A 60,545-nucleotide genomic window follows, 5' to 3' on the forward strand; every position below is an offset into this window, starting at 1 on the left:
ATTTTGTGAAATTAACTGAAATAAAAATGATGAAATGAAACAGCGTCTGTGCTGCTCTTTGGTTCTCTGCCTGGAGTGTAAACGCTGTACGTGATGTGTTCAGGGGCACACTTCACAAACATCCTTCACATGTGCAGAGTGACAGTCTTGTCAGCAGCTAACCAGGTTTACAAGCCGCCCTGCATTCATGGCCCCAACCCCATTTTCCCAATTTTCGAATTCTATTCTATCTACACTCTACAAATCATCCCATTCCTATAAACAAAACGGTGTCCAAGCTGCGCTTTCAGACAAAGACGCTGCACTGCATAAGGCTGATTATGTCGATCTGATGAACGAGATCATTTCAATGAACCCGCAGCACACGAGGGAAGCGAAGGACAGCCTTGAAAAGCAGCTCAAGGCAGCGAAGGTGGAGCTCTTTGCCGAAAAGCACCTGAAGGAAGAAGTGGTGGAGAATCTTCAAACAGAAGCTCAGAAGAAGTGAGACTGAAATGTCTTCACTTTTTGCATCAGCTGCACAAAAATCCAAAAATTCCAAAATAAAATAAGATCACAAAAATAATAAAAGAACAAAAATCGGATTAAAAAAATAAAAAGAACAAAAATCAAAATAAGCAGAAATAATGTTTGTTGGTTGGTTGGTCGGTTGATAAATTTTTAACTGTAAAACGATTGATGTAGCTGGACTAACTAGCCTGAGCTAAGCTAGCCTTCTTGGAGTTAGCGGCTAACAGTAGCATGAACAGAAACCTGAAGGTCCAGTTCTGATCAGTCCATCTGTGGACGAGCTTGACAAAGCAGGAACACTAAGCCACATTTTCACCTTCTCAGGTGCTTTTTCGTGCTCAGGAAGCAGTGGAAGATAAACCTGGAACACTGACCCCTGCTGGTCGTTCAAAGTAACAGCATGAGGGAGACAGTCTGCTGACGAGAGAATAAAACAACCACTATCCTTCAAACTATTCGATGATCATTTCTATAATAAAAATGCACCATGAGACTAAGTGAAATCACTTATATTCACATGCAGTTATTAATTATTAGTTATTAATGAAGCTCATAGAATTATTCCCAGCTGATGCTGATGCAAAGCAACGACCTGCTTAAAGCTACAAACAACAGCTGCACTGATGTTTGAGCTCTGCTCAACAGTGACTGAGCCAACACTGGAAAACCAGCTGCGAGCATCATCATCATCATCATCATCATCATCATCATCATCATCATTGCCAAAGAGAAGCGGTTCAGCCATCGCGGAGGTTAGCACGTTCAATAACTTAGTATTGCCCTTGATGGATGTCATAAAAGTTGAAGTGGCCCTGATAGGAAAAAGGTTCTCCGCCCCGGCTGAGACCTCCAAACCATCTGTGACCAAACTGCAGCTGCACCAACCAGAAAAACTGCAGAATCAGGCGTCAACAGAAACAGTCTGGAAAAAAAATCACAACGATTTGAACCAGAGTTTCAGATGTGACTTCAAAGTAAAGAACTTTTTGCAGGAGGCGTTCATGTTATTTTGTCTACCCCTGCTGAGCCAGTCTTTGGGGGACATCATTAGCTTGTCCTTTGGACGTTTGGTCTGAGTAAATGTGGATAAGCTCCTCTAACGTGTGGCAGGGCACATGTGAGCAGCTCTGGTGTCTCATCGTGCTTCAGTCGGTCCATGAGGGCTTTTAATGAGTCTTCCTCGCTGTTTTCCTCTCTGCTGCTGCTGCTCAGCTCTTCATCCACAGATGCTGATGTGGTGATGTGGTGCTGTGGTGTGTCGGAGGGAGACCGGTTTTCCACTTCGCTCTGCCAAAGCTGCAGCAGAGGAGACGGACTGCAGCTGCTGGAGCGGACATTAAAGACGTTTCTCTTTGTTTTTTCTTCTTCTTCTGCCCGGTGGCGTGTCAGCACAAGTGAGAGCACCCAGAGCTGTGGCTCAGCTCTGTGGACGCTTCACCGGAAATGAGTCACACAGGCTGGACTGAAGACACCTGCTGCCGCTGAGGCCAAGACAGACGCGACACTTACAGGAAGATGATTTCCTCTTTGTTTTGATCTCAGCGTCTTTGGTCCCGTCTTTCTGTTTGCAGCACGTCTTTGTTCAGCACTTAATGAGACCTCAGTCCACGTTTTCCTGATCAGTCAGGACTGACTGTCCTTTCCTCGTAGCAAAGGGTGGAGCTTGTTTTGAGGTCAAATCTTGAGGTACGTTCAGACATAAGCAAATTTTAGAGGTGACGGGTTGCATATAAAAGTCAATGCAAAGACAGAAGTGATGTGAAAAGGACGTGAATTCCTAAACAGGCAAATTCAGATAAAGTCATGTTTCAATGCAAAAACGGTAAATAACAGACAGAACTGAAGCACCTGATGAACTTTGACCTTGCACATTGCTTGCTAGCTGCAGCTAATGTACGCACAGTGTGTGCATTAGCTGTTTGTGTTGAATAAACACAGACTGTACAAACAGCTCACTGGTCCGTTCAGTCTTCATAGTAAATGGACTGTAGTTAGAAAGTCCTTCTCCAGCTCGCCGACTGCTCAAAGTGCTTTACAACACAACATTCATTCAGTCCAAAGTGCCCCATGATGATTCTGCGCTCAGCTGTTCACACATACCCTGCAGCATCCGGAGCAGTCTGGGTTTGCACATGTGGCCTGTGGAGACCAGGCATCAAACCACTTCTAGATCATGACTCAAAAAGGTTTCAGCTCCAGCATTTGGACAGTGGGTGAACAACATCAGCCAGAGAAGGATAATTTAGTGAAAGTCATATTTCAGCCATCCAAAGTGAGGTACGCGTGCTCCAGTGACTCCTCTGCACCTCAAATGGCAGTAAGAGCGTCCTCGGTTCAAACAGGAGGAAGACTGCAGGTTCCGTGTTTATTTGCATCCAGTCTGGAGGATCTTCTTCTCACTCGAGCAGCTGAGGAAAAGCTGAGGTTTTATTTAATTTGTCTCAACTGTGACTGAACTGTGCCGCTTCAGATTTGGGTCAGCAGGAAAACGTCAATCCAAACAACTTTGAGGCCTCGTTTACCCAGAAAACTGCAGGCTGCTGCCGCCACCTGCTGGACCACTGAGGACTCACACCCGAGTCCACTCTCCATGAAATGACCAGCTATGAATTACATTCATCTGATTTAAGTGGAGAGCTGTAGGGTCTCATGACCACATCCTTGTGTTAAATATTCAGTTCTGTCTTGAAATTTGTCAAATTTATATCTATAAAAAAATCACTCATGATTTCTAATTGAAAATAACTTTGGAGTGAAGTAATCAGTTACATTTTAAATGGTTATTATGACAAAAACAGAAAAGGATCAGTGTGAAAATGATATGAATTCTACTTTTATTAGAAATAACCCAGATGAAACAAATTATCTTAACAAGCCCAATTATAGAATATTTCTACTTGATATCTGCAGAGGAGTCACTGAAAGGCAAATATGTTCTCCTCTCTTCAAATAAAGTGAAGTAATTCATAAAAGGAAAAAATAGAAAACAATAAAATAAATATAATAAGTTATGAAAACAAACGTAATCGATGGCGATTCGTGTGTAATAATAACAACACATAAATAAAATGTTTGGTTTGACAGCGAAGAACAACATCCGCTATCTGTACGGTTGATTTCTTGTTCCGGCGGAACCTTTTATTGAGGAAGGGTTCCCACCCGGCTGTAGATATTGAAACACGGAGTAACGCCGTATCCTACATGCTTGTTGTGAAAGTGGTGTGATGATATTATCGGAGCTTTTTATGAGGTTTTTGATAAACGTTCATGTTTAAATTGTTCAGAATACCTTCAGAATGTGCTGTGGTGTTTTGTCCAAAATGGCGTCCAAGTAGAAAGTTCGCCGTTTTTTTGTGTGTGGAAGTTTCTAGCACGTAGGTAGGTTCAAAATAACAACACTCTACAGATGAATAACAACATGTAACACAGGAATAACAACACATAACACACAAGAACAATAACTGATTTACATGGCGATTGTGACCCTATTTCTGTTTGAATCGGTCAAAGGTGAAGAGATCAACACCAAACTCCATTTAAAAATGTGTGTATTTTGTGTTTAACGACAATCTTAAATTACATATTGAACGCGACTTGTCTTTAGAGACTGGTGTGCTGCTTTGCACAATTCGGCATTGTTTGCATTCACCAAACGTTTGCATGTGATAAATTGCAGTAAAAAAAAAAACAACAAAACAAAACAAGTTGCTTCAGTTGTCATGTGTTGTCCTGACTGGATGCCGAATTGCAAAATGATTTGTAACGATTCCTAGAGCATCAATGGCTCTGCCCTAATATGGACCTTGGACAATAAACATTGATACATTAAAGGATCTGAATTTTGAATTGAGTCTTGCCATCGAAGAGGAGGTGACGTTTTGACCAGATGTTACTGTCATGTTGTATATGCATTTATACATTTACACGTGTGTTTTTCTCAGACTTTGGATGTGACAAGAAGCTGCTGGGCGTCTGAAACACAACTTTAATTTTGCAATCTGTTTGTCCTGTTCAGTCTGGTTGAATCTCATCAGGTTGAGCTGCCATGAACGGTCTGGAGGACAAGCTCAGAGGTCTGTCCATCGCTCGGCGGTCACGCCCTGAGGAACCCACCTACCTGCTGGACGTCGCTCTGCAGCAGACTGGCCTGCTGGCCGTGACCTGCTCCAACTTCACCGTCCACCTTCACAACAAGGACACTCTGAGCCTGGTGGGAGAGTATCGGGGCCACAGCGGGCCGCTCTGTGGGGTTGTATTCTCTCACACTTCCCCTGACCTCCTCTACTCTGGTTCTGCTGATGGGACGGTCCGGGGGTGGGACGCCCGCCGCCCTGGGACAGAGGCTGCCCAGATCTTTAAAAGTGATCCGTCACACAGCTACTGTAGCTTCGACCTGAGCTGCAGCGGCACACTCCTGTGTGCTGGCACGGAGCAGGTTAACGATGAAGACAGCTTCCTGGTTTTCTGGGACGTCAGGAAACCAGGCAGTGTTCTTCTGGGGGTGTATTCTGAGTCGCACAGTGACGACATCACACAGGTGCGCTTCCACCCTCGAGACAAAGACCGTCTGGCGTCCGGCTCCACAGACGGCCTCGTTAATGTTTTTGACCTGAGCCGGGGGGCGGAGGAGGAGGCCCTGCTGGCCACCTGTAACAGCGACTCGTCTGCCGGCTCGGTCTGTTGGTCCGGAGCAGATTACACCCGGCTGCTGTGCCTCAGCCACGACGAGGGGCTGCACCTGTGGGATCTGGGTCAGCTGGACACAGACGAGCCGCTTACTCTTTTCAGCACCTCTGACGCTCGCAGCCTGACTCCGCTGGCTGATGGGGGGGGCGTGGATTACCTGGTGGGGGGGGGGTGGCTGGAGGAGGCCCAGAAGCTGCTGGTGGTCGCAGGGATGAACAGCGGGAATCTCCACCTGATGGAGTGTGACGGCGGGGGGCTTCGTCCGCTGAGGAGCCTTGAGGGCGGCCACACCTCCACGGTGCGCTGCTTCCTGTGGGACGCAGTGGAGGAGGCGCTGGTCACCGGGGGAGAGGATGCTCAGCTGTTGCTATGGAAACCAGGAGGGGAGGGACTCACGGCAGGGAAAAGGTCCATGAAGAGCGAATCAGCTTTGAGACTCAAATCCAGGCCGCATAAGAAACACGGCTACCAGAGAGGGAAGAAGGCGGCAAAGACGACGTCTGAAAGCACAGAATCATGAGTGCGCTGCTGCTCAGCCAGCGTTCACCTCTGAGACGAGGAATATTCAGACTTCATGTCTTGTAAGAGTTTCCACAGACAGAATGTTTTGTTCAGGACAATTCATCAGGAGAGAGAAACCTTTCACAAACTGTGATCCCACTCAACGTCTGGTGGCTTCCATGAACTCCTCAACAAAAGACAGATTCAGGTGTTTCCTGTGGCGGTGTGAGGCAGGTCAAAGTTCACCTGTCTTCACCTTTGACCAGGCAGATGTGCTGGTTTGACCTATAGACACACTGATACACTGAGTTTTGAAATGAAGAAATGATCATTCTGGCTTGTTTTGACATGATTTTTGGTCCATTTTAGATTCCAAACACGAGCAGTCATGCACTGTTTACTGTCTGCGACCGCTCTGATCAATACTGGTTTATTACGCCTGCATTAACATGTGACAGGTGGGCTACTTTCGGCCCGCCTCCAGGTGTGGTCTGACCCTTCGGATCACATTGTGATTGCAGGGCGTTTGACACACATTAAAATCTGCTTTAACCTGCGTTCTGATCCAGATCGAATGTTCACTTGAGGTAAACGTGGTCTTCACTCACAGGTCGAAGCAGGACTTGTGCTCACACTGGAATAGCGACAAAACATCAAAGGTGTCAGACTACCTTTGATTTTTGAGTCTTTTTTTTCCTGCTTTGTAACACACAAAGGAAACGGAAGAAGTACTCGAGAAAGATCCACAGAAACAGACAGAACAAAACATTTAGACATGAAAAAGGCTTGACAGATGATCAGTACGTTGATTTGTTCTATATCAGCGCTGTCAATCATAACACATAGCACATGTTGTGCACTGAGTGTGAAACTGGGCCACAGCCGAACTTCCTTTGATGTTTATCACTTAGTCAAAGTGTCCATGATTGTGAATGTCTCTCAGCTGAAGCGGCTGCGTTCTGTTCAGCGGGACGAGTGTCGATAGTCAGCGGAGCCGCTCGGCACGGCAGGATGACGCTGAGGGTCCAGATTCGCTCTCAAACGGTCAAGAGTGGGACAACATGACTGGCAGTGCGTGTGTGTGTGTGTGTGTGTGTGCGTGTGTGTGTGTGCGTGTGTGTGTGTGTGTGTGTGTTTTTCTGTGTGTGACCAAAGACAAATCCTGCAGTGACTGAAGCAAAGTCTCCTTCACATTAGAGACATTAAACGATAAGTCTGTCTGGTGACTCAGTGATCTTTGTGTGGGGTTGTATTTATTCAACTTTACAACGTGCTACAAAGGAACAAAAGGCATATTTATATGCTGATGAGTCAGGCTGAGTCATTGATTTATTAAATCCAGATGAACAGAGAAGCTTCCTTCAGAGCTGATATCTTAAAGCAAATATCCAATAATTCACCTCTCAGACCAGCAGACAAAAGCATCTTAGGAGCAGAAACAATAAAAACTGGTGCAAATCAGATCAAGATTTTCAGGAATTTCCAGTCCCATCTCTCTCTTTTTTTTTTTTTTTTTTTAGTGTACCTTTACGACAGATTTTTGGAAAGATCACAAAAATCCATCCGTGACCTGGAGCTAAACCTGCAGACACTGAAAGTATACTGATATTCTATATATTTATCTTGATATATTTATCAATATATCTTGAATATATTGACTTCAGTGTTTTCTAAACATCCTGTTAATATGATGCATTTATTGTCCAAAAGAAAAGGTCCGTTTTTGGCCTTTACTGTGATATAACATACGATGCAGTGTCATACAGTAAAGAAAGCGTCCATTAGCTGGTAATAGATCAGTTTGCAGTAAATGTTAATTGCACGGTGTAATGGCTGTTTAAGCCTCACTGCAGCTGTGCAGTTTGGCCTTCCAACACTAACGACCTCCTGGAGGCCGACAGGTGATCCAGTCCAGCTAGCTCCATTTAAACCTGCTTTCAGGTCTCCATTACAGATGAAATGATAAATGAACTCCTGACACCAGCCCCTGCTGTAGTTACTTGTTTGCATGAAGCAATACTCAAACTATGTTATTACTGCATGTAGAAATTTGGACAGTTTCCCTTCACCTCTTCACTAAACACTGAACACGTCTTTCTTCTCTCTTATTTCCAAATTGAAGTTGATCGTTTCTCCACACAAACGTGGAAACAAACGTGTGTCGTTGGAAGTTGCTGAGCCACTCGTCTTTGCGACAGAAACACTGGAGGGGCTGAAAAGTTCTGTTTCCACTTTAAAATGTTGATTACATATTAATGCATCAGTAATGATATTGCAAATTCATAGTTTATAATTATGCAAAACCACGAGGTCTTATTGCCTCCATTGTGTCTGTGTGTGTGTGTGTGTGTGTGTGTGTGTCATAGTACAGAATAGCATTATACTATATTATTGTTTTTAAACTTTTAACCATTCATTTGATCTTATTCCAAAAAATTGGAAAACTGAAAACTGTTTTTTTATTCAAGAAAATAAAAGTACAGCCACAACTGAGCAGGTGATGGGAACAAGCTGCCCCCCCCCCCCCCCTTCGCCCCCCCGCATGCACGCCCATGGACGTGCTGTAGCATTAGCTTTATTCATAGTAGACCTATATTATAGTTATGTAACTCTCCTCCCGCGAACATATCCTTCTCTCATCGCGGGGTTTGCACGGAAATCCATCCGTCCTCCACCCAGCGCTGAAGCGGGCTGGAAAATAACACATGTACGGCGAAGCGAGGTCCAGTCGGCCGTCAAAGTGCGGCTAAAGAAGTGAGGAAGCGAAGGGCTGGGCCTCGGACAGGTTTAGCCTCATTCCAGCACGCTGTGTGGCGGAGACTCCGCACACACACACACACACACACACACACACACACACACACACACACACACACACACACACACACACACACACACACACACACACACACACACACGGCACTTTCCTTTCTGCCCCGATCTCTTTCCTTGTCCCTTCTTCTCCACCTAACCGACGGATTCAGAGCCTCGTTTCCCTCTGCGATGATTGACGTCGCCTGATGTCCAATCGCAACGCCTGACAGCGCTCGCGGCAGCCAATCGCCGTCGTACGTCGATCTTAACCCGTCAAGCACGCTACTATGCGTTTCTGTTATGTGTGCCATGGTCTCAACCCAGCAGTGTTGACAATAGGGTGAAAAGAAACATCCCTGAATCATAAACGAGCTAAGGAAAATACCAAAATCCAGGGGTTTGGGGAAGACGAGCAATTGAATCAGTAACAGGAATGTAATTGCGTTAACCTAATCGTTTTATATAGCTGCATTTTGTTATTAATGGGAGTTTGAGGATTATTCCGTTGGAAGGAAAAAGGTACTCGTGGGTTTGGCTGTTTCAGGCCAAATTTTCCTGCTGTTCCGCCGCTGCTTGGGAAAGGCTGTTCGCACCGAGCTGGAGGTAGCCTAACAGATAGCCCGATAGATTTCCAAACATAGGATAACTCCTCGCCGCCGTCTCCGTTGCGAACCGCAAAGGATCAAGGTAAAGTAGCCTACTACAATTGGAGGGCTAACAGCCACTCGGTCGGCTGCAGCTTGTCGGGCTCGGGTCGGGACTCGGGACGCTGTGTGTCTCCCAACCCAGTCGGTCTGTCAGTCTTTGAACGCTAGCTAACGGTAGCAGCATTAGCACTGCCCCTGTATTTACATCTGGGATGATGGCTGATCGCCCAAGCCCGCCCAGGTAACGTTATTTTATTAGCACACATGTAAAATTTAGATTTGATCTATTCAGTGTTTTCATGTCAGCTTCTTGTGTTTCATTTGCAAGATGCACTGAACGCTAGCTGGTGGCGGCTAACGAGCTAAGGCAACATGTTCATTTTGAGCTAACCCGCGATAGCTGTAGCTCTCACGTTAGCTAGCTAGCTAAAATGCCGTTTTCTGAAATAAAGCTTGACAGCTTTGGTCAAGGGTTAGATTGTCTTCATGTTTAGAATTTTTAAGTGTTTTGTGTCCTTTGAGGAGACAACTAGCTAACAGTATTTACGTTAAATTCACATGCTTTGTAACGGTTAATCGGGAAGCTATCGTTGCTAGCTAGCTAACGTTGCTGAGGTTATCGCGCTGTCAAGTTTTGAATATTATGCTGCTCGCTGCTGCCAGGCCCAACATGGCCAAGCTAACGCCAGCTCTCCCAAACGGCTTGGTTTTTGACCTTATGCAGTCGGTGGCCTAATTTGCTTCCTTATCTGATAACAGTAAACATATAACATCGAATTACATTGTAAATAGATATAATCTTTATTATGTTATTTGCCGTAGGTGGTGGCTGATGTGCCCAGACAGTGCTGATGTCAGGTTATAGGCAGGTTTGCTTAAAAGTAAATGCTGATGTTTAATCCGTGTGGGTTGAAAAAGCCCCGTGAATGTGCTCTGAGACAAGTTTCGCTTTCTTGTCAAGTGAAGCCAACTGTCAAATGTGTGATAAAACGATATGAACTTTGAGTGGCTTTGCACTAAGTTACTGTGTCTGATCAAGTCCCACCTGTAAATATGCCACCGGCCCGTCATGTTTTCTTGCATTGGCCAGCATTGTTCAACATCTGGTGTCATGTGCATAGAGAGAGCTCATCACCACTAATGACACCATAGTAACATGGATGATGACAGGTAGCGATCAGTGAGACCTGCAGAAAGATGAACATAATGGCTGGTGGAGTGTGCTGGACTGATTGTAGTATAGAGAGAAAAACAAGCCTCTTGCTCAAACGCTTACCTCTGACCTGTCAGTCATGTGTGAATGATATCAGCGTGTCAGAGGCCAGGTGTGCTGTTATGCATTACACGTGAGGGCATCTGTAGTGCCAGTGTGTGTTTGTGAGGTTTTGTGTAGGTGTACCTGTAGTGTTGGTACACACACAGACTCATCTTCAAGGTGTTTGAATGTCCCACCATATTGAGTCCCGGTCCAGATCTAAGATGCAGCTTAACATCTCCAGTGTTTTTGGTAACTGTGGTGTAGTAACTACCTCCTTCCTATCTGTTCTGTGTGTCTGTGTGTGTGGTAGAGAGTTGCTTTGTTCTTCTGTTCTTGACTGTGTGAACAGTGTAATTATAACAGGAGTGTATCACACCAATTAAAACGTGCTGTCAGATTGCAGCATTCAGTCAATCGTGGTAACAAGAGGCTTTCTGAGGAAGTGAGTATTTACAATAAGGATTTGAAATAGCAGATCTGGGATTCATACTGATATAATTAGTGCTGGGACCACTTATCTGTTATCAGTAAATCTAAGAAATGAATATGTAAAATAATCTGGCCTCTTTATTAATAATTAATAATTTGTTGCTATGATAGGCATGAAACTGGCCTGGTTCTGGTTCTGGGAGTCTGTACTGGCTGCAGAGTTAAAGGAGTTTTGGCTTCATATGTTGCTTTAAGGACATTCTGTGTTCATCATGAATGGTGTTTTGCAGCTCCCGCTTTTTAAATGCAAACATCAGGATGTGACCGCAGACACTGTATATTAATCTGTTGAGTGTGTGCACTGTTCACAGAGCGACACGGTTAGCCGGTTGACAAAAAAATTATTCTCCAACAATTTTGATGATCTGATTATTTTCTGAATAATTTTTTAAGCAGAATGCCAATAAACTCTGGTTCCAGCTTGTCAAACGTGAATATTTACTTGCTGTCTTCGTCTTATAAAAGCAAACTAAATGCTTTTGTGTTTTGGACTGTTGGTCGGACAAAATACGACGTGAAGACATCACCTTGGGCTTTAGAAAACTATGACAGGCATTTGTCACTGTTTGCTGACGTTTGATGACCAAAAGTTTCATAATTTAACTGTGAAAATAATTGGCAGAAAAACTGATGGATATTTGCTGCCTTAGTTTGAGTATGTTTCATGTAGTTTCTTGTGTTTAGTCATCACGGATGATGCTTTGTGGCTCCCCCCTGAGGAGGCCAACAGCAGGATGTTGAAGATGGTTTTATTAAGCATGTGTACAGTTCATAATTAAAACATCAGTAACATCCAGAGCTGATTAGTCTATTAATAAATCGACAGAGAGTTAAACGGACAGCAATTTTGACAACATATTAATCCTTTTAGCAGTTTTTCCAAAAATCTAACAGTTCCAGCAGGTAAAGTATGATTTAAAAAAAAATAATAATAATAATATTTTATTAGTCTTTTATGATAACAAACTTAAAATCTTTGAGGTTGGGACTGTTTGGTGGCTAAAACATGACATTCGATGACGTCATCAAGGACTCTGGCAGCTTGAAAGCATTTTCTTTTCTTGTGTTCAGTCATTGTGAATGATGCTTTGTAGCTCTATCTCATTCAATCTTAGGATTTTGCAGGAGATGATGATATTCATCATAATATGAGGCTGTGTGTTGTTCCTGGACTTAATATCATACATTTCACTGCTGAGTGAAATCAGGAGTCAGTGCCTTCACCTGCCTGTTCATCACATTCACCTTAAGTTCGTTCCCTCCGATCACACGCGAGTTCAGGTGAAGTGATGCAGAGGTGATACTCATACCCAAAGTGAAGCCAAAGATCCTGTGACGTTAGATTTATGCAGCTCTGTGGGGTTTGAATTTTAACTTGGGAGCACAGGCGAGATCCTTCAGCGTTCCCGCTGCCAGCCTCCTTTTTATCTCCCGTGTGTGTGTTCCTGTACGTGTTTGTGTGTGCAGTTTGTTCCCTGGCTTCTTTCTCTCTGCCTTGCCGTTGCCTATTTGTTGACTTCCTGTCGAACAGCAGCTCCCTCCCTCCCTCCCTCCCTCCCTCCTTTTCCTCCCTCCCTCCTCTTCCTCCCTTTCTGTTGCTCTCCCTGTTGTTCTCTGTGCCCCCTCCTCTCTCCTTCCTCCTCGTTCTTTAATCCCACCCTCCCCGAGCCTGTTTGGATGTCATCTGGTCTCTTATGTAAGAGACAGGGGAGGGGAATGGCTTTGGTGCTTGGGTGCCATACGCCTGACCAGCCGCCGTAGTCTTGCTCTCCCTCGTGTGTTGTGGCGCTGGAGTGTTTTCGCCATTAGCCGGCTGACAGAGAGGTAGACAGTGAGGCACTGATGGTTGTGCATGGGGATTCCAGTGCCCCTTTGCACAGGTAAGTGGAGCTGGACTAAGTCTGTTTGCACATTTTTAAGATTTTTCTGAGGGGGAATGGTTGTAGTTTTTCCACTGGTGGCATTCACCAGGTGGCGTAAGCATAAAGGCATTGACAGCTCTTTGAATATTCATTGTTGCCACTGGTGATGAAACAGAGTTGCTCACTGATGATGAATTTTTCTCTTCGCTGCTCATTGAGATGTACAACTTCACAGATGCATCCTAAAAGGCAGCAGACAGAATCTGTTTGATCAGAGCTGAATGAAGCTGACTGGCTGTATTTAGTCATCCTTGCAGAGACTGAAAGTTGAATTCGGAGGCGGCGCGTACGTGAGGATAGTATTTCAGAAACTGTTTCTTTATTTGAAAACGGGGCTGTTTTTATCACCATCCCTTTCCCTGATGCTGTGAGGCTTGGTTAAAACTGTACAGCACACAATACGAGAACTGCTGGTAACAATTCCTTTCTTTCATTTCGTTTAATCTGCAGGTCATTTTCCTGTTAAATCAATTTATTGCTTTGTTTATAAAATGAGTCCACAGTGACGTCCTTGAATGATGTTTTTTCTGACCATCCATCCAAAACCAAGAGATAATCAATTTACGATGATGTAAAACAGGCGAAAGCAGCAAATGTCCTCTCTGGAGAGGCTGATCAGAGGATGTTTTTGCTCAAACAAAATGACTAAAATGATTTGATTGTTCAAATAGTTGCAGAATTTCTTGAGCGTGACCTAATCAATTAACCAGCTAATTGTTTCAGCTACACATCATAACCTCTATTCTTAGACACTCAGTTAAGACGAGGAAAATGGCCAAAATAATCCTGTGAGTGAACTTTTTTGGACATTTGAATGCAGCTGCTGCTTCTCACCATCATCTCAGTTTTACAGGAGTAAAACCTGACAGTCACAAAGGTGTCAAAGAGTGCGTACGTCAGAGCTGTTCGCCGTAAGCATTAGCTGGAGATAATCTCAGAGCGGGGGTGATTTTCAGAGGCTCTGGCCTGCTTTGTCCTGTCTGTGCGAGGCTCGGCTGCACACGGTGAACAGGTGTCGAGGTCTCAGTTTGCAGTTTTTGTCTTCTTACTGAGGCTCACAGTGAGGCTGAGATGCTGTCGGGACTCACTTTGTATGACATTTGAATAGTCCTGTGCCAGAGTTTGAAAGGTAAAACGGTCAACTACATAAGGCAACAGCATTTTTGTCCATGTACTGCACAGTTTCCATTAAGCTTTGTGTTCAGCCACAGGTTCATTTTTCCCACACAGCACCGAGTGTAGAACGCAGCAGGACTTGCAGAGTGATGCCGAGTTACCTGCCAGACTGGCAGGTGGAGGAGTTAAACCTAACAGCCACTGATCAGACAGACCAGTGTTCAGATTGAGGTATTTTCTCACCCTGGTGACGATTCTGATGCCCAGCAGAAGGCGTTCATACAGCTGGATCATTAACAGCTGTGTGGTTATGAAAGAGAGGACAAAGCGCTGTGTTGACAGATGACTCATCAGCAACACATGTAATTCATTTTATCATGTGTGAATCTGTGTTGCACTGTAGTTGTAAATGAAAACAATATCCCTTAAGCTGTAGTTAAACTAAATTTCTAATAACTTTTGTCATATTTTTCAGACGTGTAGGACTAAAACCAAAAATTATTTGCGCTATTAATCAGTCTGTCAACGTAGCGCCTCGTCCTGCCGTGCCTGAAATGAAGGACGTCTCTGCCGGCGTCTGCTACGTTCAGTGGAAGTGTAATATGAGGCTTATTCATCTTCGCTGTGTAGTGTAGCAGCAGTCTTTGACACAAAGGTGTTTCAGTAAGCCGATTGTTTAAACCGTCTTCTGGTAACTGCAGTCGTAACGAGAGGAGACGCGTCCGGATCACATCACATGTTTGTGTCCTAGTAATTAATCAGCGGCATGTTGCGCTGTCTGGGGAAAAAGAAAACTTGTCATAAGTTAGGAAAGTAGGGCGCTTTACTGCTTCTGCTAACCAATTTCCTGGGGGAAACCTGAGCAGGGTCCAGATATGGGTCTGGGACAGGAAAGAGCAAGGATTTGGTCATTTCCACCTCCTGAGTTTGCGAGTTGTCCTATTCTGATGTAAAATATCATGAAAACTAGAAAAAGACCATTTCAGCTGTTCAGGAACTCTGATTACTAATCACAGTTTTCAGTCTTGATTATCATCTCCGTTCTCTTACGCTCACATTGCATCAACACCCTGACAGTCTCGAACCACAGACAGGAGTGAGTCTACTCTGCATTAATCACTTTTAAAAGTGCAGGATATGATGATGGACGATCAGCTGCGCAGCCTCATGTCGCTCGTGAAAGGCTTTCACTGTCAGCTAGTGGCGTCCATATCCTCAGGCAGCAGGAGTGTGTGTGGGCGCGGGTGGTGTGTGTGTGTGTGTGTCCTGGTGCGTCCACAGCTATGTACGAGGCCTGGTGGACATACTGTACGGCTGCCTGTGTGACTTTGACTGAGCGTTTGAGATGCAGCCAGCACAGACTACAGCCTGCAGCGTCTCATTCACGTCGTGTTATGTAACGATGGTTTTGCTGGAGTAGTAATTCATTTCTTCTCTGGCCTTCAGTCATCCAGCCTGGTTGGTGTGGACTGCATCAGGATCTTTGTTCTCTCCTGACATCAGTGTCTTCCGTTACTGTTGGTTTTGGAGGAGTCTAGACATGGAAATTGTTAAATAAAACTTGATGACGCAGAGAGGAAGTAGAGGACGACACTTAAATTGCTTCACTGTAAAGTGAACTTAAGTCCGTAGATGAATTCCAGTCTAAAGAGGATCTGATGGTTTTGAAGGGTGGTATTGATGCTAGTATTTGAAGTCATGACTGGGTCCAGAGTGAAACATCTCGATCGATCATGAGACCCTACAGCATGTTAGCTTGATATGTGTTTGCAAATTGACGTGCTAGCATTACCATGTTTACAGTATTTCAGTTGAAACTGTCCTTACTTACTTAGCTTTATTTATAATGGTATGTTGTACAGTATGACATTAGCTGCATTGATTGATTTCATCCAGGTAGTAAAGAAGGAACAAGCTAAAATGCTAAAAACTTAATGTAATGTAATGAGCATGGCAGCATCGTCAGCCGGTTCGTCGTTCCCTCCTGAAGCTGAAAAGAAATCTTCCCTTTTATTTTTCCCCTCGGGAGTGGTTCAGAAAAGGAGTCCAGCGGTAGTTTGCAGTGAAAAGTGTGACTTCTGTTCCGGCTTGTTTTTGTTGTCACGCCTGAGCAGCCAGTTTGTTAGAAGTTTTTTAGACTTAATCAGCAGCAAACACACAGCAGTGGACGTTTCCTCAGCTTCCGCCTGCTGCGGCGGCGCCTCGAAGCCGCAGCACAGGCTGCATTGTTGTGGGTAGACGCTGGTGTTTTTGGTGTGGGGGTGTGTTGAGTGTGATGGTCCATTGGCAGGTAGGAAGGCGGTGTGTTTGTGTGCTGCAACTGGGCCTCAGCTCAGGCCTAGATAGTCTCCCATGCTGGGAAAATGAGGCCGTCTGCTGTGGCTGTGCAGGTTTGTCGAGCCATATAAAATGCTGGAGGATAATAATAAAAAAAAAAAAAAAGAAGTCAGTGGGCATGTTGAGCTGCATGATAATGGCCAAACACAACTCTCTCTCTCTCTCATTTATCATGAATGATGTTTGAGTTTAATAATGTATTAAATAACTTGATTCAATTTATTGGTTCATTTATAAATGATATTTATTCATAATGCCTTATTTATGTATTTAGTATTGAACACTACAGGCCTCCATACATAGAGGGCCGTAAAACGTCTTCAGGTTCAAGGCATTTTAATAATGGACTAACTTTAACTGGAGTCAAGTTGAAGGCATAAAGAGAAGTCTTATACATGAACACCACCTGATTTATAGACATTGAATATTATCTCCATCTCCAGTGAAACATATCAGAAAGTTGATATTTGCCTTCAAACATTCACATCAGCTGAAGGCCGGTTTCAGTTCTGTGAAACGGTTGATATTCTGTGGTTAATCGCTCAGCCCTCAGTGGACTGAGAGCTCTGAACGCATGTCGAATGTGATTGTGTTAACCGCTCGCTGCCCTCTGTGTTTCTCCCAGCAGGGCTATGTCCTCGGCAGCCACCACGTCTCCATCTGTGGACAAAGTGGACGGATTTTCACGGAAGTCTGTCAGGAAGGCCAAGCAGAAGCGGTCGCAGAGTTCGTCCCAGTTCCGCTCTCAGGGCAAACCCATAGAGCTCACGCCCTTGCCACTGCTCAAGGGTAAGAGGGGAGGAGGGGGAGGGTGTGTGTCATGTGGGAGGCTGAGGGGGTGATAACTCAGCCAAACACTAACATGAAGTTGCATCATGAAATCTACTTGCAGCTTTGCTTCAGTTTATTCTGAACACATCACAGAGGCGTTAACAGGCGTGTTTCACAGATGGAGCCTGTCAATGAAAGTCTTGCTTCATCACTTTCACTTTGAGCTTGTGACTTCTCCATTTAGGGTTATTGAAATTAGGCGTGTGCTGTCACTTCTTTAGAAATTCAAGGTAGATTAAATGAGAACTAACATGCAACCTGTTCTAACCAACCTGAACTCAACCCATGTTTCGAGCCTTTACAACTTTAAGCAGTCCCAAAATCCACTGAGTTAATCAAGTCCTTTAAGGGGACCTTTAGGGGCACCAGGGTGGTACATGGACTCACCAAGTCGAGGAGAGCCAGTGCAAATATTCTCCTGTGTTTGCCTTGTGGTGTCAAGATTCTTCAGAGAATTTTCAACATGAGCGCCACCTTTACCCCAGCTGGTCTTTTAGCATGTGAACCACGCGCTGCATGCGCTGAGCGGCTGTTTGTCTGCTGTCTGTCCCCTGAGCGCTTCTCTGCCCAGAGATGCCTTCATGAAATTTTGAACTGTTGTGAAACCGGCGCAGCCTCGATCGGAGCTGCTAAACTCGAGCCAGTTCATTTTCCTGCTTTGCTTGTTCCAGGGACGAGCTCTGTCTGACTGCTGTTGTTGTTACCATGCCCCGCTCCTGTGTGTGTGTGTGTGTGTGTGTGTGTGTGTGTGTGTGCGCGCGCCTGTGTGTGTGTCAGCTACATGCCTGGACAGGTATATCATCATGGTGATCACACAGGGCAGGTCAGTGCTGCTGTCTGTCTGTGTCACTGACGGAGAGAAAACCTGTCTTCAGTGATTCCTTCATTGTTAACGTTCATGGAAGGTTCTCATGTGGTTCATAAACATGTCATTCATGTGTCGCCAAAGACGCAGAAGAGGTCTGGTTTGTGTCAGAGCCATGACAAGTTGTGTTCCCTCATCCTGTTTAATGTGGGACAAAGTATCCGAGTGACCGAGTGTCCTTGCTGATCCTGCATGAAGAAAAGTTTAAAAAGCACAATTTGTGTTGGACAGCATGTTTTTTTTAATTCCCCCAGCTTGTTAATAATTGTGTGACCCCTTGGATTCATCTTGCGACCCCTTTGCGGCCCGTCCCCCACATTGGGGACCGCTGACCGAGATGTAGGTTGATGTAAAAACAGATTTTCACCCAAATTTAATTCAATGATGCATGTTTGTGTGATACCTTCTAATGGCCGCCGCCTCCTGACAGGATGCCGTGTCGTCTCTGACTGGTTAGTCCAGGAATGCCACAGTGTCACTAAGCTGTGGAGTGTGTTCACATATCACACGGCAGATCATAGTGCGTTAGGCGATGTGTGGTATGCAGCTGGGTGTAGTAATACACAATGAGACACCGCCTCACATTTCACTTGTGTAAATACAGCAGCGGTGTGGTTTGGTGGTGATGGCAGGAATGTTGCCACACAGAAACCAGACAGATCCTCCACCTGTCAGGGTCTGATAGAAACCACTTCCTGGTTTCTTCTCCGGCTGACCCTCCACCCTTCCCCTTCTCAGAGGGTGGGGCTTACATTCAGGACAGGAAGGGAGCCCTGAGCACTCCCTGTGTTTGTGTGTGTTTGTGTGTGTTTGTGTGTGTTTGTTTGTGTGTGTGTGTGTGTGTGTGTGTGTGTGTGTGTGTGTGTGTGTGTGTGTGTGTTAGTGTGAGCATGTTCATGCTCCACTTCCACTTGTTGTCCTTACATAAACATCTACATGCTAGCAGCACACAGCAGCACACCTGAGCTCCACCCTCACACGCTGACATCAGGACTCAAACTTAGAATTAAACATCAGACCATTTGAAAGAAAGAAGAAGAAGAAAGGCAGCACTGAGGTTCCTAGAAAGCTCCATATCTCATTTCCCTTTCCTGTACATCTACTCCAACAACTACAACTGCATTAATACAGAGAGAAACATTTTTATTAAATACTGTGATCACCGTTACGAGGAAACACTGCTTTTATTGCACTTCTGCAAATTGATATGTTTAAGCAGTGCAGAGGATGAATAATTTCCCTTGTTTGATTTCACGTCAGTTTCTCCAAACATGAAACAAAAATCTGCGTTTAATGAATGAATCATTTCTCTGTCACGGTGTCAGATGATTCTCGTAATCTGTTGCTCTGCGTTCCCATCAATTGCCAGTGTTTTATTTTCATTGAATGTTCCCACTTTTTATTTGAAATTTGAGCACCATGCAGATGAGGGGAAACAGTCATTTGATCTTTCTGAGTTAAGAATTGACATTGATTAAATGCATTTATAAAACGCTCTCTCTCTGTTCTGTCGCTCCCTGAACAGATGAACGTTGACATTTTTAGATGGTGTGTTTTAGTCTTGTCACTGTAGAAGGACAAAGTGTAAATAAAGGTAAAGCTGTTTGCTGCCATGACAGCAAATCTGAAGTCACCTGTTAGTATCCTGATACTCTGGCTGAATTGTCATTTCATTTGCATTTTTAATTGATGAACAAATAGATGTGAGTGGTGATTCAGAGGTCAGGAAGCAGGCTCAACCTGCTACCTGTGACTCAGGTGGATTCTTACGGGTTCAAACTTGATGATATTTGTGTGTTTCTTTGTTTGAAGGGACAGCCCAGTGCACTCTGACCTTTCAAAGCTTGTGACTTTTGTTGGGATTGTCACAGGAAACAGTTAATCATCTCCAATTTCCATGGCAGCTAACAGCGTGATGAACTGTATTCTATCAGGACATCCCGCCTAGGGAGTAAATAAAGGAGTAGCACTTACTGCAGTAGTATTTCGAATGTAGGTTACAGTTTTAATTGCGTACTCGTTCGGTGAGTTTGCCAGCAACAAGTGCCATATGTGTAACAGTCAGAATGTGCTTTCAATTTTCATCATGGCGTCTTAAAGCTTGTCCTTTATGGTGGCACTGTGTTTATCTGTGGCTCGGTGACTGAGCCGGCACACGGTCGGTCTTTTTCATCACCTCCCTGCTTCAGTTTCACACGTTCGGCTCACATTCACACAGCTCCCACATTTCTCACCTCTCCAGTACAGTCACAGTCTGCTGCTCCTGACCACCGAGCAGCTCCGCCGGAGCTCCCGTTCCACCCCGCATGGTCGTTTCAGGAGGCGTTCACTTACAACGGAGTCGGGCTGGCCTGATTTAGAAACATGTCGGACACGTCACAGATAACAGATTTCACTGCTCAGTGCTGTTCCCTGTCTGCTGCCTCTCGACTGTACTCTGTTCCTGCAGAGACAGACTGTACAGTATGAAGCGAAACACAGTGCAGAGAAGGTTTTTCCATGATTTCCAGCTGTATGTTCGTATCATCAGCACAGTCTTGATGAGCTGAGAGTTTCAGTTGGAGTCTGCAGCTTCGTTCCCAGGCTGTGATTCAGGATGAATGTGGGATAATGAGGAGCTAGAAGTCGTCTGATGGTTCTAAGTGAGCAGGAGCAGCTTCAGCTTGCAGGTTGTGAGATGGAAACAAATGCAACAATTCACAAAAGTAAACTGGAGGCAGTTTTGTTAAAGGTAACAAAACAAATATTATAGACCGGCTGCAAAGAATCAGACTTGTTGAAGAAGCTCGTGTGTCCTTTTGTTCATCCTCCGTGGCTGAAATGCAAAAGCAAACCACAGCCTGTAGTCCGTGAAGGAGCAGGAGTGTCTCATTTATTTCCCAGGATTTAGATCAGGATACCTTCCATGTGGTCACAAGACAGCCTCTCTAACCTCTGAGCCTCCCTGCGCTCCCATATATGACTGTGCAAACCAAGTGGAAGAACGAGGATTAAGTTCGCCTATTCCACTTGTCTGTTGAGAACTTTAAGCCACATATAAATAGTGGACTCTTTGTGACAAATGCCAGAAGTCCCCTGTTAAACCACCAACCAGTAAAATTGAATTAATGAACGCAATCAACCATTGTGGCCGAACAGAGCCGACCTCAGACGGCCGTAACACATGGCCTTCAGATACGCCGCACAATGGCTGCCTTTTGTCGTCTCCTTTACCAACAGGCTCCTCTACCTCTAATCTCTCAGCATTATATAACTGGCAGGGAGATGTGTGCTGGGCAGAGCAGAGCTGTGTTTTATGAACTGGCTGGCGGTCTCTGAGGCCGCCCCAAGGCTCGACCCATTTGGGAATGTTTTACACCAGCGTGCAGAGGAAGAGGTCAGGCATATATGTGTTTGTATATATATGTATATAAATATTTGTATTTTTCAAGATCTCAGTGTTTTCTAAGATTGTTTTCCAGTGTTTATTCTATTTTTGTTCCCTACCTCCATGCTGTTTTTTTTTTTTTTTTATTGTAGATGAGATATTCTTTGTTTTTCCTTTAGATACTCCCCAGACGTGCCTGCTATTCCTTTGAAGTTGAATTCCTGTTATCCTGCTGTGTGTGTATTGCTGCGTGGTATTTCAGGATTGTTTGTTTTATATAAGAAAGAAAGGGGACACAACAGGTATTTTTTATTTCTAGGACGCTTTTAAAAACCACAACTTCCTCTGCTTTTGAAAAGGATTTCCTGTTTTCTTGCTTTCTGTTCATTTTTTGGTAGCCGTGGAGGATGCTGTCATTTACTGTGGCAGTGGGGATGTGATGTCTGTTTTTTGTGTTTTCAGGCCACAAAGCAAACCTGTTGTCCTGCTTGTCCTTCATTTGACCTTTTCTTGTTGGGATGCTCATTTCTCTGTTTCCTTCTTTTTTCTGTCTTTGTAATGGAGGCAGCTGCTTTGCTGTGTGTCTGTCCCCTCATTTCCATAATCTCTCTGCGTTTACCTCCTGCCTTGAGGTACACATGTACACAGCAGCAGCAGAGGTGGGCGTTCATCTGGACAGCTGTACTCTGCTAGCAGACCGCGGAAGCACATCATCAAGATGCACAAATCACATCTTTTCCCCCTCACCCCCTCCTCCTCCTCCTCTTTCTCCTCCTTCTCTTTATGGGTTCGTCACCGTCACAGGTCAGGCTTCAGCCAAAAATGACAAGCAGGGTCTTGGTGAAGCACGGTGGATTATATAAATCCCGTCGCTGGCAGTGCAGCTCATTCCTAGACGTTTAGAGGAAGACGAGGAGGGCGCAGTTTCCTCAGGGGGATCCCTGGGCAAACGGATGACGCAAGCAGAAGGAATGTTCACAATGGACCCAGTAGATTTCTCTTCTTCGTCAAAGCCACGCCCCTGCTCGGCAGAGAGTGAGGCTTTTTCTTCATGCTGCCAGTCAGCCCGATCCACAAGTTTTTTTATGAACGTTCAATGGAAAAACCTGCATGAACATACAAGTCGGTGCTGTTTGTACTAACACCACTGGGCTGGTGTTTCTGAAACAACCGGTTCATAACATCCAACAGGTATATAATCCCATTCATCATTAGTGAAACCCTCACTGGTTTGGCGGGAGTGTGTGTTTTGGCATCTTATCGTGCAGTACAGTGACTCTGAAGCCTTTGACCTTGATTGGCTGAGAGGTGCGTTCTGTCACAAGCTGCAGCAGTAAATCTTTCATCACTTAAACCGCCATCTGTCATCTGAAATTCATTTAATGCCACGTCAGTCGGAGTAACGGCACACAAAATCTGCAGTTTGGTACATATTTTGGTTTTGGGGTCGGGCCTGGTTTGTTTTTAGAGCTTGTGCTTGTTTAATCTGGGCAGACAAAGCATATTAGTCAAAGTATACACATGAAGCAACGTGAAAGCAGACCTTTAGAGCCCTTTAATTGATGGATTCAGTTTATGCTTTGGTAAATGGTTAAGCTTGTTTGATTATTTCGACAACTTCGGATGAACCATTTCAGCACACAGTTTGGTCTGATCCATCAAAAACGCTCATTTAGCGTGTGAGCTATACGTTTAACGGCTAACCCAGCCAGCTGTCCAAAAGCTCAGTTCTCCTCGGCTGAATTGTATTTCACAGTTTTTACTCTGCACATGCTCACACTTGACCCTGTTTAGAGTGAAGCAGGCCAATTTCACGGTAATGTCTTTTTCACAAAGTGTACAGAAACAAAGAAACGTGACGACAGAAGTAAACATCCCGTCCCAAATGACTGAGGACAGACTCGTACCTTTGGACCTGGATGTTACTATTAGAACTCCATAATGAAAAGGAAAATCTGAGAAAAGATCATAAGAACGATGCTACTCTCACCGCCCCCAACAACCGCTGGCAAACTGCCCTTGAGCAAGGCTCTTAATCTGCGAGCAGTGGGAACGCATGCAACTTTGTGAATGTGAAGCAAAAACAAAATACATGGACACCCCGCCAGAGTCTCCTGAATCGATAAAGGTTGAAGAAAAAGCCCAAAAAGTGAAAAATGGAAAGGGAAATTGGACGCAGTACCTGCTCCTGCTGCCTGTGGACCCCCAGGGTTTTCTTCTTTCAGGGATTTCTGTGCTGCGACGCCTCGTACATGTGGATGGTGAAAAGTTTTCTCCAAAGTCATAAACATTCATAAGAGGAGGGCCGGAAAAATCGCCAGCATGCTCCCAGGTTACCGCCAGGGTTGGCATGGCAACAAAAGAGATCACATTGGCTGGATGAATCCAGCCTTCGTGTGCCTCGGTGTGAAAAGAGACTGCAGTGATATTGTCAATATACAGTAGGAATTACATAATCTCATTTACATACATGGCGGCGTATACACTCCATAGTGTTTCCACAGAGATGTTCGCTTCAGGAGATTGAACAAGGAAAGCAAACAGAGGAGAGGGAGAGCTGAGGAGGCTGGAGGGAAACCTGGAGGAAGGATTGATGTACTGTGGCCGAGAAAGGGAAGAATGAGGAAGAGGAGGGGAGGAAGATGGTTCAAACAAAAACAAACTGAACTCCTTCTCCAGTCAGGAATCCGTCCTTCATTCGTTCCACTTCTCCTCTCTTCACATGCACATCAGCAGCATTCAAACACACGTCATGGTGACAGGATATTACACCAAGCAAAAAGCCAAAATGGTCCCATCGTGTTGGATTTAATCCCAGATGTGCCCGTAACGCCTTAGAGAAACCCTCACCAGCAGAAAGAACAGCGTGGTCGAACTTGTTAATCAACAAGCAAAGTTTTTGTCGTCTTTCAGCCGTCGTTAGTTTGAAAGGACGTTCTCCACCAGTCACAGTTGTTCCTCTTGGCTGTTCAGGCTGGCTGTTAAACTGAAAGTACCTGAGTGAATTTGTAGTCGACCGACGTCCGTGTGAGGCGAGGAAAAAGATTTGTGAATAAGAATCAGCTTCCCTGTCCTCCTTCTGCACCTGTGACTTGAGTGTTCTCCTGCTCCCAGCTCTCCTGGAGGTGCTCTCCTCTCATTCCACGCTGACTTTAGCTGCTGTGACGTCTCTCGACCCCCCTCCTGTCACAGATGCTTTGGCGTAAATGGGAAAAACCTGACAAACGCAGCCCGTTGGATCACAAAAGTATCTGATTTCAACAGCAACCCGGGCTAACGTGGGCCAATCCTCATGTGGCCGAGCGTGTTGTTGGTGTTTTCGACCTGAATTAAGTTCCCTTCACGTCTCCGGCTCACTGCCGTCCTCACGTAGGAGGGCCGATGTTCCTCTGACCTCTCCGGGCAGCAGGTTTTTAAAAAAGCGAGGTGCAAAAAATAGAGAGACTGAGATGTACAATGCTGCACAGCCCGCCCCTGTCTCTCTCCGCCGCTGCCTCAGTCTCTCTTTGGCCAATGAAGCCCACCGACCCACTGCCTCATCTTCCCTCCCCTCCACGTCCTCCCCTCAGGAGAAACCCGATCCATGAGGTGTCTCTTTACATTTTTCCAGCCCCACTTGCTACAAACAAGCCACAAGAGGAGTGTGGGTCCGTTAAACTTCTCTTGTCCACATGTTTGGCTCAAATCCGCTCACACTGCAACGTTAATGACTGCCGTTTTCTGCTGTTGGCGTCCAGCAGGAAGAGGAATCCTGATCAAGTGAGTGACAGCGTTCGTGAATGTGTGTGCATGTGTGGGGGTGCTCAGCAGCGAGCACAGAGGCATTGAGTGTTAAAGTTAGCCTCTGCTGTCAGGGGCTGTCGCCGCTACCAGCCGGCCCAGCCTGTCATGTGTGGGGCAGATGGAAAGGTGGACTTAAAATGGACTGGGAATGGTAACAGAAGACGAGTGTTTTCACTGGCTGAGAGGAGAATGGAAAGTTCATTGCTGGACTGAGAACATTTTATCTTTGTGATTCCTTGTGGAAGAATGTGTTGCTTTGTGTTCAGGTCAGTGTTGACATTCTTCAAGGGGGGGGGGGGGGGTTCAGTCTGTGGCCCAGTATCAAACCTGCTCTGAATTGGAACCAGTTGCAGAGGAGAACCACTGAGAACATGCCCTTTGATTCTGCTTTGAGAGTCTTGAAAGTGAAGTTTGGGCCTGCTGAGCTTCCATCTTAGCTGTTAACCATGTGCCAGTACGCGAGTGGAGTGTTTACGGGGGGCGGGGGGTGCAGCTGCTCATTATTGTCAGTTTTGAATAATCAATCGTGTTTTTCTCATTGATTATTTGGTCTATGAAATGTCTGAAAATATGAAATATCTTTGCTTAGGTGCTGTGGGCACCTTTGAGGAGGTGATGAGTGAGCCGAGGTGGAGGACAGGTACCTCCTGTGTCGTGTTGTGTTGAGTTTGGTTCACTGGGGCTCGTGTGGTGGAATTCCTGCTATGTGAGTCCCGCGAGCGACCCGGCGCTCTCACCTGGACTCGTGAACGCTGTCTTTGTGTGAACCGTCCCTGATGATCATCGCTGCTGCGCTCTCAGAGAGCAGCTTTTATGCTTCAGACTCTGAGCTGATGCTTCACAACAGTGGCTTACTTAAACTTTTGACGTGACACATCAGCTGTCGGGGGGGTTCAAACCTATGACCTGTCAGTTATGTGACGGTCTGTCCAGCAGGTGCCAAACAACACGACCCTGCCAACTTGGATACTAACGTCTCAGAATTGAAGCAAATGAAACATTAAGATATATGGAGGAGTAAAAGAAGAGTTAAAGTTCAAGACCTACTCTTATTTTAAGGTTATTTAAGACCTTTTTTTTCCCGCTAATCTGTGATTCAAGTTATACTTTATGTCTCACATTAAGCTAATATCAGATATATTGAACCATCTACAAATATCTTCTTCAATAATTGAGGAGCACTTTAAGCAAATATCAAATAAAAATGCCAAAAATCTGTTAGTCAGAATGAGGATTTGCACGTTTTCTCAGGTCATGTTAACCTGCATCTTAAACGTTAGTCAGATAAAATAAGTCATTTCAAGATTTTCTTCTGCTGCTTGTTTCTTCTGACCAGAAGTCCAGAAACCAAATAAGAGTCATTTTATCATCATTCTTGACTCTGAATTCATTTGACACTCCTCATTTTGTACCATCTCTGCTGGCACACAGTCTGTGATTGGCATCAAATAGCATTTAAAGAATCACTTCAGTTGCTGTTTGTTGCATAATGCTGAGGTTGTGTAAAACAGATGAAACTCTGTAAATACACATTATGGTTTCTGAACAGACAAGCACCTAATTAGCAAATAATTTAGAATGACATCTCCTGTCATGGAGGTGTTTATCCAACACAGCATCATTAGCATGCTCAAGCTGGAACAGAAACCTCCACACTGGAAGGTTTGCTGGTGTTTTTATGTTCACTCGTTGAACTGCATGAGGAGCGTTATCCATAACCCTGACTCCAGCAACAGAAGAGCAAATGTAGACATCGCCGATTCAAAGAGGAGGAGGACTGCTTCTGGTCTTCAGTGTCTGACGGCATTTATTGAAGGTTTTCTCAGGTTAAGGGTTTCTGGCATTGAGAGGTGCTCCAGTGCTCTTAAAGCACATGTCTGTTGTGAAGCAGTGGTCCAGGTCCCCGTATGAACACTAACACGTTAGTCTCGCTGTAATCACTCGTCCTGTTCTTACTGCACACTTCAACGCTTTCTTAACCTCAAACAAACTTTTGAATGCACTTTTGCACAGAATGATGACTGTGGATTTGATCCCCCATCAGGCACTTTGAAAGCACATTAGGAAAGGAACTTTTAATGGCCAGTGCAAATAGGAGGAATGTTTACAGCAAGCAAAACCTGTTCCGGTGTTCACATGGGCACCGTAGCACTGTTTGAAGAACCTTTTCTCAAACGCAAAGCCTTGTTTTCAAGTGTAGGTCGAAAGGGAACATTGAGGAGAACCTCTGCCTCATGTCTGTTGGTGTTAGCTCACCAAACATTTCACTCAGCTTGATGAAGGTCTCAGTCATCTCATTGCTGTGATGACTGAAGCGCTGATCGTGGACTCTGGAGTGTTTGCTCACATTAGGAGCTTGCAGGACTCTCATACTTTGCCTCAGTGAGATACAACTCAGACATTTAGTACCTTTGACGTGTTACCTGAACACTGGAGTGAAAGTGACGGGGGCTTCCACAGCTCTGCCATCTGCCATGTTGCTGAGAGCAAAGTTTACCCAGGACGAGTGCATGTGTTAATGATTGACAAGAACCTGGTGCCTTGCATGGAACGTGGAGATAGGTGCACGGGTAATTTGTATCTGGGCCACGAACATATATTTATATGTTAGAGTTCTTCTGTTACACACATCCTGGCCTGCTACCTGCACGTGTGTGCACAGCGCGTGCATGCATAGCACTGTGCAACAAGATCTGTTATCTGAAGTCTAAACCTATCACACTATAGTTTCAAACCAAGAAACAACATCAGATTGTGTCACTGCACATTCTTGGACGTGTCGCTGAACTTTTTGGTGCTTGGATTTGGATCTTTTTTTGGCTCAGAAGTTGAACTAAAACTTGGCTAATCAACAGAAACTGAATAGCTAACAGTTAATCCTTCAGAATTATAGTTTAAAACATTAAAAAAATGAAAAATCAGTCACTAAAGCTAAAAGTAATTGGAGCCAAAGAGCTCTGCGTTGCACTGCTTGCACCATGTTTGGTGCACTGTGATCCTGTTCAGCATGCGGTGCCTGCTTGACTCGGCTGGCGTGGCACGGCTGTTTCACTCTGACTGCTGTGGCCCGCTGTCCTCTCCCATCTTCATATATCTGTTCCAGTCTGCATGTTTACTCCTTTAAATCTTCATCATAATGGAACTGCAGCTTACTGAAAGACACTTGATCGATTCAGTATTCATTTTCAAAATGGATCTGTTTGTTCACGTTTTGTGGTATCAGCAGATGAAGGTAACCAGGAGCTGGACTCCGTTCATAGAACACTTTTCTAGTCTTACTGACCACTCAGAGGGCTTTACAACACAAGCCAGCACTCAAACACACATTCATACACTGAGGCAGAGGTTACCATGCTCATCCGGAGCACACTCACAAACAATGGCACAGCATCGAGAGCAGTTCTGGCTTCAGTGTTTTGCCCGTGGACATGTAGACTGCATGACCTGATCTGATCAGAGGACAGCTACTCTAACTCCTGATGATCAGACTTCGTCTTTGTTTTCTGAGAATTCACCCCGTTTAGCCCCAGACTCTGACAAACGTCAGACCTTTCTGTGTGAATGAATGCAGCATAAGACAAAAACCTCCCTCAGGTGCATCGTTAGCAACACCAACCAGACCCAACGGGCTTTTTTCTCCTTTAAATGTGATCAAAATGAAAATCTGTCCTGAAAACAAAAAGCCTGAATCTGGCAGATGTTAACATACCAGCACTCGCAGCAGGACTCACATTGATTTGTGTTGTGCTGCGTGTTTGGGATTGGACATGTGTTTACATGTCTACATGCATGTGCGTGTCAACACAGCGCCATGATTGTTCGCCAGTTGGACGAATGCCAGCTTCCTGTGGAGATTTACATGGACAGCTGATGACATGTTGCCGGGTCACGCCTGTCTTCCTGTTTTTTCTTCTTTTTTACCGAACAGAACAGATGTCATGACAGTCAGCATTTACCGTCTCTCCTCACTGTAATCCTTTATGTAATGTTCAGCCCCAGTGGTTATAGGCCCACCAGCAGCAGTGGCTGCTGGGAAGCCGCTCCCCTCGACAGGAAGCGTGACACAGTTTCTGTTTCGATGGCGGTGCTTGTGAGCATGACTTAGCTTAGCTTGCTGAAGTTTGTTGCTGCAGAAGAGGATGCTCGGCTAAAAGGATGCCGTCTCACTAAATACTGACCCCCTAAAAATTCAGTTTGTTGACTGTTTTTAAAAAATCTGACTGAAAACACAAGAAACTAGTGAATCAGATAAACACGGCATGAGGTTTGAACATTTTATCACATCTGAATCCTTTTGAATCTCTTATTGAGTCTAACAGAATTCAGCTTTGAGCATTTGAAACTGAAATAAACTGAATAACTAAATGAGTCAGCTGAGGTCTGTTATCGCTGAGTTGTTGTCGTCCGTCGTCTCTGGCTGACGACAGACACCAGCTCACTGAGAACGTGTTAGTCAAACAGCCCTGTTTCACTTTGCCCTTTCAGCAGTTTGCTGCATTAACATGAATTCGTTCCGTCGGTGTAATCTGCAGCTTCGGGACGTTTGTGTGATATTCAGAGACATCCAAAAGCAAAAACTCGCTAACTTCACCTCAACGTTTTGCATATTGCTGAAAAACCTGGTCAGAGCTTTGTCAGATATGAAGTTTAGTGAATCCAGACATTTTCTCTACTTGGTACAGGACACAAGCTGAAGCAGCTGGTGGTTCCAGGTTCATTTGAACTGGGTGTGTTTCTGCTTTAGGCTTATGTGTCTGTCGTAGCAGACAACAGACATATTTTAATCTTTAATGTATTTATCAGCTGCTCCTGTTTACAGTGAGTCAGCCAGTAAGAAGCCCTCTGCTAAAGGTGAGCAAGTGGCAAAACACTTCCTCTAACTACTGATGGGCCAGTAATAATCCCTGACTAATGCGGTGTCAACAGAAGACTGGCTGGCTCTTCAGGACAGGTGAACCAGGGCGCGGCCGTACAGCAGCAACTCTCTGTGGTTAAGGTTAATCAGAGGCCACCAGAAGTGATGAGAGCAAAGGTCACGCCCACGGCGCCTTGACATTCCTCCATCAATAGCCCTGCATATCTGGCTGATTGCTCTATAATCTCGACTGCACCTCCTCATCCTCGACTGTTGGTACCTCGATGGTGGCTGTCCGTGGAGGCGGAGAACCCTCTGAGTTTGTGTACATACATAATATCCTACAAACTGACCTTCAGGCCGAGGGGTCTCGCCTCTGAGTCCCATCTGTTGGAGCTGCTCACTCTCTCTCCTGCCGTAACTCAAGCCCGCTCGCCCGGTCACACACACACACACTGCTTTTAGAGACAAGGGGCTTTCCCCTTTACACTGAGTGTGTGTGTGTGTGTGTGTGTGTGTGTGTGTGTGTGTGTGTGTGTGTGTGTGTGGACTGTTCTTAAAGAGTGCGTCGCCTGGTCAGCTTACACCTTCCAGACTTGTGTTTCCACTGAAATCTCTGCAGTGCTGTGTGTAGAGCAGCATAACCTAAGAATAGTGAAGCGCAGCAGTCAAGGATTTTTCAGATAGTAAAAGCGAAAGCTGACCGTAGTATCAGCCAGATGAGGGGCTGACGATGCATCGCTTGTCAACTGAAATCTAAACATAAACTACCCCTCACTTGAAGAAAATCTGAAAAATACATCCAGTCTTGGGCGGCACTGTCTCTAAGTACTAGCACCGTTGCTCTGAACGTGCATGTAGTAATGTGTTTAAAGGGATACACTCCCTCTTTTGGATGATATGTAGCTCTGAACTGTAAATTACAGGATTTGAATATTTCCACTGAAACCGCTACAAATCAACACTCTTACATTTTGTATTAGTGGAGCTCATATTTTTCCTAATAACCGTCCAGTGATGGCTGGCTCTCTGCCCAAGCTGCAGCTGGCGTTAGCTCAGATTTTACCAGCGTTTGGCCGAATGCACCACAGTACATGCGCTGTGTGAAGCGATGAAGGCTGCAGTTTGTGTTCTTGACGATGGGTGGGCCGGCCGCAGTGTCCAGCTGAGTCATTGTCTGAGATTTGAACTCATTTGTCAGTTATCTTTGCAGCCCTTTGACTCAGGCTCTGTCTGACAGAGAACCCCGAAGCTTCGCTGTGATCTTGTCACTATTCATAGTATTTTTAATGGATTTTCTTGCAGCAGTAAGAGTGAAGAGTTTCACTCACTTGTAGGATCCATGTTGACTCCTGCTCTCATTCTCTGCTTCCAGACCTGTTGTTCCAAACCTATTTATTCATGTTTAACTGCTTTAAGAAACAATCCCTGACAATGCATTTCTGCAGCATCAACATGGTGAGCGACTGAGTGCGTCCACAGGCCGTTCAGTGACTGCGCTGAAGCAGTTCACCAGCTGGGCTGCGTTTGACGTGTCTAAAGGTCCCCAACAGTCCTGATCCCCCTCATGTTCAGCGCCCTGAAGCAGACACCCTGGTTTCCTGGGCTTTCCTTAATGTCTAGGTTAGTTTCACTCTGTCAGATTACAAAGTGATACCTGGGAGGATTTTACAAACATTTAGTTTATGCTGTTGTGCCTCAGTTATAATCAGTGCTGCTTTTGGAGCAGGTCCGCACTTGATTTTTATGACTGTTCATTGCTTCAGACAGACCATGTGAGCTTGTTGTAGTCTTCCTGAACACTGCCAAATCATGTTTGGCAACTAAAGTAATCAGCAACTGATGTAATGTGGAAGATGCTGTATTTCAAGCTTTCCACATCTGTAAAACACCTTAACTCATATGAAACAGCATTAGAACAAGAGATTTTACAAGCCGCTCTTTCTTGAAAATGGATGCCTGCTCGATCCTGACCCTGTGTTCAATAGGTTGAGGCTGTTATGTAATTAGCCTAACTTAAAGGAGTTCCTGTGGTGAGCCATCTGACTGCTCTCTTTCTCGTGCTGCGAGTCGTTAAGCTTTTTTCCACCATTAATTAAGCAGCAGCGACTTCTCTCTTCCTCTGCCAAGGGAGCCCAGATGAGTCTCCTCCAAAGCTGAGAAACAGAGCAGGAAGGAGAAAACCAGGGTGAGGCTGAAGCCAGAGCAGAGCATCAGTGTTTCCACAGGCTGGGGCCGCACTCGTAAAGTCTCTCAGAATAGTCGCGTTGGTATGAAACCGGTTGGTTCGTAGTGATGTTTTTATAGGTCAGTGTCCTGGTGTCAACAGTTATCCTGGATCGCCACACATTTCCCACAGCACAGGGCACGACAGAAGCTGCTTTCATACACTGAACACACTTCCTCACTTCAGTCATCCATACTGTTACTGATTGATTGTAGTCCAGTGTCACAGCATTTATACATAACACAAAATCACATATGAACTAGTCAAATTGATGTTCCGCCGTGCTGCATTGCCTGAAACTAAACTCCCATTAAAGTTGCTTTGAATCATCAATTTGGACAACACTGGATGATATTATCCTGATTTGAGGCCACAGTAATATTGAGTGATTGCTAAGACCTTCTCACATGTGAAGTCTATAAAACCTCAATCATTGTAGCTTAAGGTCTGTTTGCTCAAACGTGTCTGCACTAGATGGAGGATTTTGTGTCACAATGGGAGAAGAAAATGTATTTATTGAACTATAAATCATAAAATTTGTGAAAATCAGTGAAGTTGTAATCCAGAAACTAGCAGCATAGAGTTCTTGCTTGTCCAGATGACTTCGCTGTATTTGGAGACAGCGTCTGTTCCTTTGTTTCCACATAATCAAATTCAATTACTGTGACAGACATTTTGTCCACATTGACTTAACAAATTAGCAGTGAGTGACAGGGAAGCCATGACTGCTCGGAGGAGGTCACGTTTTCTCAACAATCTCAGAAACTTCCCGAAGTGAAAACTCGACATAACTTCTGTCCATCTCCTGCACGGTTGTCACACTTTTTCTAGCTCTGTCACGGGAAAATGAATTCCCCATTCTTAATCCCACCTACAGAGCTCTGATTGGCTGATTGTTTCTCCAACTGGGGTAATGGCCGTTAATGAGCACGACAGCAGACCTTTTAGACCTGCTGAAACAAATATGAGCATCAGTTCAGCAGTCTGGAACGAGGCTGGTTATAACCCACAAACACAACGTTTTCCATCTTCAGAGTTTCTTTAGCATCCAAACCACAACATAACAATCATTCCCCAAACCATTGTCAAATGACGCTTTGCTGCCTTTAGGAGCTGCCGACACCTACAGTTCAGTTTAAGCTTCACGCAGCTTAGAGGTATGGCTGAAGCCTGTACTTCACTCACCACACTGACGTCTACGAGCTGTCGCCGCTGTGATGTAGCCGTAATCATCCTCAAAATGATGGTTGGCTTATGCACAGAGAGGCTGACGGAGCGGCTCAGCAACTGCCAAACACCCATTTCAACTCTGATTTCATCCACAGTGGCTGGTGGATTAAAAAAGATCACATTTGTACCAGCTAAATGGATTTGGGGATAAAGATGGATGGTTAAAGTAAATGCCCTCGATGATATGGGTATTTTAAAACATGAAAGAGCTTCAGTCGAGGTCTTAGGACAAATTGCTCTGGTCAGTGCGTTCATCCGACTGACTTTAAAGAGAGATCATCTGAATTTATCATGAATTAAACATGCGTGAACTTGCAAACGCTGTCATGAGTATCAGGCTGAGCAGATTTGGATGTTTTAATGGAGGTATTCCAGTGAATCACACATGTTAATATTAAATTCATTCTTAGGGAACGGCTGTCTTATTGCCGCCTAATGCATGTTGAGGCAGGAGGTCATCATGTGTGTATGGTGGATGCTATGACAGCAGCTGTGGGATGTAGGATCCCTGCAGAGATATCTTCATGTTGGGGTGAGATCCTTTCAGTTTAACCAGAATCAGCTGTTACGTGACGCTCGGAAAAGCCTCCACAGTCCATTCACAGGAACAGTAATTTTGTCAGTGTAAAACACACTGAATTTGAATTTAGAGTGTTTGCTGACAGCCAAAGGGCAAATCCTCCAAATGTTTGCTTGAAAAGGTTTCTCGGGAAGCTTTGGATGCTGACCTGTGTGCAGCATTAACGTCCTTTTCCTGTCACATGCCTGCTTCACCTCTGTAGAGCTACACTTCAGCCCCGCAGTGACATGCAGAGGTTTTGTGATCTGGAAGAAGCCCAGCACTTTGCTTGTGGCTGGTATTTTCGTTCTCGTTCTGCTTTTATGCTCGGTTCTCGGTATGAACGTGAGTAACCAGCAATAACAGCAGGTCAGGTGGTGTAAAGGGTTCAGCGTGTTTTGTGGTTTGACGTTGGGCTGCAGAGCTGAGACTGAAGCCACGAGCCAAACCAGCTCGGAAATATATGCAAAAAGTTAGGGCTGGGCGGTGAACCGGCTCGCACCTGAACACCGGTAGGTGTTTGAATTTTTAATTACCACCACACTGGAGGACCACCACGAGGAAAAGCTCTGATTTGTCAGAAAATGACTTGTGGTTATGGATGATATCATTTCTAAAGCTCAAATACCAAATATTCACGAGTTCCAGCTCTAATTTGAAAGTGAGCTTGTCTGTCAGTCCTCTGTGACCGTAAACTGAATTTCTTTGTGGCTGTGACTGTTCGATGCTGACAGGATTTGTTAGTTGCTGCCTTAATGATTGGATTTTTTCCGGTAAGTTCAGATTTGAGGATTTGCTGCTTCTCGTTTATCTCTGCACAATGACAGAACAAGTCATTAAAGCTGTGCCCTTTGGTTTGGCTGCACCATGTGTTTTCCCACAATTATTCCTATTTGTTAATTGTTAATGGTTAATTGATTGGTTGCTGAAGTGGGTGCCTCGGTGGCCTAATGGTTAGGGTGCGTACCACATGAAGGCTACGTCCATGGTTCGATTCCCGGCTGGGGAGACCGTTTTATATACATGTTAATGATCGTGTGTTACTGCACGGGATGAGAGTGTGAAAGGCCTCATCAGACAGTCAGCTGGTCTACTGATGATGTTTAAATGATGACTGAAAAATAAATAAATCATCATTATCAGAAGCCCTCAGCTTTGATATGTGGTGTTTAAGTCCTGATGACTGACAGCATCATGGCGTGATCTGCTCTGTGCTGATGTCTGGACCTGGCTGAGATGGTGTGTGTATTTGTGTGTGTGTGTATTTGTGTGTGTGTGTGTGTGTGTGTGTGTGTGTGTGTGTGTGTGTGTGTGTTAGCATATCCACTCCAGGGTTCTTCCCTGCTGGTGTGTATGAAGAGTAGTTTCTGGGTTATTCTAGGCTGCAGACGTGCACACACACACACACTCTCTCACAGGCTTAAGTACAGTCACACACACTTTACACACACACCGGCACAGAGTCTCTCTCTCTCTCCCACACAGTCACAGTCATACTCTCTCGACCTGCTCCAAGCTGGTTAGCTGTGCTCTCTCTGTGTCTCTGTAGAGGGATTACTGTGTCCTGTGTGATTATCTGTCTATTAATAGTTTCCTTTAAGGCCGTTCACATGCTCCTATAGCGGCAGAGCTGCAGGATCCCGAGGCCCCCGGGCTCCGTAACACAAGCTGACCCTGAATCCTGCAGCTAGTAATTACTGTAATCAACTCCAGCGTACTGTACGCTACTGTACTGGAAGGAAGACACACGAGGACCAACACACACACACGTACTTATAAAACAAGCATGCATGCCTTCTTTACACAGCAATGATCACTTCAAACGTACACAAGACTGGATCCTCCACTGCCTCCTCAAGAAGCTTTTAATGATTTTCACCTTCACTCCCGCCGACTGAGTTCATTTTTCTGCAAAATCTTTGAAAGTTGTTCTATTTGAGCAGGTAGTTTCCCGTAAAGCTATGGGCCAAAAACACACTGGCATCAGCACACATTACACCGCTAATACAAAGATATTGATTACAGCAGTTTCGACACTCGGTTTTGGTTTCTTCTCCACATTCTGACATCCACAGAATTTCTGATGCTCGTATCCAGAGAAACTTCAAAAGAACGAGCGGGAAGACTGAATGTTTTTGCTCAAGGACATGTAGACCGTGCAGCCCCCTTAATATTCTGGTCAGCACTCCTTTTTAGGCATTTGGAGCATTGAGTGATCATATCACATGCAGGGCGAAGAGGAGCTTGTTTCATCTTGTTGGCAGGTTAACATTCACCACAGAGTGAAGTTTTTAGATTTAAGATTTAACATCTTAGTTTGAAATTCGCGTAAAGAGAGTCCAGTGCATTTGCTCTGATAAGTGACTCCATATTGTGGCTGCGAGCATTGAGTTCTTGGTTCTTCCACCAAGTTTGTGGAGCAGGGATTAAAGCCTGCAGAGCCCAGGACTCCTGCCAGTCAATCAGGGTTTGAGTTTGTTTGCGACTGGCCCGCTTGGACTCAACCTCAATGAGCTGAGCTGAAACAGGAGGCCAGCAGGTCGTGAGTAACGAGTGGCATTTGGATCAAAACATGTTTGGAATAATCACTTTATATGCGCTTGATGAGATCCGCTCAGGGTTGTTTCCCAGGACAGGAAGCTGCACTTTCTGCTTCAGGAAGAGAGGATTTCAAGAACCGGAGCTTTCATTCTGACCAGCTGAGCTGAATCTGAAGGAGAAAAAAGACACTGACTGGATCGAGACCCCAGCTGTCCCACAAAATCTGAGAAGAATAGAACCTTTTCAATCATAATTAATCTGACTTTTCTTTCTGTGATGTGATGTTTCCAAGATTTCTTGATTTGAGATCCAGAATCCAAATAAACCTTTGCATCAACTTTAATTTTAAACATTTCCATTAGCATAATATTTGACCCCGCGCTGGTCGTTAATGTCTTTCATCGTACACGTCCCTGCTACACAATAAAAATACAGATAATGATGGAAACAGCTGTCGGACTGCAGCCCATTTTCAGCTGATCTCACAACTGTTTTCTCAGTTCATCAGTGAATCATTTGGTCGACAAATGTTTCACAGTCACAGTTTCCTGAAGCCCAAAGTAAAGACTGTAAGTTCATTAATCGACTAATTACTCTGAAGAGGTTAAAAAGTCATTTCAGTGTTTTGTCTGGAAGCTCTCGCTCATTTATTCCCAGTCTGTGAATCAACACGAGAGCAGCTGAATGCAGAGCGACAAACGAGCACTTTGAAGTGTAATTTCAGAGCACGCTCACACTTTAGAGCCACTGGTGTGCTTCCTTCAGAGCAGCTTATCTCTTACATAATAATGGCCCAGTCCTACTGGGATCAGGTCTGGCAATCAGCGAGGAGCTCCACGCGTCTCCCTGCAGGTCTGAACTCTGGGCGACCCTCTGCTGTGTCTGTCACTGTGGGATCAGAGTAAAGACACCTGCCGGCTCGCTCTGCCTGTACATCCATACGGTTTGTGACAGCAGAGCCTCCGTCGCTCCTTCAGAAACGCTCACTGCTGGATAATGAGGCTGTGGCGCTCCTCCTCTCCATACAGAGTGAACAAAAAGCTAATGCAGGGCTGGAAACTGACTGCTCCACCTGCGGCATGCTGGTTGTAGCATCCTTTGTCGTAATCCACACATAAACACCTTTGGAGAACTTCCTAAACTCATCGTGCTTTAGCTTAACTTGCCTTTTTCAAAGTTGTAATGTGCAGGTGTATTCTTTTAGCTCTTGTGGCTAACCATGCTATGCTAACCACCCAGTTCACCTTCTGTTCACCTTCTTTAAAAACAAATCACTTCCTGTCTGTCAGGAAACTGTATCGTCAGCAGCAGAATAAACTCTGCTGGGAAACTGTCAAACTACATTAAATTATTAATACAGAGAAGCTGCTGAATGATTGCAAAGCATCTTCAAAACAAGTTAATTACTGGCTCCTGAACAGGTAAAGCAGTCCTTTTCCCTGCGTCACAGTGTTTACTGCATGTTCATTTAACTACTAGAATATATTATTCATCTTTGTTGCTGTGGGTTTTCTCTGGCTGCTCTGGTTTCCTCCCACTGAACAAAGACATACAGCTTTGGTTAACTGGTGTGAGTGAGAGTGCTCGTCTGTCTCCATGCATTCAGCCCTGTGGATGACTGGTGCGACCTGTCCAGGGTGGACCTGGCCTCTCGTCCAGCATCAGCAGTGTCTCATGCCGCTGTCTCACCAGGACGTCCCATGTCTCTGCTTGTACAGCAACTGTCTTCATTCCAAGTGTTTAATTTTGTGTTTGGCGTCGACGCTCTTTGACCTCTGTGGGAGTCAGAAACGTCTGCATGGTTCACGTTTATTTCTGCACCAGTTTAACTGACTTTTCTCTTCATCGTTCTCTTCCTGTGTGTGTGTGTGTGTGTGTGTGTGTGTGTGTGTGTGTGTGTGTGTGTGTCTGATGTTCCTGTGTGCGTTTGGTTTGTGCGTCCAGACGTGCCGGCGCCGGAGCAGCCGGAGCTGTTCCTGAAGAAGCTGCAGCAGTGCTGTACTGTCTTTGACTTCATGGACACGCTGTCGGACCTCAAGATGAAGGAGTACAAGCGCTCCACGCTCAACGAGCTGGTGGACTACGTGACCGTCAGCCGGGGCTACCTGACAGAGCAGGCCTACCCCGAGGTCGTCAAAATGGTGAGGAGGGAGGGGGACATGCGATCAATACACTCAACGGGCTCACACACACTAGAGAAAAATACAGGGACCCAGACTTGTCTCGGTAGGACCTGGTTTGGTTTTTGAAGTGGCTGCAAGACTCAAGTTGTCAGTAAAATGCAGCAAACACATGAATGCAGCAGGAATATTAATAAAACGTCTTATATAGTAATAGAACTCTGACAGGGAACATTTTACTGCGCCGTGAGTACTTTCACTTGTCATACTTTAAGCAGACATTGCTCATAGTACTGACGTAAGGTTGTAAATGCAGGACTTTTACAGTTCAGCGTGGTACGATCGCTTTAACCGAAGAAAGGATTTGAATACTTCTTCCGCTGCTGGTGTTAAGCACAACAGCATTAAGTCAATTCGCCACTGACCGTAGTTCAAATGCTTTCCTCTGAACTGAAACTCCTCCCTTCAGGCCTGGTGGCTCTGAGGGGATTAGCGTAGCTCTGAGAGTTACAAATGGCTGCTGAACCAATAACAGGACAACACAGTCAGAGATCAACAACAGTCCACAGGGTCATCTAGTTTAAACATCTCAGTGGCGCTGAAGTGGGACCAACCTCTCAGTTCTTTCTAGAGGTTTCCAGACATGTCTGTCCTTCAGCTGCTTTGCCAAACGTGTTGCGTTAGCATGTCTTGTTAGCGCTGCTCTGTAGCATCGCTCGCATGTGGACTTGTTTGATGCTATACGTCACTGCAGCGCTGTGCGTGTCAGCTCGCCGTCAGAGAGGAGGAGCAGCTGATCGAGCCTATCGATAGTTCAGGAAATGAGCATTGACGCAGTTTCAAATATTCAGAATCAATATGCACTGAAAAATCAATACAGCACTAAATCACAGGTGTGAGAAGTTGTTTGGACCTCTGATGTGTCACATTGCTAAGCCTGAAGAGGTGAAACTATCAAGCATTTTACAGTTTAAGCAAAAACTAGAGATCTTTTCTTGTGATTTAATCATCCCACCACTTTGTCAGCTGAGGTGTAACAGAGGGACTGGACATGTAATTTGATCAAGGAGCAGCCTTGTTTTTGATTTTTGACACTTGATGCCACAGACACAATTTCGTCTGTACTCAAAATCTGTTTACATTGGACAGCTTGTCTGAGGTCCACAGCCGGCCCAAATGCAGCAAACTGCTGATTGAAGGTGGCTTCATATTTAAGTTTCTCTGCTCATAACGTCTGCTGACAGTAATTCCAGACTTAGATATGAAAATAGGCCTTTTTCCGTGCTGCTTCTCTGATGTGCGCCCCGTCTCTTGCTCCTCTCTCGGTGAATTAAGGGTTTATTTTAACCAAACCAGAGCTGGTGGTGGTTGTTGAACAGTGGAAAAATGAACCACGAAGGTTTTGGTGTTTGTGTCATGTTTGAACAAAGTGTTTTTTTACAATGATAAAATTCCTGTTTTTGTGAATGGAGTCTGGTGGCTTTGACGAGAGCGTAACTGTTCAGGTCTTTCTCTGTAGAGATCCTTTCCATGACGCTGTCAGACACTTATTATATCAATCTGAGCGTGTCGGTGGTAAAAACAAACACTTTTACTGAATGTGCACTGATGCCTGGAGGGATCACATGGCTGTCGTTCAACACTGGACTCATTTCAGAAACATGTGAAAATAGGGTCCATAATCAGATAATATGTGACCGTAAACTCTCCAGTTTGCCCGGGACATAAAAGTCTTCCAGGACATGCGGAACAGCACGAACTGGAAACACTTTGATCGAGTGAAAATGCAATGTAGGTCAAGCTGAAACGAGCGGATAATTCAATAACAGGATGAAGGACATTATTTTAGTGGTTTATGTCGTAATGTGTAGCTATGTAAGTACTGAGATAATGAAACGCTTTGAACCTTTGTGACAGCCCTGTTGGCTGCTCAGGGTTTTTGTTTGTTTTTTGGAGGTTTAAATTTTTGGACCCATGAAGACCTTCAACATGAACACCAGGCAAAAGCTAACACGGCCAAGCAGAGATAGATTAGAAACACTCTCTGAACAGTTTGTTGATTGTGTTTGTGCTCATAAACTCACATGACTAAATCCTGAGATAATTACACTGAAGCTGGTTTGTGCTCCCTCGCTGCTTTTCGGCGCCTGTAGATAAAAGTCACACTCAGTCACTCCTGCAGATCCGTAAACGCACCGCTCTTAAACTTGTCCTCAGGTCCTGTCCCATTTTCCAGCCCGGCTGTCTTGTGTGCGTGCACACACACACACACATACACACACACACACACTCACTCGAGGCTCTGATTTAACTCGGAGTGTCCCAGAAGACACTTCCTGCAAAAGAAAAGGGAAAACATCAAAGCAATGCAAGTTCAATAGTGCTGGAGTTAAAACAAAAATCCTCCAAATATTTGTCTCAGCAGTCAGTTTCTCAGTTTTACTGTAGGTTTCTTACCATCAAGGTGTTCCTGAGTCGGTGCAGGTGATTCATACTCAAACACCGATGACGTGTGTTTGGTTTGAAAAGTGTACAATTACTACAGAAGCTGCAGTAACAGTGAAAACACAAATGACTAATGTTTCCAATCTGACCCAATAAGAGCCTGAGCAGAGTGTGGTCCAAACAGATGGAGGTTTTAATCAAAACCTTTCTTTAAAAAGTCAGTAGATTTCAGTCCTGTGATGTTTCTCAGTGTTCTTTGTCAATCAGTGACAGAAAAAACACTGAGTCTGGAAGCACCTGGATGCACAGGTGTACAGGTGTGTTCAGAACAAGCAGAGAACGGTGAAAGTGGCTGACCTGGAGTCTGTGTGTGTCGCGTTTGTACAGTAGCTTTATTGTCTGCTTGTAGGGAATGAGCACAGACAGCACACACACTTCAGCAGCTCTGTTAGCATGGATGCTACAGAGCGCCGATGTCCTGAAAGCTAATATTTGTTAGCTGGAGTTATTAGTGTGTAAAAATGTCCTCTGTCACGACTTCAGGACTCAGCTGCATTGAAGCTGATGCACATTTCAGACGTTTCACGTGTCCTCGCTGTGTTTTGTTGCAGGTGTCTCACAACATATTCCGGACCCTTCCGCCCAGTGACAGTAATGAGTTTGACCCCGAGGAAGACGAGCCCACACTCGAGGCCTCCTGGCCGCACTTACAGGTAGGCGCGGCTGGAAAAGTGTGTGTTTTCACTGATTAACGACTTGTTTGTTGAACTGGTGCACAAACAGAAATGAATCTTTCTTCACATTGGTTCATCCACCCGCCCGTCATTTCCATGCAGAGTCATCGGCTATAATTTTATTATTTATCTGATCTGGAAACCACCCTGTGACAGTTTTGAATGTTGATGGATCAGAATCTCTCCTGCAGCTCTTTCTGTCTAATGAGGGCTGAAGACGTGGAGTCATGTGACGTGTTTTTCTGCACAGATCGTCTTTTTTACGTTTCTGTCTTGTGCAGATTAAACAGAGGAGACACAGCGTGTTAATTAGGACGCCTTGGAGGTGTCTGTAGGCCTGTGTGAGCCTCAGTCAGAGCTAGCTGTTTCCACCTGCTCTCTGTCTCCGTGCTAAGCTAAGCAGGAGGGTGGTGCAGAGCTCCGCCCTCTGAAACGAAGCGTCCGTCCTGACGTGTTGAATTCGTCCGTACCTTCGGCGCCGTTGGCCCGGTGGTTGTGTTTGGCTCCTGGTGGTTGGGTGGGGTTTGTTTCGGGTCCAGTTTTTGCTCCATGTCTAGAGCCGGGCTCTCTTGTCTCTCACCTCCCCTCCTCCTTCTCTGTGTGCCTGCTGCCCAGGACTCCTTTAGAAATGAGATGCAAATCTCAAGGAGAAGCTTCCTGGTAAAACCTTTTTTCTTTTTGTTTCGTCTCTTTTGCCCAAATTTCCCAAAGTCATAAAGAGTTTTCTCCCTCAACCGAAACCCCTCTATTTACCCACATCCTTTTTTTTTACCTGGCTACACCCACCTGACGCTGTACCTTTGTGACCTTTGACCCTTTGAGGCTTCCCTTTGATCCGGTCTAGTTCAGTGTTTGCGGGGTGAGTTCAAAGGCTGAAGAGGAAGATGTCAGTCTGGATTTCTTCATATTTTTAATCAGCTTGTTGCACAGCAGGAAGTTTGACTCCAGTTTGTGTCCAAACTCACTCAAAGTTTGAATGAAGTGAATTGAAACTGAAAACAAACTTCCTGCACAGCGCTCAGCTGATCAGAGACGTTGGACATTGGACTTTTCGTACAGATTTTTGTCTTTTTAACGTCAGCTCTGTCTCTCTCGTCCTCCCTCTGTCCCTCCCCCGTCCATCTGTCTCTTCTTCTTCTCCTCTCCAGTTGGTATACGAGTTCTTCATCCGGTTCTTGGAGAGTCAGGAATTCCAGCCCAGCATTGCCAAAAAGTACATAGACCAGAAGTTTGTCCTACAGGTGAGTCGCAGAGTCGGGCTGCAGGTCAAAGGTCAGCGTCACATGTCCCCTGCTGTCCTTCCAGGGTCTCTCTGTTTACTGATTTCCCTGTCCGTGTTCCTTCCCTCCGTCCAGCTCTTGGAGTTGTTCGACAGCGAGGATCCTCGGGAGAGAGACTACCTGAAGACAGTCTTGCATAGAATCTACGGAAAATTCCTGGGGCTGAGGGCTTTTATACGAAAACAGATCAATAATATTTTTCTACGGTGAGTACATGTCAGTTCCTCACGTGTCGTTTGGGTCTAAGATTGTCTTAACTCCAGTTAGCAGCTACTTTTAGCCTCAGGATACATGAATGCGGCCTCTGAGCTCGCACTCAGATCTGAATTTCTGACTGTAGAGTTGCAGAGTTTTTTGTTTTTCAGTCCACGTGTTCATTTCCTGGTCGTCAGTTTTTTGCCGTCTTTGCTCTCTTGGTGTAGTCGCTCAGCCTTTTTCTCCCTGGGACTCATTTGTGTCTTCTGTCTTCTGTCTCCTCTCTGTCTGTCTGTGCAGTTTTGTTTATGAGACGGAGCACTTCAACGGGGTGGCTGAGTTGCTGGAGATCCTGGGGAGGTATGTGGAGGCCTCCGATCCTCACACACTCTGTTCTGTCAGCTGATTCAGCCTTCATCCAGACCGAGCTGACGTCTTCCTGTTTTTCTTTAGTCGTAACAATATGAGGATGTTTTTATCTTTTATTTGATGGAGCGCCTTTGAGATGGAGATCCAGAGAGACGGAACACAAACGGTTGATAAGAAGCAGGAGAAATTCTGACTCGGCTCCGTGTAAACAAGCTGCTAACGCTCAGACATGTTGGATCGAGGGTCGAGTTTAACTTGTAGATAAAAAATAAATGAATCCTCTGAGCTCAACAGTCTTTAAATCCATTTTAATCCATTGAAAAAAGGGCCGACTCACACAGACAGTTGGCATGTGGCCGTTTGACTTTCAGGCAGCGCTGAGTTTCTCACACGTTCAGTGTTTGCTCACATTTGTAGTAAAAAACGAATCGAATAGGTCTGAAATGGAGCAGCATCCCCTCACAGCTGCTCCTGTGCTCCCGTGTCCCGGCTCTCTCCTCCAGCCTCGTCACCATATGAACGTCTTTTTGTCTGCTGCTCATTGATCTTCTCTCGCTTTCAGAGGGTCACAATGACGCCGTTTCATGTGTTCATGTTTAATTTATGTTTGTGTTTTCTCTTTTTTTCCATCTTTCTCGCAGTATAATCAATGGTTTCGCTCTGCCGCTGAAAGCGGAGCATAAACAGTTTCTGGTCAAAGTGTTGATCCCCCTCCACACCGTCAGGAGTCTGTCCCTCTTCCACGCACAGGTACGACATGTGTCTGCTCCACCTAACAGCCCCACTGTGTCTCCAGCAGCAAGCCTTTAATTTCTTAATGTTTGGATTTGAAGAGCTCTTAGAAATCTGAACTCTGTGATATCTGTGAACTTCCTGCTGTCACAGAGTCACATATACAAAGTATCTAGAGATCATTAACAGCAGTGTAAAACTTTAAACCTGCACAGTCTTTTAAAGGTGTGTGTGTGTGTGTGTGTGTGTGTGTGTGTGTGTGTGTGTGTGTGTGTGTGTGTGTCGTGCTGTGGTGTGCCCATACTTAAAAAGTGGAATATTTACATTTACAAATGAAGAAAACCAGAGCTGTGGCAGTTCCTTTCTGCTCGGTGAATAAATGCAGAATCAGGTGCAGAAGTTGCCATGAAGTTTGATTAATACTGAGCACGCAGGGCTGAAAGCTTCACACGTTGAAATGATCCTTTTTAAGCATTCGTAGCTCAGTTTTGGCTCCTCTGCGTCGCTGATGTGAGCTCAGCTGAAGGGCTGGAGTGTGTTCTGACCTGTGCTCTCTGCTCTCCCTGCAGTTGGCGTATTGCATTGTACAGTTCCTAGAGAAAGACCCAACATTAACAGAACCAGTAAGTATCAACTGAAACCAGCAGACCAGCTGTCGGTGACCTTTGCTAATAATAGTTCTGCCATACTTGACCATTGCCTGGACTGTTCAGCAGCAGTCCTCACCACAGAGCAGCTGTTTGCCATCAGCTGCACAGATTCATCACCTTCATCAGTTAAAGCCTCAGAAAAGTTAAAGTTGACGCTCTGAGTGACGCCACTTGTCACGAACCAATCATTTAGCAGAGCTGCTGCACATCCCACTTTTCCTGCAACACTGATGTCACTGATAGCTGAGGTGCAGCCCGATCAGAAACGTTGCAGACAGCGCCTCACTGAGGTGAAAGGAGGAAATTCAGGATGTGAAACCAGAAGAGTGAGCATGAGCTCAGTCTGTGTCTCCTCTTCCTCCTCAGGTCATCAGAGGCTTACTGAAGTTCTGGCCAAAAACCTGCAGTCAAAAAGAGGTGACGTGTGTTTCAGTTTGCTCTCTGTCTATGTGAGCTGTGTGTGTGTGTTTCTGTGTGTGTGCTGACACTTTGGTCCTGTGCTGCCGTGCAGGTGATGTTTCTAGGTGAGCTGGAGGAAATCCTGGACGTCATCGAGCCAACACAGTTCGTCAAGATCCAGGAGCCGCTCTTCAAACAGATCTCCAGATGTGTCTCCAGCCCACACTTCCAGGTCAGTGACGTCCACGGCGACTTCCTGTCAGCAGTCAGAGAGCTGAAACAAGCTTTGATTTCAGGGAGCACGTCTAACTTTAAAGCTTCTGTGTGTGAAAAGATGAGCAGGGCTTTACACGGACGGCCTGCTGTCCTCCCATCACACGCAGACACTCAGCCCAGTTTGTCTCCCGTGTCCCAGGTCGCAGAGCGAGCTCTGTACTACTGGAACAATGAGTACATCATGAGTCTGATCGAGGAGAACTCCAGCGTCATCCTGCCCATCATGTTCGCCAGCCTCTACAGGATCTCCAAAGAGCACTGGAACCCGTGAGTGACGTCCCACAAGCTCTGCCCCAGTGCATGAGACTCAGGACCATCCTGGTTTTCTCTTTGGTTTGAGCTCTTTTTCACACCTCTCTTACGTTCCCACGCTCAGTCACGTGGTGTCTTTGGGTTTTGTTTGACCGGCAGCTTCGTCAGCGGCTCTCTTCAGTTTCGTACGTACTCAGCTGTGTTGACTGTAAACAGCAGAGCAGCGTCTCACTGCAGGCCTTTAAAGATGAGCTCATGGTGTTTTTGATAGAGCTGCTCTGACGCTGAACAGCCGAGCAGGGACGCTGGACGTCAGTCAGAAGACGCTGAGACAAACTTAACGCTTTTATTATGAAGTCTGTAGTTCTGATTAAAGGGGATGCTGCAGCCCCCTCAGCACTGCCACTCCCTGCTCCCATAAGACCAACTTTAACAGGTGATTTCATGTTCTGATCTTCAAGATGTAAATGTATTTCTACGTGTGTGTTTATATACACACACCAGATCAGGCAGTTTGCATGTCAGCTGAAAAATGGAGGAATTAGACGCGTGATGAGGAAGCTCATCAGAGCGTGACGAAGCTCAGTCAGGTATCCGGGCAGGAAGTCATAACGGCCGCAACGGTTGTAATATGAGGAGAATGGAGGGGAGTCCCGTCTCTCCGCCTCCATGAGGACAGCGCTGGTCCTCCTAAACCTGATGTCCTGACAGCCTGTGCAACAAACACAATAAGAAAAATATAAATATTAACTTTTCAAAGTGTAAACTCTGTCAGAAATGTGATGCCATGAAAACCAGAATGTCTTCTGAGAGTTAGCTCAAACCGTGGACTGTCCACATGTTCAGGAATGCTGTGAGTCCACAGACGCTGCGATGGTGGACGTTATGTCTCCAGTTGTGAAGCCTGATCTCTGTCTGTCCTCGCAGGGCGATCGTGGCGCTGGTGTACAACGTACTGAAGGCCTTCATGGAGATGAACAGTACCTTATTCGATGAACTCACAGCCACTTACAAGTCGGACCGCCAGCGGTGAGAAGCTCTTCACATTCACATCATCATCATCGTCAGGCTCATGAATAATGTGATAGTTTATGATCCCTGCAGGAAGCTGCTCGACACGACAGCATCACACCTCACAGGACTTATATCAGCTGTGGTGATAGAAGGAGCTGCGCTAACAGCTAATGGCTAACAGCAGGAGTACGCAGGAGGAGCAGTAGAAGCTCATGATCTTCTGATTCTCATGAACCGTCTAATTAGTGGACGAGCTGCTCGGCCTCCTGAGCCTCAGTCCTGCATGCTGATTAGCAAACATTAGCATGCTAACAAGCTAAACTAAGGTGCTGAACATGCCTGCTAAACATCACCATGTTAGCGTTTAGCTCAAAGCTCCGTGAGCCTCGCTGAGCCGGGGTGGACGGAGCGAGCTGCTGTCCCCGTGTGGGACGGTAACCTCCACGTTCAGGGCTCTGATTGGTCGACCAGCCGTAAATCCCCGGATGTCTCTGAGTCGCTGAACTAATCGCAGATGTGGGCAGAGAGTCAGGCGTTTGGAGCCAGGCTCCAGAGTCTCAAACACACCATAAAAGTCGTCCTCCATGTTTGTTTGTGTTTCAGTGAGAAGAAGAAGGAGAAGGAGCGGGAGGAGCTGTGGAAGAAGCTGGAGGACTTGGAGCTGAAGCGGGGCCTTAGGAGCGACGGGATCATCCCGACTTAACAAAGACAGCGCTGCGCTCCCCTCTGCCCCTCCCCCCGCTCTCCCCCTGTGACTCCCCCTCCCTCCATCCTAACCCCAGCTCCCCCTCCACATCAGCCATGTCTGCCCAGAGCTCTGAGACCTCCCCGACACAGGCCGTCGTCTCTGGATGGACGCGGAGCGCCCGCTGGTTTCTTAACTGTTTTTTTTTTCTTATGTTTTTTTTCTCCTGTGTTTGTGCGACTTACTTTACAGTAGATTCATCACATCTGTTTTCATTATTTCAATAGCACTGTAAATAATTATTTTTTTCTTTTTTTTCCCTTAACCTGATATTATTGCAAACGGAAAAACAGAACAATAAATAATAATAAAAGGAAGAAAAAAATAGAAAATGAGAAAATGACTTGTGTGGGAGGGGAATTTAAACTACAAAAAAAAAAAAAAACTTTTGGACTGTAGGAAATGAACTCTTGGAAAACAAAAAACAACAAAAAAGAGAAGATAGATTGATTTTAACTCTTCGTCCCGCTCTTCTTCAGTACGGTCCCGAACGCCATTTTTATTTTCCTGGTTCTCCTCTTTGCTTTTCCTCTCGTTGCCTCCATCTTTCTGCTCCCTCCCTCCTCCTGAACGGTGCATCTGTCATGTCTGCCCCCGTGTGGACGTCCGGACTGATAAATGGTCCCCCCTCCTCCCCCTCCTCTGCGGCCCCGCCCACCTGTCCACAGGTTCTCCTTCCTGTTTCAAATGGGAAAAAAAAACTGAACAAAAACACGTTTTAAAACAACAACAGGGACACACGCCTCTGCTGTGAGTGCGTTTACATGTGTGTTCAGCGAAGGGTCAAAGGTCGGCCATGTTGATGCTTGACATCAGCAGGAAAACAAAACCACCTGAAGGGCGACGCCACAACCTGCTGAAAACTACGATCAGTTTTCCCTTTTTTAGGAATAATCTGAACTTTAACTCGATCATAGAAACATTCTGTGTAGATTAACCTGAACCAGTGAGTTAATTAACAGGTGGAACACCCCCCCCCCGACACTCGTCAGCTGAGCGGACACCTGTCCCGCGTCGTGTCCTGTTTTTCCTGGATGAGCTCACATCCTGTTGTCCGTCGTTTATTCGGCCTTGTTTACGAGCTTCCTGCGCTCACGCTCGGTTTGACTCCAGAACGCTCCGCATGTAAACGCACTCTGTTCACCTCCTCCTCCTCCCCCTGCGCCTCCCCCCTCCTGCTCCTCCTAAACTGACGGACTGCTTTTCATCACTTGGTTCTTCTTGTCCCTCCCTGCGTCTTCTGTTTTGACCTTTGACCCCCTCCCTCCTGACCTGGTATCAGTCTGGCACTGGTGCCGTCGGGCCATAACGGGGACTTACAAACAAAAACAAACAAAAAAAATCTTCAGAGGAGCCAAAAATCTTCCTCCCTGTTGTGAAAAGACGAGCGCCCCGCCTCACTCCACCCCCACCCCCCTCCGCCCACCGGGGGGCGCCGCGTTGACTTCACAGTATTACGACAACAGTGACAAAAAAAGACAACCCTGTACATTGTTATTGAATGCAGTACACTGATAATCTTGTATCTTGTAGTATTTTAGCCTATGTTTTTTGCTTAGGAAACTGTGGAGAGGAGTATCCAGTATATAAAGAGGTATTATGGAACAAGACTTCCTGGTATTTATGATAGTTCTCCCCCCTTTTAGTCTGTTTTTCTTTCTGTCTCTCACTCCTCCCTCTTGGTTTTTATCTCATTTTGGATATTTTGATGAAGTTTCTTTTGACCGTTGGATATATTTTTTTTAGTTGGGGAGGGAGGGAGGGATGGAGGTGGGTGAGGGTGAGGGCAGGTTGGCAAGGGGTCAGAGGTCAGAGGGGGGAGGGAGGGTGGGGGAGTAGAGAGGGAAGGCACGGAGCAGACCACTTTGCCCTGTCGGGGGTGTGACGGCAGACCTCCCCCCTCCTCCCTCGCAGGATTAATGTGTGCTTTAGAACGGCCCAGATATGATATGATTTAAAAACTGAAAAAAAAGATAAAAAAGGGTTGGAGAAATACAAATGTTTAATTATTTTAAAAAATAAAGAGATATTAAATTAAACCTGTTTTGTGATAAAGCCCAGATGCTGGATTGCTTTATTTACTGGGTTCACAGGGAATGTGTGTGTGTGTGTGTGTGTGTGTGTGTGTGTGTGTGTGTGTGTGTGTGTGTGTGTGTGTGTGTGTGTGTGTGTGTGTGTAAACTAAAGCATCTGTCAGCATATCTTATTGTCAACAAATCCTGTTTTAGAGCTAAAGCGCAGTGTGTTTCGGCCGTCTGTCAGTGCTGCGGGACTTCCTGTCTGTGGCTCTCAGCTTCAAGCCCATTGGCTCATTAACCTTTATTTACCTGAGCTTTTGTCCAAAGCGTCTTACAGGAAGTTCATGCAGCCACGTGGATTCATGGGCGGTCATGTGATGTCAATCGTTGAAACAACATAAACAGTCATTTCTAAATCAGCTGCTCGCTTTAGTTTTTACCAACAAACCAGGAAGTAGATTGATCATCTCTGCCAGGTGGAAACCTGGAGCTCATCCTGCTAATGCTAATCTCACATGCTACCAGACTCATCAGCCGAATAGACAGAAGTTACCTGGATGATGTGTCAAAAAGCTGGTGAGACAGGAAGTAACATGGACAGGTGTCTGATCTGTGGGGAGCTCGAAACAACCTGCCACAGGTCATAAAACGTATTTATGGATCATTTCAAAGCAGAAAACAACACGACGACCCTGAAACTTCAAACTGAACGAGCTAAATGGAATTCAGCCATCACTGATCTTTATCATTTCCACCTGTGTGCTTCTTTTCATTGTGTCTGCTCCCACTTCAGCAAGTAAACAAATGCTGTTTCCACCTGGAAAGGTCAACCTCTCCTGACCAATGAGAGCAGGAGGAAGTGGGGGCGGGGCACAGGTGTGCTGATGAGCTCTGCAGGTGAGGATGGACAGTGTTTAGAAAGTGTGAAGGGACAGGTGGAGGGTGGAGGAGTGGACTACGCTGCAGCAGCTTCGCAGGATGTTTTGATCACCGAGTCGAGCGTGACCGCAGCTGCTGATCCCTCCATCAAAGTCTGCTGAGGTGAGTGTCACACTCCAAACGTCAGAGGTGGGAGGAAGTCCTCAGATCTAAGAGTAAAGTCCTGCAGTCAAGTAGAAGTATATAAGTATTAGCAATAAGATACACCTCAACAGTACAGAGTGGTTCATACCACTGGATTCTAAAGACTGATGCAGGTGTGAAAGTTTCTGCTGTTTAAATGCTGCCAGGCGGCGTCATCCTTACACTAACCCTGATTTTTCATAATTTTCTATTAATAATCTGAATCTGCACTGATGCTGTGAAATAAATGGAAATGTAAAGTGCTTCAGAATCATCCAGTTCTCCAGTCAATGCACTTAGTTACACTCCATAACTTTCGAGTGGAGTGAAGCTTTAATCAATCCAGACTGGAGGTGAAGGATTGGCACAGTGGTGTTCACCGTCAACATTTACTCTACAGTTGATGTTAAATTCAGTAAACACATTATCGATGATGTAATGAAATGAAGAGTTCAGTTTTTCAGCATAAAATCCCCCCAAAAAACAATAACAAGCTGCACGTGGTTATTGAAGGTGTTAAAACTAATCATAGACGATCAATTCATGAAATTATTGAGCATCTCTTACGGCGCCTCCTGTTTGGAGAACGCGGCAGTACCTCAGTCTGCCACCAGAGGGCAGCAGAGGCCTGAGTGGAACCTGCGCTGAGCTGAAGGATCATCATGAACTTTGACTTCTGAGCAAAAATAAGCCTAAAGGTCGCAAAACAAGGACAGTAAAGTCCACTTTGAGCTGTTTCACCTCCACTTATGTTGTTAAAATCTTAAATGAATTAAAGAAGAATAAACAGATGAGTTGAGGTGATGGCTTGCAAAATGTTTGGCTGTCAATCAAACACATGATTGATTGTTTCTGGTGTCTCAGACGGAAAACGGAAACTTTTCCTGAAAACATTAATATTGTAGAGTTTTTAATATTAAGCTTCAGTTTGATTTCTTGTCCAGTGTGATTGACATTTACATCTAACTAAAAAATACGTGTAAATATCATTCAAACCCACCGAGATTTCATCTTCTGGTGCATCCCTGAGATCGAGGTCTTGTTTCGGTGGAGCACACAGAAGCCTGCAGACTGTAATTAGAGGTGTGGGTGGAGGTGTGGAGGTGGAGCTCGTAACCATTTATCTAATGAGGATCATCCTCGAGCAGAAAACCCTGACAGCTCGCAGCGAAGACGAGCTTTCTTAAAAGACTCTTCTTCCCTGTGTTTGGGCTCGGTCTAATTACTGGAAGGTTCTGAATGCCTCAGTGCACTTTGGCTCGCTGTGAGCACCGTCATAATTAATTAGCCCACAGCGCTGATAATCCAGCTGATTACCCACCCACCCCCACTGCTCCATAGGCATTTAGCTTCATTCTCTGCTTCATATGGATCAACGCTGTGACCCAGTTTAGCTGACCCGCTGAAATTACTCCCATCAGACATCTTAAAGGAATAGTTCACCATTCTGACCAGGACGTGGTTAGCCTAGCTTAGCATAAAGACTGGAGGCAGGGGGAAACTGCTAGCCTGTCTAAAGTTCAAAAACACAGCAGCTCTGAAGCTCTCCGATCAACACGTCCTCGTAACTTATCCACTCAGTGGGTCCATAGCTCCCAAAATGACATTCGTGGCCATTGGAGAGAAGCAGCGACAGGTGAAATGGACCTGTGTCACACCTGACCTTCATCATCATGTGGTTTACAATGTCAAACCGTCTCAGTTTGCTTCGTTTTGAGGTCGCAGCCTCAGTTTTTATCTTAAATGTGGTTCGTGATGAGCTGAACTGAGAACAGGACTGGGGAATTGAACCAGCAGCCCTGTGATTGGTGGACCACCTGCTCTACCTGCTGAGCCTCAGGTGAGCTTGTTTTTCTGTGACAATCCTCCATCTTGTATCATGTTTATAACGTGCAGAACAAAAGCTGGTGGTGCGTGTTTTCGCTCTGCTTTGTCTCTAAAAATCAGCTTTTTCTGTGTTGAGTTTGGTTTGGACTTGAGCTGCAGTAGCAGACGTTGACCTGCGGGGGGAGTCGTGCTCCGTCTCGCTCACTGAGCACTGCTCCTCCCTGCGTGTCTGTCTGAGAGCATAATTGAATTCAAGGGTATAAATGATTCATTCTAGGGAACAATTAGGAACTTTGAGGGTACAAATCAGCAGCTGGTTTAATTGAATAAGCAGAGACACTGATTTTCTCCCCAGCCAGCCGATGCTCACTGTGCTGCTTGTTTTCTCATCCCGCCTCTTTAACTACCTTTCAATCAGTGTCGTGTCAGTGTCGTGTTGTGAGTCACGGTGACCTTTGACCTCCGATCACCAAACAGCAGCACACACGACGCGAGGGAGTCTGTCCTTATGTGTCTCTTCACGCTTTTATTTTGAAGTTCGCAAAGTTCTCCTTCTGTTTCTTCACTCAAACAAGAGAAAAACATTCCTCCACCTCCTTCCTCTCTTTCTGCTTCTCCTCTTTCTCTGTTTCTGCCAAATCACTGCAGAGAAAGCATCCTGCTCTCCTCCTCCTCCTCCTCCTCCTCCTCCTCCTCTCTGATTTCCTGGTTTCACTCTGCGTCTCCAGTTCTTCTCTGAATCTCTCATCTTGTTCCCTTCTTTATTCTCTCCATCTTTCTCTTCAGCTCCATCTCCTCTCTTTCATGCCACAGTATTTATTTCTCCATCCCTCCATCAGTCTTCTCCCTTTCTTCCTTCCTGTTTTTGTTTCCTCCTCGTTTCCTTTCTTCCTCTCCTCTTATTTTCTTATTTTTTCATCTCCTTCTCTCCTCTTGATTCTTGTTCCCTCCTTTTTCTTTCCCCTCCTCTCTTGTTTACTCTCTTGTTATTACTCCCTCGTCTCCTGTGTCCTCCTTTCTTTTTCCCCTCTCTTCTCTCCTTGATTCCTCCTCTCCTTGTCTTCTCCTCCCAGTTCCTCATATCCTTTTCACTTCTTTCCTTTCCTGTCATCCTCTTGTTTCCTTTTTTGTTCTCTCATCTTGTTTCCTCTCACCTTGTTTCCCCTCTCTTATCTCATTTGTTCCTCGTCTCCTGTTCTCTTCTTTTCTTCCCCTCCTCCTTTCCTCCTTTCCTTTCTTTTCTGTGTTTCCTTCTTTCCTTTCCTTTGTCTTCTCTGCTTGTTTCCTCTTTTTTCTTTCCTCATTTCTCCTTATCGTCCTTTCATTTCCTCCTCTCTTTCCACTTCTCGTCTTTCCTCTCCTGTCCTCCTCATCTCCTCTCCTGCCTTTGTTTCCTTCTTTCCTCCTTTCCTCTCAGCTTTTTTCCGTTGCTTTCCTTTCCTTTCCTTTCTGTTTCTTCCTTTCTTTCGCACTCTCTTTTTGTCTCCTCCTTCATGTTTCTTCTAATACTCATTTCCTCCTCCTTTCTCCCCCCCTTCTCCTCTCCCTCCCTGCTTGTTTTTTTTTTCTTCTCCTCTCCTCTGCTTGTTTCCTCTGTCCTCTCTCCTTGTTTCCTCTTTCACCTCTTCCGTTTGTCTTCCCTCCTCTCTTTTAACTTTCCTCGGTGGTCTGTCTCCACTCTATCGTCATTTCTCTGTCTGGGTGTTTCCTCCGTCCTCCTGCACCTTCATCTCCTCGCAGTAATGAATGTATGTATACTGATATAAGCTTCTTAATCCCATATTGCCTCCAGCTAATCTTTGCCATTTTGTGATTCTCAATATAAAACAAGAGACGCAGCCAAGAGTTCAATCCACATTAGCGCTCTGTGATGTGGAAATGCAGCGCCTATAGGGATTTTCCCATCAATGCACTGAAGACATAACGCACAATATGTATTATAAGGAGCGTTTTTGTAATGTTAATGAGACCTGAAACAGTCATGCTGTGGAGCTCGTTTGATGAATGAGATAAAAGCTTTTAACGTTTTTCTTCAATGAAGACAGAAAAGTATTAGAACCTATGAAGCCTCCCACTCGCCTGCCATAAATAATGCTGCTGCTGGAGGAGCTGCGAGCCCACACATGAAGCTGTGAATGCACATCTGTGATATACAAATGGGCCGTGTGTGTGTGTGTGTGTGTGTGTGTGTGTGTGTGTGTGTGTGTGTGTGTGTGTGTGTGTGTGTTTGTCAAACATCACCTGTTGCTGTGAGAGCGTCTCGTTTTCTATTTAATCTTGTTTATTGAGTTCGTATCGGGGACGTTGACGACGAGCGCGGTCCACAGCTGTGAATACCTGAATAAAGAAAGAAAAGATGTTTCCAGATAAAATCCCTGTGAACAAAAGCCGCTTCGCTTTGTGGGACTTTGGGCCTGGATGGAGTTTGACTGGAGGGACAAATGTGGAGAAAGTCCAACATGGCTGATTTAGCAGCGCTCAGACCAAAACTGTGTTTTTCATACATATGCATCAGCTGCGTTTGTTAGGAGCTGCTATTTAAAGTACCAGTGAGAATGACTCAGAAAGCTCAGTTTGAGGAAAATATCCACTGTTTGGCTCATCAGACACCAAAAACACTGCACAAGGTTTCTAACGACAGACAGGATTTCACATCTTTGAAGTCATCACAGAGGCAAATATTCCATTTTTCCCCACCAGGACTGAAAGTAGAAATGTGGTGAAGCAGTCAGTCAGTAACGTTCACTGCGAGCCCTGATTGGCTAACGCTGTCACACAGACGTGGCTTCAGCTTTTATTGGACTGACGGGGTTAATGCCAGCAGGATCGTGGTCTTACAGGCTTCTGGCTCCTGTCAGAGACGACACGATTTGAGCTGCTGGGTTCAGCACTTTGTGTGAACTTTGGGCTCCGCTTTGCTCGCTGCAGCAAAACGCCGTCCTGACGTGGTGAAAGCCACTGAAATAATGAGTTTCAGAGCGCAGTCATCCAGCGTCTGAAAGGGCTGTTAGGATGGTGAGCTAGCACGATGCTGCTGCTAAAGCAGCTCACCTCAAACTAGCTTCATGTGCATTTCATGTTGGCCTCTTTTATCTTGGTCAATCTCCTCTGTGAGGAGGTGCCAGCAGTACAAAGACACGATGAGAGCGATGAAGATGATGACACGTCCCCACTGACACGTCTTTCTCTTTCACAGCTCGATGAGGACTGCTCAGATCCAGTTTTGTCTCTTTGAGGCTTGAACGTCTCGTCTGAGTCCGCTAAAGGCCACATGAACTTCAAAGGATGTGGTCTCTTCATTAAGAATGACCTCGTCACAGTGATGTCAGAGGGACTGTTGAAGTGTCCTTCAGCGTCTTCTGCAGCACTGCAGCAGGTTGGACACCTGAAGTGAGCACTGACTCAGCGCCTGCTTCTCAAAGTCAAATCCTAAAGAGACAAACCTTAAACTTCAACTTATCTCTTCAATAAATGAAGAAATCAAAGTGTCAAAACAGAATTAGTGGAATATCATTGATTTGATGTCTAATTTCAGCACGGCTTATGTTTCTGTCTCGATGAGACCATGATGCAATGCAGATTTCCTCCTACATATTTTATGAGTGTGATATTAGATCTAAGTGTGTGTGAGCGGCGCTCAGATGTTAGCAGACAGAAAGAGTCATAACACTCCCACACTTTTACAAACAGCACGCTGGAGTCAGAAACATTAGCAGACGTGTTTTTATGAGCAGAATAACGTGACGTCCAGCAGGCCTGCATCTGTATTCAGACGGCAGCTCCGCCGTGTCAGCAGAAAGGCGACAGGACGAGCACAAACCGAAGCCTTCGCTCTGCGTTCTCACCAGTTTGTCTGTCGGACAGATTTAAAATCATCTCTTTATGATTCCACCAGCTTGTGATTTATGCTGATAAGACAGCAGCATTTTTAGCTTCTGACTCGGTTAATTTAATTGAATCTGGCCGGGATGATTATATGTGAGCCACTTCTCCTTGTGTACTTGTGCCTTCTGCATCTTTCCGTCCTTTGTAGGTTGAACTGTTTCTTCATCGTGCTTCCACCCTCCTCTCGCTGTGGAGTTTATTAATCCCAGTAAGGCAGCAGACGGTTTGACAGAGCTCGGCTTGTTTGTTAGGAGGGAACGCTGAGAAAGCAGGAAGCGGGCCAGAGGAGGTCGGAAATCCACAGAGGACTCCAAACATCCATTTTGGCTGTTTCAAGGCAGCGCAGCTAAATATTTAACACGACTTAATGCACCGTGCTGAGAAACAGACTGTCAGATGGTGTAGAAACCACTCCTCGCACAGCCGCTCCTGCTCCTGCTCCTGCTCCTGCTCCTGCTCCCTGACCGAGGTGGCGGCGCCGAGTGTTTTAAAAGCCTGATTTCTCTCCTGAAATAGTCAGATTTTTCTCCTCGCTGCCACCACTCGCAGTTGAAAGAGCACAAAACCTCTTGACCCATAAATCCAGAGGCTTGTTCATGCACAGGTGCGCTCATATGGACAGGTGCGCTCGTGTGAACACGACAGTGACTGTTTGTTTGTTAATTCTCTCTCCTCTGGCTGCATGACTGCGTCTGCTGGAGATGAATAATGTTTGGCTTCTGTACTGTAACCAACACATTCTGCCTCTAAATAAAGGTTCTTTGAATAAGGTTGTCTTATCAGTCAAGTGTGAAGCATGAGGAGATGGGTGAGGGGATGATGGGTGAGGGGATGATGGGTGAGGGGATGATGGGTGAGGGATGGAAGGGTGGGGGAAGAGGAGTGATTAATGAAGGGAGGAATCCGGGTTGTGGATGGACAGATGATGGGAGTGCGATTATGGACCAGTGTCGGCTGCTGGTGGGGAGATAAGAGGGAACCGGGGGGAGTCGAGACTCTGGGTGGGGAGCCGTCACTTCAGATGAGGCTGGATTTCTGGTTAGCGCCTCCATTGGTTCCTCATCTCATGTAGCAGCATCACATTTTGTGTACATTAATCTCAAAACTTCATGAAACCCCATCTGTGGTCTGTAACCTTCATTTCATATATTTCATATCTCATGTAATATCATGAATCATCTCATGCCACGTTCTCATCTGAGGCACTCTTTTCTCTGGAGTACCCTACCCTAACCTAATTTAATCTCATAAATCTTCAATCACATTATCTCATTTCTCATCTCATAACAAGGATCATGGAAGCTTCTAAAGACAAAGAGCGAAAAAAAACAAACTTTTACTGTAACAGGATGATTTTTTTGTACATAACTGAACTCATCGTGATCAAAATCTGAAAAAAAAGAAAAACACAGCAAAAACACTGAGACAGTTATTCAGAAGAAGAGTCCTGTAACTAAAAGCCAATCAAAATGCCGTGGCGCCGTCGGCGCTGTCGTGTGTTTGTCCTCCCGTCGTGATGCTGAGCTCAGCGGCTAACGGGAGAGATGACAGTAATTGACCAACATGTCTGCTGTTAAACCTCACCTCACTTCACCTCCTCTGAGCGCGAGCAGAGCTGTGTTACATCAGAAGTGTGAGTCAGAGCGACATCTTGAACCCTGCTGCTTCAGACCAAAATCTATCAAAACTGTGAAAAGTGCCCACTCGAAAAGAAATGACAGCGATCCACGTGTCATGATCTTCACTGGCAGGACGAGACGAGGTGTTTGTGGGCGTCGCTGCTTTCAGGTCAGCTTTGTTTCAGACCTTTTTGCTCTGTGCAGAAAATAGATTCCATCTCACGGACTGTTGCCAAACATGAGCAGTGATATGACTTATTACTGTGGATCTGACTGTGGAACCACACACGGCTCACGTTTACTGAGGGTGGAACACGAGTCTGTTCTGCTGCATGGTTTCAGATTCGATCTGAAAAGCTAATTTTACAACGAAGCCGAGCAGACGTCCTCATTATTGAGGCGATAACTCAAACACAGTGGCATCAAGAGAAAACAAACCGTTTTCTCATCTCATGTCATGTTTCTCGATGCTCTTTCATTTCAAGTCGTTCAGTCATTTCATTTAAAATGTGTCAGCTGACACATCATATTTATCTCATACAGCTTTATCTTATGTCACGTTTTCTCAGTTTAGGCTTTAAAATCTTATTTTTACTTCTCATTTCTCATTTTTCTCATTGTCATGGCGGTTTGGTCTCATTTTTGTTTTATTCTTCGGTATCTTGCATCATCTCATGTCATCACATAACGAGATCTCATCATTTCGCTCACTCTCTTCTCATTGGACGTCTTGTTCTCATCCACTTGACACAGTTCAGTCTAATCTCATGCACATCACCTCATCTAGTTTCACCTCACTTTGTGTTGACCTTTGACCTTCTCCCCTCTTACTGTCTCGTGTCATTTCCCCTCATGTTAACCTCATTTCATCTGTTTTTTTCATCTCATGTCATTTTGCTTCTCCTCCTCCACGTCCTTCTTTTCTCATTCAGCTTCGGGGCCTTTCTTATGATCTCATGTCATTGTCATCTCATCTCTGATCATGTCATCATGTAAATCTACCTCATGTTCCTCGTGTAGCGTAGCCTCACATATCATCTCACTGTCGACAGTCTGTCATGTTATTGACGTCCTGTCATCTACAGAAAAGGAGCGTCATGCATCCTCATTGACACAGTAACTCTATTCTCACCTTCACGTCATGCACCTTTCTCACTGTCCATTTAAAGTACATAATCCACCCAGCTGACACGGAAACCGAAGCCGTTAATAGCCCATTGTGGGCAACAAAGTGACTCACTCTGCATTAAAACTTCTGCTGGTGCTCCACAGATTTGCTTCATTTGCAGTTTCTGTTATTTGTCATCAAACCAACCCACCAAGAAAGGGCTCGATCCTTTGCTGCTGTAAAAACTCATCACGTCTTCAAGTGATTTCAGCGCTTGATCTAACTTTTCTCAAGACAAGTGGAAAAGTATTACGAGCTGGGGAGATCGTTTTTGTCTGGAAGCCACAGCAGTTAGCTCCGAGACGTCCACAAGAAAAATGTGGCAGAATGTTGAAGTTAGAAAAAAAAAATGCCTTCAGTATCATGAGTTTGCCAGATGGGATGGTGACTCACCCAGAGGTCTGTGTAAGATCCATTCTCTTATTTTACTGAACCCTAGGAATAAATGAAGCCATGTAAATCTAAAATTCAGACTGTGTTGCCTCGAGGCAGTGAAGTTTATTGCAAGCCGTCATCTATCTTGAAGTAATAAGAGTCTGTGAAGAGCAGCAGCAGAAGATCCACAGAAGAAACTGGATCTGTGGAGGTAATCCTGTGGGGAGCACGGACAGGATCAGTCAACTTCACGTCGCTCTGCTCTTCACATTTGATATTTCTGTTGCATTATGGAGATCCAGGCATTGTTCTTCAGGATATCGTGTCCTGGACCAGCTGGTCAAGGACTGTGAAAACCTGGTCTGCGGTCAGATCTTTATGTGGATCAAACATGCCATCAAATGTTCAGCAGCTTAATTTTCTTCCTGCTTTTTGTTGCTGTGAGCTTCTCGTTGTGCTCGGCTCATCTGACACCAACTCTGTATTTGCCTTTATGGTGCAAACGTCACTGAACAGCCAGGTTGAGGTTCACTGAAAATAATGCGGCTTTTTCTTTTCCAGCCAGAAAGAAGCGTTATGATGCTCCTGCCTCTTGCTGACAGTCCTCAAATATAGCTCTGATTTTATGGCTGCCTTCTCTTTCCTCCACTGAGGCTCTTTTTAACTGTATCCTGTGCCGATGTGCTCGTCTTTATGCCACTGCAACTGCTGCTGTGTATCCGAGATTAAGAGGCGAGTGATTAACCAAAAGCTACAAAATTACGGCTCCAAAATAAGCCTATTCAAGCTGCAGCATTCAGATGGAGGAGAAGGGAGTCAGGGGGAGACACAAACTGCAGAAG

General features: G+C 45.4%; 2 protein-coding genes across 8 annotated transcripts; both read left to right on the forward strand.

The window, feature by feature from the left end:
* The first annotated feature begins 3,720 nt into the window (after positions 1-3,720).
* wdr89 (WD repeat domain 89) lies at positions 3,721-7,108 on the forward strand. 2 transcript variants are annotated; one of them, XM_076749025.1, is made up of 2 exons: positions 3,721-3,888; positions 4,526-7,108. In XM_076749025.1, exon 2 carries the CDS (start codon positions 4,556-4,558, stop codon positions 5,714-5,716), a length of 1,161 nt encoding a protein of 386 aa, XP_076605140.1. In that variant the 5' UTR covers positions 3,721-3,888; positions 4,526-4,555; the 3' UTR covers positions 5,717-7,108. The 2 variants fall into 2 exon arrangements, with proteins under 2 accessions (XP_076605140.1, XP_076605141.1); XM_076749026.1 differs by having other exon boundaries at positions 3,872-3,888; positions 4,545-7,108.
* Positions 7,109-8,795: 1,687 nt separating this feature from the next.
* On the forward strand, positions 8,796-48,152 carry ppp2r5eb (protein phosphatase 2, regulatory subunit B', epsilon isoform b). 6 transcript variants are annotated; one of them, XM_076748260.1, is made up of 14 exons: positions 8,796-9,399; positions 16,906-17,069; positions 38,483-38,679; positions 41,715-41,816; positions 42,986-43,078; positions 43,193-43,323; positions 43,613-43,672; positions 44,323-44,431; positions 44,983-45,036; positions 45,430-45,480; positions 45,575-45,694; positions 45,878-46,005; positions 46,918-47,019; positions 47,608-48,152. In XM_076748260.1, exons 1-14 carry the CDS (start codon positions 9,371-9,373, stop codon positions 47,705-47,707), a joined length of 1,440 nt encoding a protein of 479 aa, XP_076604375.1. In that variant the 5' UTR covers positions 8,796-9,370; the 3' UTR covers positions 47,708-48,152. The 6 variants fall into 6 exon arrangements, with proteins under 6 accessions (XP_076604375.1, XP_076604378.1, XP_076604377.1 ...); XM_076748263.1 differs by having other exon boundaries at positions 8,801-9,198; positions 16,909-17,069; XM_076748262.1 differs by having other exon boundaries at positions 8,803-9,198.
* The last annotated feature ends 12,393 nt before the right edge of the window (positions 48,153-60,545 follow it).

The sequence above is a fragment of the Chaetodon auriga genome, chromosome 14, assembly GCF_051107435.1.
Source record: "Chaetodon auriga isolate fChaAug3 chromosome 14, fChaAug3.hap1, whole genome shotgun sequence".
In the NCBI taxonomy this organism is placed as follows: Eukaryota; Metazoa; Chordata; class Actinopteri; order Chaetodontiformes; family Chaetodontidae; genus Chaetodon; species Chaetodon auriga.

Coding starts and splice junctions, on each gene's coding strand:
- ppp2r5eb (XM_076748258.1), top strand. CDS start 12,748: ATGGTTGTGCATGGGGATTCCAGTGCCCCTTTGCACAG. Junction 17,070..38,482: donor GCCCTTGCCACTGCTCAAGG/GTAAGAGGGGAG, acceptor TTGTGCGTCCAG/ACGTGCCGGCGCCGGAGCAG. Junction 38,680..41,714: donor ACCCCGAGGTCGTCAAAATG/GTGAGGAGGGAG, acceptor GTTTTGTTGCAG/GTGTCTCACAACATATTCCG.
- wdr89 (XM_076749025.1), top strand. CDS start 4,556: ATGAACGGTCTGGAGGACAAGCTCAGAGGTCTGTCCATCGCTCGGCGG.